We start from the raw sequence: 72,089 nt of genomic DNA, 5'->3' as shown, positions 1-72,089 counted from the left end.
TAAATCAACTATACTTCAATGAAATACATTTTAAAACAGAAAATAGTTCTTTAAAAGGTGAACTATCTTAAATTCACTTAGACGAGACTGAGATAATCCATATTTCTTATCTGTTATTGAGCAAATCCCAAATGTTTTCTTTTCAGAAATCATTTATTAAAATTTACACATGCATAGAGTTGTAATTCTTGCCAGACAAGAGTTCAATCTATGAATCCATCCATCAGTCAGTAAACTAACAAATAACGACGGTAGAAAGTCTGTTTTTTACCTCTCCTTCTGTGTATTTTTTTGTACCAATTTTTTTTATTGGAGTATAGTTATTTACAATGCTGTCTTAGTTTCAGGTGTACAGCAAAGTGAATCAGTCATACATATGCTTATATCCACTTTTTTTTTTAGACTCTTTTCCCATATAGGCCATTACAGAGTAATGAGCAGAGTTCCCTGTGCTATACAGCAGGTTCTTATTAGTTATCTATTTTATAAATAGTAGTGTGTATATGTCAATCCCAATATCCCAATTTATCCCTACCCCCCTTTATCCCCTGGTAACTATAAGTTTGTTTTCTACATCTGCTACTCTGCTTCTGTTTTGTCAATAAGTTCATTTGTACCTTTTTTTTTTTTTTTAGATTCCACATATAAGTGATATCATATGATATTTGTCTTTCTGTGTCTGACTTACAACCAGGAAATCCATCAGTGGGTGCTGGAACCTGCCCTGCTGTCCCGGGGGCACGTGGATAAGTCCTCCCGCTAGGAAGTCCTTCTGTGTATTTTTGAAAATATCCAGCAAGTCTCTAGATAATGTTCCAACTCTCCACAAATGAAGAGAGCTCTTGTTTAGGGGGAGAGCTTGTCAGATTGCGCCACTGCAGTTGGCATCGGGTGCTGGCCTCAGGAATGATGACCCGACCCCTCTGATGATATGGGGGACTCTTGGGTCATACGTATTCTGATAGTGTTTTTCGGTCCTGCCAAACAGATAGGAGTGAGTTGGATGTGAACACCTTGGAGACAAAGATCAGTTAGGTTGGTCTTTTGCGGGGATTCTCAACGGTTGTTTCGTGACAGTGCGGTGGGAAGTGTGTGCAATGGTAGAGGCTTTTTGACTCTTTAGGGAAGAAATATTTTCTTTCAATTTCATATCAAGTATGAATTGTGAGGCAAAGGAAGCCAAAAATGGTTACTCTCGAGGAATGATTTAACTAATGGTGAAATATGTAATTGGTCATTTTCATTCTGACTCCTTAATTAGGGTGATACCAAGAGAAAAATCTATCAATATATCTATGGTTTAAAAATGTTTTTTATCTGTATCATATTTTATAATGGACTTAATTATGCTCGTAGCAAAAACTTGTAAATTGTAGAAAAGTATAAGAAAGAAAATAAAAATCTCTAAGTCTAACTCTCAGGAAACTCTTTCGAGGATATTTCATGAGCGTCTGCACGCTGTAGGACCCAACACACTTTAACTTTAGAAATATAACTTTAGGATAAATATTTCAAAGCAAACTATTGCTAGAAATGGTATAGCTTGTTTCTTTAAAAAAGTTAATTAGATTTATTGTTTTCACCCGTTAGTGATTTGACTGCCCGATTTTGAATTTCCATCATATGGAAAGTTTTATGCTAGTTACATAAAAGCGCCACAGCTTTTCCATTCTCAACATTGTCCCACGGTAACTATATGACACTCCTGAATAATAAAATTTTAAGTTAGAAGCATTTAGTCACCCCACAGAATCCCGCTGGCGATATCTGCAAAATGATAAACAAATGTTTTGGTAGGAAAGAATCACATGTATGAGATAGATAGTAGAATCTTAGAGTACAAAGCATTTTCCAGTGACCTCATATCTTGTGAAAATAGCTCTGGGAAGTATGGTGTATGTTGCCCTATATTGGCCCATAAATTGTCTCACTGTGATATGGATGAAGAAATTGATGGGGGAAGATCAAGGCGTTATAATTTTCCCCAGGGCCAGTAGCTGACTGATGTGGATGGCCCTATATGTGTGTGAGGGTGTTGGCCCTAGTCTTCAGGGCACCCAAGGAGGTTTTGTGGGAAATCCTTGAGGCAAAGCTTGGGCTTATTCCTGGATTACTTACTAGCTTGATGATTTAGTTTAACCCAAAGTGTCTCAATCTAAACTGCAAAGTGGAATCAACTGGAGAGCTTTTAAAAAATACTGTTACCTAGGTTCCACTCCCAGAGCCTTTGATATAATTCTGAGTTGAGACTCAGATATCGGTATTTTAAAAGCTCCCCAGTGATTCCAACGTGCGGCCAAGGCAGGGATTCCCTGGAAACTCTGAACTTATTCCCTCATCAGCTACCACTACATCGAACAACTTCTCAATAACTTTTAGATATTGTTACCATTAAAAAATAATGGGCTTCCCTGGTGGCGCAGTGGTTGAGAACCTGCCTGCCAATGCAGGGGACACGGGTTCGAGCCCTGGTCTGGGAAGATCCCACATGCCGTGGAGCAACTGGGCCCGTGAGCCACAACTACTGAGCCTGCGCATCTGGAGCCTGTGCTCCGCAACAAGAGGCCGTGACAGTGAGAGGCCTGCGCACCGCAATGAAGAGTGGCCCCCGCTTGCCACAACTAGAGAAAGCCCTCGCACAGAAATGAAGACCAACACAGCCAAAAAAAAAAAATAATAATAATGATGGCTTAGAATCTAGCCCAAAGCATATACTAAGGTAGGAGGAGGTATCCCCAAAGTGTTTTAAGACCCTGTACCCTACCTACACCTATACAAGAATGAGATGCTATTACTTTTGAAAGAGAAGAAGCATCCAGTGGGATTTCTGACTATACACACTTACTCCTGCTACCTGTATCTGCTTTCTGTAGTTCTACTCTATGCATCATTTTCCTGATCATCTTAAAACGCAGTTGCATTTCCAGGTCTCAAAAGTCTATTCCTTATTTATTGCGTTACTAACGGAAGACAAGGAGAATATATATTTAGTTTTCAAAATATTTTATATTTGGTGAGAACATACTAAGCTCATTTTGGCAGAAGCCATTTATCTAATTCCAGTTCCAGCTGATGATGGTTTAAATAAAGGCTCAAATTCCTTAAATTCTTTGTAAGTAACCTGCCACTAATCGACCATGAGATATTTGATTAAGAGATGAAAACTCACCAACTTCACTAAGTATCAGGGATGCAGCTGCTGAAACATTTAATGCAAGCCTGAGGTCTGCAGCTATCCCTTTATTATGTATGGCCTCTCAATATTTCAACCCTCCTGCCGTTGTGCTTATTTAAAAAAAAACATTCTGAAATCATTCAAGTGCAATGACTTTCTACACATATATATTATAATGATAAAAGACATATTGCAGGATCTTTTTCCATATGGTGCTAACAATTTGGATTTTAGTAGCAGTTTTTATAACTTGCAGCTTACCACTATAATGTCAGAACCCGTGAGAATAAAATAACTTCTATTTTAAGTTTTAGATTCATTTGCTCTGATCTCTCAACCAGAAAAAAGGACTCTAAAGGCCTCTTTATTCTGAATGAATTTAACTTTCAGTTCACTACTACCCTCTCAGCCTATTAAGGCTAAGAATGTTCTAGTATCTCTTCTCTTTGTTCACTTCCTGACATTTATTGAACCTGTGCCATGAGGGGCAGGCTGTCACCACAGTTAACAAACTGACCTTTATGGCAACGGACACCAGTGTAAGGGAAACCATATTTTTGAAAAACATCACAGTACTAGAAGTCTGTGTGCTGAAGCCAAGCAAAGACTCTCCTAACTTTTAAACCAAGTCAAGAAATATGAGAAAAAGCAGAGTAGATTAACTTGTTCTGAGAAAATTTTAAAAAATGACTTGGAGCTGGCTCTTAAATTAGAGACACATTTCATAATCATTGGGTGGTTTTGAAACGCCTGAAAACTCACTAGGGAAGCTTAACTTTTAAACATTTCACACGGCAATGCTTATTTCATAGATGGCAGCGTTTTTCTCGGACATCCCTTTTGATATAATATTGGTATATATGCCTCATTTTAACAGACAGCTAATTGTTCCAGGAAAGATGGTTCAGAAGGATACTTTGATGACTGCTGGTCTGAGTAAAGAGATTGGTTGTCTAAATATTAACTTTTTTTTAAATGATTTTTTTCCCAACTAAATTGAGATGTACTTGATGTACATCACTATATAAGTTTAAAGTATGCAGCAGAATGGTATGACTTATATATATTGTGAAATGATTACTGTGATAATTTTAATTGTCATCCATCATCTAATATAGATAGAACTAAAAGAAAATGCAAAAAAATTTTTTTTTCCTGTGATGAAAACTCTTCAGATCTAGTCTCTTAACATCTTTCATACATATCATATGGCAGTGTTAGCTACAGTCATCATGTTGTACATTAAAATTATTAAATTTCTACAGCAATTTGTTATTTCAATTCAGTAGAAGGAGGGGAAATGTGGCTCTAAAATGTTCATTAAAGCATCACATTGACTTCAGATAGTGACATTTAGAAGAATTCAGGGACCAAATAGTAAGGTTCTTGGAAATCTTTCTTCTCTGATTTGTTTGTGTGCGTGGACTCCAGATATGGTGGATTGGAATCTAGATGTAATTTGGTGAGAAGACATTCGATCAGGGCTTGCCTGAATCTGGGAGATCCAGTTCAGCTCTCATGTCCTGACAAATCTCTCATCCTGGAGATCTGGATAGGCTGGTGGCCTGTGAGAATCAGTGGATCTTGAAGCATTGCCCTCTTTGTACTGCAGGCACATAAATCCTTCTGTCTTTAATTGTGGGTAATTTGCTCAAAGTGGAATCCTCTATGGTAATTTAGATTTTTATGGTATGAATTTCTAAACCCAGGATTTGATCAGAGCTGTGCTAGGAAATAAGACACACTGTGAGGTGCTAGGATGTGCCACATTTTATTCAAAAGACAGCTACCTATGGATTGAGGGTTAAAGATTTTTTCCAGGTAATAAGATGTTTTATTCTGTCAGTTTTATTCATGGCATGTATGTGACAAATTCCCAACAATCTGCAATCGATTTTCCAGAGTTCAGAAAAACATCAGTTGCCATGAATTAGTCACAGTCTCAACATAACTATGAACTTTGTGGGTATGGTTGATTTTTCACGTCATGTAATTGAACAGGGACAGGCACACTGGTGTCTCCATTCCTTTCTGATAAAGGCATGAAGTTCTCTGTCTTTCTTTCTTCCTGGTAATTACTGACCAATTCTTTAAGAGAATTAGAATACTCGCAACATTCACCCTGTCTCAAATTGTAGCGTCAGGTTTTCCTTTAACTTTGGAATTAATTCTTCAGAGATGTTTCTGTGCACATCTCTTTAGAGGGCTTTTCTTACTCATGCTACCTGGCACAAGGTAGAAGAGAGAAAAAGTCACGTTCCGTGTTTTCCTTTCAGTGCGAATGTTTTTTTCCAATAAGAAGTAAGTAGTTTCTGCCTCTCTACATCTGACTGCCATTTAATTTTTTTTTTTTTTTTAGGAAATCTCATTCCTGCCTACATAAAATTGTCTTATCAATAAATTCTAACTCTGTTATTCAAAACAGAGTGTATGAAATGTGGCTAGTCTGAACTGACATGCTCTGTGAGTGTAAAATATGCTTTTGAAGACTTAGTGTGAACAAAACGATGTAAAACATCTCAATAACTTTTAATACTAATAACATGTTGAAATAATATTTTGGATATATTTGGTTAAAGTATATTATGAATGTTAAATTTATGTTACAATTTTTAAAATGTGGATACTAGAAAATTTTAAGTTGCATTTCTGTCTTGCATTATATTTCTGTTGGACAGTGCTGTTCTAGCATAGAAATTGTTTTTTCCTTCAAGATCCAGAAAACTATAGATACTCAAAAGATATTTGTTAGTTAAACCAAACTTGCCTAGAATTTCAAATTTTTCTTAATTATAATAATAGACAATAAAAACAAATTTGACAAAATGGAAATTTTAAAGGCAGGATGCAGGTTGTTAATAACATAATTAGAGATTAAAATATCTTACTTGTTTATTCATACAGCTAATATTTATTGAGTACCTCCTATGTGCCAGACATTGGGCATACTGAGTATATACAGTAGTGAAGAAGACCTTGGTCTTTGTCTTCAAGGAGTTTTCTGTTGACCATGGTGTTATAAATGCTTCTAAAAGGGTAATTACAAGGTGGTGGAGGAGATAATAGTAAGAATATTAAGCCCAGAGTGGTGGTAGGAATGGTTTGGAGTAGGCAGTCCTCAGAGGCTCCATGGTGGAAGTCACACCATTTTAGGAGGCAAGTTTCTCACTCCTGTTTTAAATTAACCCAATATTTTACATAAAAACAGAAAGGACTAGAATATCCTCACTCAGAAACTCCTGAAAGATTACAAATGATAAAGTAAGTAGAATTTATTTACCATCTGACAAGTCCTGTAGTTTAAAGCACGGCAGATTGGTTCACAAGAATAAAAGCAGCTGAATAAATATTCCCTCTGAAATTCTCTTTTTTTTTTTTCTGGTTTAATTAATAATTAAAACACTGCCAAATACAGAACTTATGTGGCACTCCTTCTTGACAGGGTGATTGAAAATGATTCATTAATCATTGCCTGTTATTGTGAAGATGGTGTGTTGGATGAAATATGGGCTTTGCAATCACATAGACAGGAGGAGTTTGAGTTCTTGGGACTTTGGGCAAGTTAGTGAACGCTGAATCTTAGCTTCCTCCTTTGTAAATATAGTACCCAAATGCATGTATGAGGATAAGTGATTAATATATGTAAAATGCTTAACGTTATGCTGGTATACAGTAAGTAGCAAATTAATCATTAACATTATAACTTGGGAAAACAATAGAATTATTTGAAAGAAAATGTTAAGTGTATGGAAAGTATAAATTTGGTCATGAAAGGGGGGAAAAAGTTAAAAAAAAAAAAAGAATGTATAGATGATTCTTGAGTTGGCAGTCTAGAAGTGAAGATACTTTGATTAGGTTTTCCTAAAAGTAGCGTTTCTTTTCCTTTTTTAAAAAAAGATTTAATTTTATTTATTTTTGGCTGCTTTGGGTCTTTGTTGCTAGGCGCGGGCTTTCTCTAGTTGTGGCGAGCGGGGGCTACTCTTCGTTGCAGTGCACGGGCTTCTCATTGCGGTGGCTTCTCTTGTTGCAGAGCACGGGCTCTAGGTGTGCGGGCCTCAGCAGTTGTGGCACACGGGCTCAGCAGTTGTGGCATGCGGGCTTTATTTAATTTTCTCTTGTTTTTCTAGCTTCATGAGCAGGAAATTTTGATTATTGATCATAAACCTTTACTTTTATTTAATATAAACATTTATATATTGAATATTTCCCACTATACACTGTTTTGGCTGTATCCCACAAATTTTAATGTTGTATTTTCATTATTATTCAATTTAAAATATTTTATTTCCATTGTGATTTCCTAAGTGACATATAAGTTATTTAGATGTGTTGCTTTATTTCCAATATTGAGAATTTAAAAAAACAAATTATTTTTGTTATTGATTTCTAGCTTAATTCCATTGTGGTCATAAATATTCTCTATAATTCCAGTTTTTAAAAATTTATTGAGTTTATATATAAAAACTAATTTATATTAGTTTTATGACTAATATGTGGTATATTTTAGTGAAATGTTCCCATGTCTACTTTGAAAATACGGGTTTTCTTTAGTTGTTGGGTGATGTGTAGTACAAATGTTGATTAGTTTAATTGGTTAATAGTGTTATCCAATATTCTATGTTCTTACTGATTAATTTGTCTATTTTTCCATCAATTACTGAGACAGGTATGTTAAAATCTCCATGATTGTAATACTTCTGCTGCTTCATTTAGTTCATCAATTTTTGCCTTATACAATTTGAAGTTATTTTATGAGGTGCACACCAATTTATGATTGTTTTTTCTTTCTGATAAATTGAATACTTTGTTATTCTAAATATCCGAATTTATCTCTGATAGTATGTCTTTCTTACAATTGACTTTGTCTCATGTTAATAAAGTGTATAATAAAATAAACATTGGCTTTCTTATGTTAGTTTTGGTAGATTATATTCTTTTCCATCCTTTTAGTTTCAGTCTTTCTCAGTCCTTTTATTTATTTATTTATTTTGCATTGTTTTATTTTAAACAAATTAATTGTTCATGATAGATATTACTTCACTGTTACAGTCAAATTCTGATTTCAAAGATGGAGGAAGTATATAATTCAATATCCTCAGTGAAGATAATTTTTTCTTGAATATATTCCATGTTACAGAGACAACTACTGCACATTCCGTTTACTTATAGTATAAGCCACTCAACTTTCTTTCAGAGCCTAAAGGTTCTAGTTTTAAGTCTGCTTTCAGCAAGCTCCATTTTTGTGAATTCTACATCCCACCACAAGTATAAAACCACACCCTCCGCAGACAAAGATAGGTGAACACTTTGATAATTCGCATTTTCACAAACACATAAAAATACAGTACTTTCCTGTTTAAAGTGCAATCTAACTCTAGAACAATAAGGTATTGTTAAAATAAATAGTAAGACATTTATGAACTTAAGAAATAAAGTATAAATCAATTTGCATATCATAATGCCAAACAATACATATCTGGTTTTTTTTTTCTTAACTTTTAAAAAATTTGAATATTTTATTTTCCCCCAGCTTTATCGTGATATAATTGACATAGAACATTGTGTATGTTTAAGGTGTACAACATGATTTGATACATTTTTTTTTGTCATAAGTTGTGGATTTAATTGCATTAATTTAAATGTTACCTTTTGTTGTAAATTCACCACATATTCCATTAAGAATAGAGACCATATTATCTAGTTCAACAATGCTATATATAAAATAGATACCCAACAAGGACCGACTGTATAGCACAGGGAACTATACTCAGTATTTTGTGGGGTTTTTTTTTTTTTAACCTCTTCTTGATTTTGTGGACTTAACGGAGGTGTTGAATTTATCTTGACGTTGACTTTATCCAATTATTTTTTTTTTGAATTTTATTTTATTTATTTTTTTATACAGCAGGTCCTTATTGGTCATCCATTTTATACACATCAGTGTATACATGTCAATCCCAATCTCCCAATTCATCACACCCCCCCCCCCACCCTGGCCGCTTTCCTCCCTTGGTGTCCATACGTTTGTTCTCTACATCTGTGTCTCTATTTCTGCCCTGCAAACCGGTTCATCTGTACCATTTTTCTAGGTTCCACATATATGCGTTAATATACGATATTTGTTTTTTTCTTTCTGACTTACTTCACTCTGTATGACAGTCTCTAGATCCATCCACGTCTCTACAAATGACCCAATTTCGTTCCTTTCTATGGCTGAGTAATATTCCATTGTATATATGTACCACATCTTCTTTATCCATTCATCTGTCAACGGGAATTTAGGTTGCTTCCATGACCTGGCTATTGTAAATAGTGCTGCAATGGACATTGGGGTGCATGTGTCTTTTTGAATTATGGTTTTCTCTGGGTATATGCCCGGTAGTGGGATTGCTGGATCATGTGGTAATTCTATTTTTAGTTTTTTAAGGAACCTCCATACTGTTCTCCATAGTGACTGTATCAATTTACATTCCCACCAACAGTGCAAGAAAGTTCCCTTTTCTCCACACCCTCTCCAGCATTTGTTGTTTGTAGATTTTCTGATGATGTCCATTCTAACTGGTGTGAGGTGATACCTCATTGTAGTTTTGATTTGCATTTCTCTAATAATTAGTGCTGTTGAGCAGATTTTCATGTGCTTCTTGGCCATCTGTATGTCTTCTTTGGAGAAATGTCTATTTAGGTCTTCTGCCCATTTTTGGATTGGGTTGTTTGTTTTGTTAATATTGAGCTGCATGAGCTGTTTATATATTTTGGAGATTAATCCTTTGTCCGTTGATTCGTTTGCAAATATTTTCTCCCATTCTGAGGGTTGTCTTTTCGTCTTGTTTATGGTTTCCTTTGCTGTGCAAAAGCTTTGAAGTTTCATTAGGTCCCATTTGTTTATTTATTTATTTTTTATTTCCATTACTCTAGGAGGTGGATGAAAAAAGATCTTGCTGTGATTGATGTCAAAGAGTGTTCTTCCTATGTTTTCCTCTAAGAGTTTTATAGTGTCCGGTCTTACATTTAGGTCTCTAATCCAATTTGAGTTTTTTTGTGTGTATGGTGTTAGGGAGTGTTCTAATTTCATTCTTTTACATGCAGCTGTCCAGTTTTCCCAGCACCACTTATTGAAGAGACTCTCCTTTCTCCATTGTATATCCTTGCCTCCTTTGTCCTAGATTAGTTGACCATAGGTGCGTGGATTTATCTCTGGGCTTTCTATCTTGTTCCATTGATCTATGTTTCTGTTTTTGTGCCAGTACCATATTGTCTGGATTACTGTAGCTTTGTAGTATAGTCTGAAGTCAGGGAGTCTGATTCCTCCAGCTCCGTTTTTTTCCCTCAAGACTGCTTTGGTTATTCGGGGTCTTTTGTGTCTCCATACAAATTTTAAGATATTTTGTTCTAGTTCTGTAAAAAACGTCATTGGTAATTTGATAGGAATTGCATTGAATCTGTAGATTGCTTTGGGTAATATAGTCATTTTCACAATATTGATTCTTCCAATCCAAGAACATGGTATATCTCTCCATCTGTTGGTATCATCTTTAATTTCTTTCATCAGTGTCTTAAGTTTTCTGCATAGAGGTCTTTTGTCTCTCTAAGTAAGTTTATTCCTAGGTATTTTATTCTTCTTGTTGCAATGGTAAATGGAAGTGTTTCCTTAATTTCTCTTTCAGATTTTTCATCATTAGTGTATAGGCATGCAAGAGATTTCTGTGCATTAATTTTGTGTCCTGCAACTTTACCAAATTCATTGATTAGCTCTAGTAGTTTTCTGGTGGCATCTTTAGGATTCTCAATGTATAGTATCATGTCATCTGCAAACAGTGACAGTTTTACTTCTTTTCCAATTTGTATTGCTTTTATTTCTTTTTCTTCTCTGATTGCCGTGGCTAGGACTTCCAAAACTATGTTGCATAATAGTGGTGAGAGTGGACATCCTTGTCTTGTTCCTGATCTTAGAGGAAATGCTTTCAGTTTTTCACCATTGAGAATGATGTTTCCTGTGGGTTTGTCGTATATGGCCTTTATTATGTTGAGGTAGGTTCCCTCTATGCCCACTTTCTGGAGAGTTTTTATCATAAATGGGTGTTGAATTTTGTCAAAAGCTTTTTCTGCATCTATTGAGATGATCATATGGTTTTTATTCTTCAATTTGTTAATATGGTGTATCACATTGATTGATTTGCGTATATTGAAGAATCCTTGCATCCCTGGGATACATCCCACTTGATCATGGTGTATAATCCTTTTAATGTGTTGTTGGATTCTGTTTGCTAGTATTTTGTTGAGGATTTTTGCATCTATATTCATCAGTGATATTGGTCTGTAATGTTCTTTTTTTGTAGTATCTTTGTCTGGTTTTGGTATCAGGGTGATGGTGGCCTCATAGAATGAGTTTGGGAGTGTTCCTTCCTCTGCAATTTTTTGGAAGAGTTTGAGAAGGATGGGTGTTAGCTCTTCTCTAAATGTTTGATAGAATTCACCTGTGAAGCCATCTGGTCCTGGACTTTCGTTTCTTGGAAGATTTTTAATCACAGTTTTGAGTTCATTACTTGTGATTGGTCTGTTCATATTTTCTATTTCTTCCTGGTTCAGTCTTGGAAGGTTACACCTTTCTAAGAATTTGTCCATTTCTTCCACCTTGTCCATTTTATTGGCGTAGAGTTGCTTGTAGTAGTCTCTTAGGATGCTTTGTATTTCTGCAGTGTCTGTTGTAACTTCTCCTTTTTCATTTCTAATTTTATTGATTTGAGTCCTCTCCCTCTTTTTCTTGATGAGTCTGGCTAATGGTTTATAAATTTTGTTTATCTTCTCAAAGAACCAGCTTTTAGTTTTATTGATCTTTGCTATTGTTTTCTTTGTTTCTATTTCATTTATTTCTGCTCTGATCATGATGATTTCTTTCCTTCTGCTAACTTTGGGTTTTGTTTGTTCTTCTTTCTCTAGTTCCTTTAGGTGTAATGTTAGATTGTTTATTTGAGATTTTTCTTGTTTCTTGAGGTAGGCTTGTATAGCTATAAACCTCCCTCTTAGAACTGCTTTTGCTGCATCCCATAGGTTTTGGATCATCGTGTTTTCATTGTCATTTGTCTCTAGGTATTTTTTGAGTTCCTCTTTGATTTCTTCAGTGATCTCTTGGTTATTTAGTAACGTACTGTTTAGCCTCCACGTGTTTGTGTTTTTTACGTTTTTTTCGCTGTAATTCATTTCTAATCTCATAGCGTTGTGGTTAGAAAAGATGCTTGATATAATTTCAATTTTCTTAAATTTACTGAGGCTTGATTTGTGACCCAAGATGTGATCTATCCTGGAGAGTGTTCCATGCGCACTTGAGAAGAAAGTGTAATCTAGTGTTTTTGGATGGAATGTCCTATAAATATCAATTAAATCTATCTAGTCTATTGTGTCATTTAAAGCTTCTGTTTCCTTATTTATATTCATTTTGGATGATCTGTCCATTGGTGTAAGTGAGGTGTTAAAGTCCCCCACTATTCCTGTGTTACTGTCGATTTCCTCTTTTATAGCTGTTAGCTATAAAATGTATTGAGGCATATAAATGTATTAGCCTTATGTATTGAGGTGCTCCTATGTTGGTTGCATATATATTTATAATTGTTATATCTTCTTCTTGGATTGATCCCTTGATCATTATGTAGTGTCCTTCCTTGTCTCTTGTAACATTCTTTATTTTAAAGTCTATTTTGTCTGATATGAGATTTGCTACTCCAGCTTTCTTTTGATTTCCATTTGCATGGAATATCATTTTCCATCCCCTCACTTTCAGTCTGTATGTGTCCCTAGGTCTGAAGTGGGTCTCTTGTAGACAGCATATAGATGGGTCTTGTTTTTGTATCCATTCAGTGAGCTTGTGTCTTTTGGTTGGAGCATTTAGTCCATTCACGTTAAGGTAATTATTGATATATATGTGCCTATTACCATTTTATTAATTGTTTTGGGTTTGTTTTTGTAGGTCCTTTTCTTCTCTTGTGTTTCCCACTTAGAGAAGTTCCTTTAACATTTGTTGTAGAGCTGGTTTGGTGGTGCTGAATTCTCTTAGCTTTTGCTTGTCCGTAAAGCTTTTGATTTCTCCATTGAATCTGAATGAGATCCTTGACAGGTAGAGTAATCTTGGTTGTAGGTTCTTCCCTTTCATCACTTTAAGTATATCATGCCACTCCCTTCTGGCTTGTAGAGTTTCTGCTGAGAAATCAGCTGTTAACCTTATGGGAGTTCCCTTGTATATTATTTGTCATTTTTCCCTTGCTGCTTTCAATAATTTTTCTTTGTCTTTAATTTTTGCCAGTTTGATAACTATGTGTCTTGCTGTGTTTCTCCTTGGATTTATCCTGTATGGGACTCTCTGCGCTTCCTGGACTTGGGTGGCTATTTCCTTTCCCATGTTAGGGAATTTTTTGACTATAATCGCTTCACATATTTTCTCGGGTCCTTTCTCACTCTCTTCTCCTTCTGGGACCCCTATAATGCAAATGTAGTTGTGTTTAATGTTGTCCCAGAGGTCTCTTAGGCTGTCTTCATTTCTTTTCATTCTTTTTTCTTTATTCTGTTCCGTGGCAGTGAATTCCACCATTCTGTCTTCCAGGTCACTTATCCGTTCTTCTGCCTCAGTTATTCTGCTATTGATTCCTTCTAGTGTAGTTTTCATTTCAGTTATTGTATTGTTCATCTCTGTTTGTTTGTTCTTTAATTCTTCTAGGTCTTTGTTAAACGTTTCTTGCATCTTCTGGATCTTTGCCTCCATTCTTTTTCCGAGGTCCTGGATCATCGTCACTATTATTATTCTGAATTCTTTTTCTGGACGGTTGCCTATCTCCACTTCATTTAGTTGTTTTTCTGGGGTTTTGTCTTGTTCCTTCATCTGGTACCTAGCCCTCTGCCTTTTCATCTTGTCTATCTTCTGTGAATGTGGTTTTTGTTCCACAGGCTGCAGGATTGTAGTTCTTCTTGCTTCTGCTGTCTGCCCTCTGGTGGATGAGGCTATCTAAGAGGCTTGTGCAAGTTTCCTGATGGGAGGGACTGGTGGTGGGTAGAGCTGACTGTTGCTCTGGTGGTCAGAGGTCAGTAAAACTTTAATCTGCTTGACTGCTGATGGGTGGGACTGGGTTTCCTCCCTGTTGGTTGTTTGGCCTGAGGCAACCCAACACTGGAGCCTACCTGGGCTCTTTGGTGGGGTTAATGACAGACTCTGGGAGGGCTCATGCCAAGGATTACTTCACAGAACTTCTGCTGCCAGTGTCCTTGCCCCCACGGTGAAAGAGAACCACCCCCCGCCTCTGCAGGAGACCTTCCAACACTAGCAGGTAGGTCTGGTTCAGTCTCCCCCAGGGTCACTGCTCCTTCCCCTGGGTCCCGATGCGCACACTACTTTGTGTGTGCCCTCCAAGAGTGGAGTCTCTGTTTCCCCCAGTCCTGTTGAAGTCCTGCAGTCAATTCCCACTAGGCTTCAAAGTCTGATTCTCTAGGAATTCCTCCTCCCATTGCGGGACCCACAGGTTGGGAACCTGACGTGGGGCTCAGAACCTTCAATCCAGTGGGTGGACTTCTGTGGTATAAGTGTTCGCCAGTCTGTGAGTCACCCACCCAGCAGTTACGGGATTTGATTTTACTGTGATTGCTCCCCTCCTACCATCTCACTGTGGCTTCTCCTTTGTCTTTGGACGTGGGGTATCTTTTTTGGTGAGTTCCAGTGTCTTCCTGTCGATGATTGTCCAGCAGCTAGTTGTGATTCTGGTGTTCTTGCAAGAGGGAGTGAGAGCACGTCCTTCTACTCTGCCATCTTGGAGTCCTTATATTTAAAATGTATCTCTAATAATATCATATAATTGGGTCTTGTTTTTTATCTAATCTTTCAAAAAGAGATTAATTGATCCACTTATTTATAATGCAGTTATTGTTATGGTTAGGCTTAAATATATCATCTTGCTATTTGTTTTCTTTGGGTGACAAATTCTTTAGCTTTTATTTGTCTAAGGTGTTTCAATTTTACTTTCATTTGTGAAGGATGTTTTTATTGGTTATAGAATTCTAGGTTGACAGACTTTTTTTCTTTCAGCATGTTAAAGATGTTTTTTGGCTTTCATTATGTTTCATAAGAATCTAGCCATCATTATTAATGTTGTTTCCTTGAATATAATGTGTACTTTTCCTCTTCCTGCTTTTTAAGGCTTTCCCTTCATCTTTGATTCTTAGCAGTTTGAATATGAGATGACTACATTTGGTTTTCTTTGTATTCAACGTGTTTGGGGTTTACTGAGATTCTTGAATCTGTGGGCTGATATTCTTTCTCAGTTATGGAAAATCTTAGACTTTATCTCTTCAAATATTACCACATCCATTTTCACTTTTCTTTTGAGACTCCACTTATGGATATCTGTAGACAGATAATGTTCTACAAATGTCTGATACACTTCTGGTTTTTAAAACTCTTCTTCTTCTTTTTATTCTTTGTGGCTCAGTTTGGATAATTTTTATTGACTTCTCTTTAATTTCACTGATCATTTTCTCTACAGTATCCAGTCTGATACTGTGATTATCCATTGAATTTTTTATTTCATATATTGTACTTCTAAATTCTAAATGTCCTTTTTTTAGAGTTTCAATTTCTTTCTGCAGAGATTCTCCATTAAAAATCATTTTGTCTATTTTTTTCTAAACTATTTTCATTTTCATAACAGTGAAAGTCCTCGTGTGCTAATTTTAACTTTTGAGTGATTACCAATATGCTTTTATTGGCTACTTTTCACTGACAAGTGAGATCACATTTTCTCACTTCTTCACATTTTTGACTGTGTACCAGATATTGTGTATAAAATATGGTAGAAACCAAGACACTAATTTCACCCCAGAAAAGAATTTCCCTTTCTTCTGTGAGGAACCTAGTGTGATGGATGGTTTCCTTCAATATAATGAGGAACTGAGCTGTTGTAGACCTGGGTTGCTACTTTAGTTTGTTTCAGTTCACCTCTAATTTTAAGTGTTTGCAGGATGAAATTAGTTCCTCTCTGCAGCAGGGTTTTGAATCTAAGAACTGCGAGACTGTGTCATCTCTGTTTTTTTAGCTCCACCCTCACTTTCCATGATGCCACTTATTCAGAAAAAGTCCTATGGGGAAGAATTTATAGATGGCAGGGAATATTAAGTGTTTGTTTTTTATACTTCGATCCACCTTGTCAACAAAGGTAAGGCCATTGAGAGTTTTTGAATAAATTTTCCTTGTCACAGCAAAGTTCCCAGCCTTTACCAGGCTCATGACTTTCCTTGTCTGTCTCCTAGAATAGGCTAGTGCCCCTAGAAATAAAAGTGAGCTGTGGTTTCTGCTTACTTAGGAAGGGCTAATCCCTCGTTGGAATTTAGTTTACTTTGACTCATTTGCATCCAAACATTTCAATAGCTATAAAGAAAAATAAAATATTATTTTTTAGTTTATTCCGTGATTTTTTCATTGTTAAGGTGGGAATGATGACCTTTTGCAAACTTCTACATCCTAAACAGAGAAGGAATAGGAGAAATGTTTAGGTAGGTCAGAAGGACTGACCAGATTTTTCATTTCCAGAGGTCTTAGGTCTTTTTATCATAACAAACATGTACGATTTTAATTAAAGGTATAACATTTAGCTTGGGAAAATTAAAAATATTTGTCATTCTTGTAACTATGATGTTATTTCCTAATGCTAGTGACTTTTCTAAAAAAAAAAGGTTTCTTATTTTATAAAATAGTAGTAAAATTGGATTTGTTTCACTGAAAAATTTTTTAGCACTAAGATTCCAGGAATTTTCTTGTTTTACAAACCCAGAGACATTCTATATGGCCAACACACTATACAGTGGATGATTCCATGGGTGTCCACACATGGTCCATGGTGTAATGGCGGCCTTTGAGCTGTGCAATGTAGTGATTCTATATAACCCATAGGACAGTTATGAAAATCCAAAGACATATTGTATGTGAAGTGCCTGCCGTAAGTAGGGACTAAATAAATGCTTGTTACTTTCAATTCATACAATTTTTTGATGATAGTCATCTCATGTTTCAATAAAATATCATTTTAAGATTTATTTCAAACCACTGAATTGCTTCCCTAGTCAAAACCGAATTTATTGCATATTTTAAAATATTGCTTTGACTAATTCAATATCGAATTTCATAAATTAGTGGAGGTCCTTGTGATTGTGGGATAGGGTGTGTGCAGGGGTTATTCGATGTATATCCTCCAAAGAATACAGACAATAGATAAAGTCTGGCCTATCGTTGCTTCCTCGAAGTTACCACGTATTTGACTTGTTCAGAACAAATATGTTCAGAACACAAGTGATTTTGGAATTTGAGGTCTTTAAAAACATCACTAGAGAATCTTTAAAAAATAAACCTCAAGGGAATTTGCTTGCCTGTCCCAAATGTCTCGTCTCACTAAGGACAACAGTACTATAAAAACAGACAAGAAAATTAACATTTATTGAGCATCTGCTATCAACCAGCCATAGTGTACACAACGTCTCATCCGACCCTCACTAAACCTGATGAGACTGAGTCTCACTAACACGCCTTTTCCATGTTGTAGATTAAAAGAAGCAGTGGGGTTTTAGAAGGAGCAATACTTGTCCTGAGACCACAGAGCAAGTTATTAGCAAAACTAGAATTGAAACCCAATATTAAAGCCCAATGCCTCCATCTTAGTTTATATAAATAGAAAAAAATCCAAAATATTGGATTTGAAGTGTAATCATTTTCTATATGATAAAGCTCATAACTTCAAATAGGTAAGTTAGAGAACGGTAACATTTTCCCAATGAATTAATTTCTTATCAGACTAGAACTGATATGTGTTTTGTGGCATGTAGGTACCTAGTAAATTCTAGTTTGAGCAAATGAATGTATTATTATTATTTACACATTTAGGAATTTACATGTCAAACAATTTTTGTATTTTCAGATATTAGATTATGTTATTAAGGGTTTTCAAAACCCAATCTTTTCCAAAAGATTTCTTTGTTTTGGAGTAAAGAATTTGTAAATTCAAGTATAACCTGCGAAAGAAAGCTTCTCGAGGGCAATAGTACACAGCTGAGTACCTTGTCACAGCAGATACTTACTAATTATTGTTGATTGACCCAGTTTGACCAATGCACTGCCCAGTTGGTCAACAACTTGACTCTATGAAATGTGTTTCTACCACTCTATCTTTTGAACCCAAAACTATGCTGAAGGTTTTCAGTAGGAGTCCATTTAAAATTATATTTGTCAATAAGTATTCACTGGCTCCTTAAATTTAAAGGAACGGAGCTCATGATGTTGTCAAATCAAGGGATGAGTCTTAAAATATGAAGAATATGAATAGTTAATATTTGTTAGATACATATTTTGTGACGAACTTTGGGCTCTATTCTCTCCTATTTTATGAAAACAGCTCCCCTATATAGGTCCGCCCTTTGGTGGATATGGAAAGTAAGTCTTGCTCAGAATCACCTCAGTAGTAACTGGTGCATCTGGAACTTGAGCACATGCCAATCTGCTTACAAAGCCCATTCTTTTAACTTATAATGCTTATAAGGCTTAATTGTCTGGTTCTCAATCCTTCTTTGTCTCTCACTGACTGTTTGTCTTGGAGCAAATCGTTTAAGCTCTGTGAATATCAGTTATATCCATCATGATTGTAATGAGGGTCAAAATTTAAAAGTCCATCTGTAGCAGCATACCTTAGCTGGGTCATTAGGGTGGGTTTGTGGAGGTGGGGGACACTCTGCCTTAGAGATCCCCCATATTCTGTGCAGGTTATTTCCCTGTTATATTGTGTTTAGGGTATTTGATCTGTTCAGGGAAGTCCAGTGCATTTTAAAAAGGCTGTCATGCATTTTTCCAAAGATTAAATTCAGGTGGCCAACAGGCACATGAAAAGATGCTCAACTTTGCTAATCATCAGGGAAATGCAAATCAAAACCACAGAAGCTATCACCTCACACCTGTCAGAATGGCTATCATCAAAAAGAACACAAATAACAAATGTTGGTGAGGTTGTGAAGAAAAGGGAACCCTCCTACACTGTTGGTGGGAATGTAAATTGGTGCAGCCACTGTGGAAAACAGTATGGAGGTTTCTCAAAAAAACTAAAAATAGAACTACCGTATGACCCAGCTATTCCACTCCTGGGTATATATCCAAAAAAACCAAAAACACTAGTTTGAAAAGATACATGCATCCCAATGTTCATAGCAGCATTATTTTACAATTGCTAAGATATGGAAGCAACCTAATTGTCCCTCAACAGACGAATGGATAAAGAAGATGTGGTAGATATACAATGGAATACTACTCATCCATAAAAGAGAACAAAATTTTGCCATTTGCAGCAATATGAATGGACTTGGAGGGCATTGTGCTAAGTAAAATAAGTCAGACCGAGAAAGACAAATACTGTATGATATCACTTATATGTGGAATCTAAAAAATACAACAAACTAGTGAATACAACAGAAATGAAGTAGACTCACAGATATAGAGAACATACTAGTGGTTACCAGTGTGGGGTGTAGGGCGGAGCGACAGTATAGGGATGGGGGAGTGGGAGGTACAAACCATTGGGTGTAAGACAGGCTCAAGGATGTATTGTGCAACAAGGGGAATGTATCCCAATATTCTGTAATAACTGTAACTGGAAAGTAACCTTTAAAAATTGTATGAAAAATTTAAAAAATAAAAAATAAAAAGAACTCCCCCCTAAAATAAAATAAAATAGCTGTCATGGGGCCCAGAAACTCTGTGACAGAGACTTTGAGCTTTGTCCCTAACTAAGATTCACATATGTGCAGATCTATAGGATAGACTGGAAAGGTGCCCTGGAAGAAGACTGCTAAGAGAAACTCACCAAGAAGGAAGAAGTGTCGTAATTGAGTGGGTCAGACTGTGCATGTGAGGAGGGAGGTATAAGAAGATGTCTGTGTTCAGTCATGTCACCAGTATCCCTCTCTTCCACCCTACCCTGTCCCTGGAATGCACATGTGGTTTGGGAGAAAAATGTCTGTGCTACAGAAAAAAGACAATGTCACTGGTGGTCTAAATAGTCCTCTTGAGGAAACTCTATGAAACAGCTATTTCCAAGGTAGAAATCTTTTCTTGGGTGAGTGAGGACATAAGCAGCAGAGCTTGGAGTTCAGAGCCTCCTGCAGTGGAAATGGTGTGGACCCACCTCTGGTGCAGGGCAATGTGGTCTGTGGTCTATGAGTGGAAGGATCTGGAAACTGCAGGCAGGGACTCTGTTCACATGTGAGACAATGTACCTTTTCTCCCCATCGACCAAGGAACTCTGCCTGTGGAAGAGTCCTTCCCTAGAACCAATAACCTGTTATGGCCCAGGGATGTTCACACCCCTGGAAGATTCTCAGACTGACTGAAAAAAAATATCTCAAGAAAACGTAACTTGTGAGTGAGCCATTTTAAAATAAATTAAATTTTAAAAATTATTTTTTCATGTTGAGTTGTAGGAGCTGTTTATATATTTTGGATATTAACCCCTTATCAGTCATTTTATTTGCAAATATTTTCTCCCATTTAGTAGGTTGTCTTTTTGTTTTGTCCATGGTTTCCTTTGCTGTGCAAAAGCTTTTAAATTTAATTGGGTCCCAGTTGTTTATTTTTGCTTTTATTTCCTTTGTACAACACAGAGAATATAGGCACTATTTTATAATAACTATAAATGGTGTATAACGTTTACAAATTGTTAATCACTATATTGTACACCTATAACTTTTATAATATTGTACATCAACAATACTTTGATAAAAGTGCTAAAATTTAGGGGTATTATTATAACTATGATCTGTTTTCACTTAGTAGTAGAAAGAGCTTGGACCGTATTAATTTTATATATGGGAGCATTTTACAAACAATAATGTACTATAAAAAGGGCAAACTCATAACATTATTCAACAGGTAATTCTTTGTCTATTTGTCAGGCACCACGCTAGACACAGAGGCATAATCTGGTACGGGTGGAATATGTACACAGACGTTTGCAAGTATGGAGACAGGTGCTGAAATAGCAGTACAGACCAGGTACAGTGGGGCAGAAGAGGTGGAGAGAAGCCGGGGAAATCCCTAGAATAACAGAAGCTTCTCGGAGGAGATGGACTTCAGATGAGCAGGATTAAGGTAGGCGACCTAAACTGAGGAGGACATTTCAAAGAGAAGGAAGACCACGTGCCAAGATAAAGGACCGTCAAAGAGCATGACATCATCAGGGGTGTGCAAGGAGCTTCCTGCGCCCGGTGCCTCACACCATACCTGACACGTAGGACAAAGGTGGGGATAAAGGTAGAAGACGGCAGCCAGAATGTGGAAGGTTTCGTCGTGTGCCTTATTTCTGACATAATCCTGTAGATGATGAGACATCACTGGAGGATTCCAAGCAGGGGAGTTCCAAGGTCACACTGCATTTCTGAGATTGCACGGAAGGGTTGGAGCGCTCTGTGCCTAACAACACAGCAGCAGCCGTCTGTCCTCCACGCCCAGAGGAAGAGAAACTCTGGGGGAACCACTGTGCCCAGGGAAGGGCTCAGGCACTGTGAGGTGATGAGACTCCTCTTAGGGATGGATTCTTAGGAGCCTGCAGGAACTAGCAAATTCATTCATAAGCCAGCACAACTGTAAAATACCTGGGAGAAAAAAAGATGCACGCGAAAAGTATTAAACTGAGGAATCAAAAGAAAGCCTAAATGGAGAAAGATATTCTGTTCCTGGATGGGAAGACAAAATACCTAAATATTTCCAAATTCGCTAGAATAATCTATAAATTCAGTGTAGTCCAGATGAAAATTCTACAGGATTTCTTAAAGGAATGTGATAAGGAAATTTCAAAATTTATCTGAAAAAAAAAAATGAACAAAATTATCTAACAAAATTTTGAGAAATAAGATTACAAAAATTGCAATAAAGATATAGTAATTAAAATTTTATGGAAGTTGTATAAAAATAAAACAAAATCAGAGGAATAGCATAGAGTCTTGCAATAGACTCTTGTAAAATTGAACTTAGAATACGATCCACTCGCTGTGGAATGGATGGATTTTTCAATAAGTAGTATTGTGACAATTTGGTAAAAATAACAAAGTCAGATATCTGCCCCATACTATTAATTAAGTAAATTTTAACTTGGGTAAAGACCTAGCCAGTATGTGTAGCCCATGTATGTGTGCGTGTGCATATAGAGAATTAGAAGAAAATATATAGGTTTATGCTTCTTACCTTAAACTGGAAAAAGTTTTCTTTCAATAGTAAATAGAGCCCTATAGGGAAAGATTGCTATAATTGCCTACATCAAAATTTAAAATTTTAAACTTCATATAACCATCAGTGTAATAAACAAAGTTAAACATCTGTCACTGGACAGAGTGGAAGAAAATGGACAAACTGGAAGAAAGATTTTATAATATTTGAAACACTCAAAAGATATGTACCCATTATACATTTACAAAGAATCAGTAAGAAAAATACATTCCAAAAGAAAAATGGGCAAAGGATAGAAACTGGCTTTTCACGGGAGAGGAAATATAAATGTTCAATTAACAGCTGAAGTCAGAACACTAGTCATCAGAAAAATGCAAATTAAAATACTGAAATACCATTTTTCATCTATCAGGCTAGCAAAAGTACAAATTATCAAGTATTGTTGAACGTGTGGGAAAAATTACTCTCATTTATTTGATTATAGGGGTGAAATTGTCTAGCACCCTAGAAGGCAGGTGGGCAATTGCAAATACATTTTTAAAAACGGGACATAACCTATGCCAAGCATTTTCACTTCTAGATATTTTCCAGAGAGAAACAATTTCAAATGGGCGTAGAGAGGTATATAAAAGAATATTCATTACAGCATCGTCTGCAATAGTAAGAAATTAGAAACAACCTACATGTTCGTGGATGGAATGATGGCTAAATTAGCTGTGATATATTTATACATTGAAATAGAAGGCAGAAGCTACAAAACACTGAAAAAGCGAAATCTTCATACTATATTGGTGAGTAAAAAGAAGGAAAATATCAGAGCAACAGCTATAGAATACTGCTTTTGTCTGAATGTTTGTGTCCCCCCAAATTCATATGTTGAAACCTAACCCCTAAGATGGTATTAGGAGGCGAGGCCATTGGGAGGTGATTAGGTGATGAGGGCTCCAGGGAGAGTCCTCACCCCCTTCTGCCAAGTGAGGTTACAGAGAGAAATCTACAACCCGGAAGAGGGCCCTCACTCTAACCTGACCATGCTGCACCCTGACCTTGGATCTCCAGATCCAGAATTGTGAGGAATTTCTGTTGTTTATAAGCCACCAGTCTGTGGTACAATATTTTGTTATAGCAGCCCAAATGGACTAAGACAAATACTAATTATGTAAATATTAACACATAAAATATATTTTGAATATATATATATATATATATATATATATATATATATATATATATATATATATATGAAAACGCACAAAAAGTGGTCTCAAGACACAAGCCAGAAAAGAGTGGTTTTCTCTGAGGCAGAGCATATGAATTGTGGGGTTCTTTAAGAAAAACTTTTCTTTTTTTGTCTTGTTGAATGCATATAAAATGCTGATTTATGACAAGGAGATGGAGGGCATTCCCACCTGATAGTTGCAATACTTTTCTATGAAACAACAAGAAATATAACCTGTTGACTGCAAATAAATACCATTTTTATGGTGATAAAAGCTTAGAATGGCTTCTGTGGGACCCAAGGCCCCATCTGAGGTTAAAAACCTTAAGTTTGTAGGCACCAAACCACAAGGGTTTATAGTGGTACCCAGCAGCCATCGGCAAGAAGTGGTGAACTGGAAAAATGATAGATGGTTTAATAGGAGATGTGGTGATTGGTAGAGTAGATGGAGGTGAGGGTTTTGAGGATGCAAATAAGAGAATGGGAAGGATTTAAATTACAGGGTGAGGATGAGGGTCTAGAAGAAAAAGAGTCAAATAACCGGAGATCTTCTGAGGTCCTCTTTTCTAAATTGCCTGCTCTCATCATTCGCCCATTTTCTCCTGGTAGTCTGACTTTTTCTTATTGATTTGTGGGATATTAATCCTTTGTTATATGTCTTGTGACTATGCCTGCACTGCAAATTCAGGAGTGAAAAGGTGGAAAGGATGAGAGTTATGGTCAGAGAACCTGAAACTCTGGCTGAAATCCCAGCTCAAGGGAATGGGTTGCTGAAGTGAAATGAACATGAAATTCATTGACTTCTAGAACGAGAAGTTTTGTGACCAGGGAGTTGAGTGAGTTGTATATAAGAATTCAGAGGTTATTCTTGATGAAACTTGGAACTCTGGAGCATAAGATAAATGTCAAAGTCATAGTTGGGTTCATTAAGGGTGGAGGTGGGGGGAGATGGGAGAGGGAGTTTGGTGGGTTCTTTATACCCAGACGAAATGCCTCTGAAAGGAGGAGGGGCTTGCGTCAGGGTGGAAGCATCATGGCCTGGAAAGGAAAAGGGAGACCTATGAGGAAATATAAGCAGCTGGCTTTAGAGCCCTATGGGGTGAGATATGATGGAGAAAGAAACGGCTTCCATTTGAAAGTTCTGCTGTGGAAGTACGGTCTGTAAGGCAGGGACAGGTTTCAGCGACTCTTTTCTAGAGTCTCTGCATACTCATAATCCTACGGGTAAGATGACGGGCTGAGGATAAGATAGAACACATTTCAAATTTCACTGGTAAACGATGAATTGTGTGAGAACCTGTTGAAATTCCATCTCAGGTTTTTAATCTCTTATCTCTTGTCAATATAGAATTTTTCTTTATTGAACCAGAATCATTGGTTTTATGTTTGTGCAAATGCTGCTTCCTCTTTCTGGTTGTAGGTTGGACGAGGTTTCAATCAGGAAAAGGAGAAAAGTTAGAACTTGGCACACCGCATAGTGATAAACTTTAAATCAGGAGACAGATTGCAAGGATGTTATTTGAATTTTTACCTTACAAAATTTTAGGTCCACCCAACTAAGTGTTTCATTAAATGTGTTTCCTGTTGAGACCACTCCACAGCTCCATATTTGAACCCTGGCCCTTTCTTCAGCTTCTAAAAGCCTGTTGGTAGCACAGAGGTGTCAGGAACTAACATTTGGGCAGCCAGGGAGAGCCGTATGTTATCCTGCTTTACAAGATGATTAAATAGACATTGACTGGTTCTATCATATTCATTTCATTTTGCTCAGTCTGGTTGACACTGACAAGCTTTCCTTGAAAGTTAAATTAGGTCAAAGATGAAAACATCAGATTTCTTTCCAATAATATTTTAACTTACTCATAATATCACTGATGATTCAGAAAATTAAACTTTCCCTATACTGATATAATTTTGGCTTGCAGTACTAATAAATATGATTTTTGTTAAGATTGGGGGCCAAAACATTTTCTAAGAGTAAGCAATACCAATATTGCAAAAAAAAAATCAACAGGAAAAAAAGGATTTTTAAGAAAGATTCACATATTTATGGGCAATATTTCAGTCCATCTCTGATTTAGTCTTGGGCACTAACCTTTGGATTTTCCTCAAGTAAACTGCTTTTTCATTGTTCCTTTTAATGGTATCATCATCCTCTCATTGTCTAGGGTTAAATTACTACAGCTATATTTTACTTCCTCTGCTTGCTACTCCCATTTAAACTGGCAAACCCTGCATATTCTACAGGTATTATATCTTTCATATTGTTCTTTTCCTCATCATTTCTATTTGCATAACTTGAATTCATGTTCTCATTTTCTCTCCTTAAAAGCCACAGCAAATAATAACAATAGCCCTCTTAATGATATCATTTTCCATTTTCCCTCCTTTATTTTATACATCTTTTTCTACAGATTTAAGTTCAAATTCTTTAATATTTACTCATTCAACAAATATTCATGGAGTTTACATTCTAATAGGGAAAGCAGGACTAGATCTTTAAAAAAGTAGACAAATAAATGGCAAGTTAATTTTGGAAAGCAATAAGTGCTATGAAGAAAAGGAAACTGTAGAATGAAGAAGATTGGCAAGGCGGAACTAGAGGCAGGTTGACTGTGAAACTAATAAAGCTAAAGCCAAAGGGTCCCTCAATTGCAAAGACCCTTTCACAAGTCGTGGGGAGCCCTACAAATGTGTTCACATGGTCATATTTATCAAAGTAAGATGTTTTACCCAGTTAGTTAACATGCTGTCTCATTCCACTGTCTCTAAAGAGGGCCTCTCATACTCTTTATATTTTGGAGTCAAGCCTAGGTAGGGGACCAATTAGATGTGTCAATCAGGAAGAGCCTTACCAAGAGAGAACACAATGACATGATAGAGTAGCCATTTGAAGACATGGAGCCAGAATTTTCCAGGCAGAGGAAATAGCAAGGCAAAAGTCCTGAGCAGAACTGAGGTTGAACCAGTGTGTCTGAAGCTGAATAAGCGAGGTGCAGAGTGGGGAGAAATGAGATAAGGAGACAGCCAATGGCCCGGACACACAGGGCTTTGCAGACATTATAAGGAAGTCGGATTTTATTTCAACTGCAATGTAAAGATGATGAAAGATTTTAATCGGTGTTCCACAATATAATTTAACTTCAAAAAGCTTATTCTGATTTCTGTGTGGAAGGAGATTGCAGAGGGGAAGAATGGGAGCTGGGAGACCAGTTAGCAGCCAAGGCAGTACTTCAGGCAAGAGATTAGGTCTGCTTGGACTAGGCTGGTAGCACTGGAGAGAGATATTCAGAATTTATTTTCAGAGAAAAGTGGGCAGGAATTTTCAGTGTAATTGAAACAAAGATGAGGGAAAGAAAGGAATCAAAGGGAACTCCAGGGTTTTTTGACCTCACGTGTAGATAGACAATTATACCATTTACTAAGAAGGAAAAGATTGAGAGCAAAGGTTTCGGGAGTAGATGGAATCAAAATCTCTTTTTTACCATATTGAGGTTGTGATTACTATTAGCCATTGAAGTCAGCTTCAAGGAGGCAGTTAGATATCAAATTTCGAGGTTAGTGAAGAGGACCAATAAAGATAGAATTCGCAATAGTTGGCATGAATGTATTATTTAGTGTCATGATATTTAGAGTGGAATCATTCAAATGCCTGTGCAATCTGCATTATTTCCCACTATTTATACCATGATCCTTAAAATGAAACTTTTTCTTTTTCTCAGTATTCTTACATTTAAACAAAAACATCCTTCCATTTGATTTCTTTCTTTCTCTAAACATCCAGATTCTGTACATCCTTCAAAAACTAGCTCCGACATCCACTTCTACATTTACTTAGCATGAGCTCCCTTCCCAAAGCAAGTATCACTTCCGGTGAATCTATGTAGAATTTTATCTGTACCCTCATTTTCTACTTGGGCTTACAGTGACTTGTTGTACTGTCTTTTGTCTCCTTAATACATTTCACTTCTGGAGTACATAGTTTATATCTTTTTCATGGTCCAAATGATCTGGTGTGCCTTGCACATGACAGACAATCAGGGGCAAAAAATTGTATCTATACACTATTAGTGAATGAAATTAAGTGAAAGCCCTTATTTAGCCTGAGTTTTCTAGGCCTTTGCTATTGTATAGTTAGAGTCAATACAGAATTTTATCTAGGCTCCTAAAATTCCTTTATGGTGATTATTTATTCAGTACTTGCTCTAGATCAGGAGCAAGATTTCCAGTCTTAAAAATGTTATTTGTAGCCAGATATACTATATTTACGACACATAAACTATTTCCCTTTTTATTAGCTTAAATATTTAGAAATAAACATACCATTTTTGAGTTCCTAAAGTTTTTCAAAATCACATTTATTGAGGTATAATTTATGGGTACAGTTTGATGAGCTTTGATCTGCTTTCTGTTACTATAGATAAGATTTGTCTTCTTTGAATAATGTCATATAAATGGAATGATGCAGCATGCAATTAGTTTCTTGCTGCTTTTGCTCAGCATAATATTTTTGAGATTTGTCCTTGTTGTTATGTACATTAGTATTGTTTTCTTTTATATAGTATAGATATATCACATGTCCATGTACTTGTTAGATATTTAGGTTGCTGGCGGGTTTTGGCTTTTGTTTTCTGTTGCTGTGTGGCACATTACTGCAAACTCAGCAGCTTCAAACAATGCACATATTCATTACCTTACAGACTCCTGGATCAGGAGTCTAGGCACAGCTCAGCAGGGCTCTCTGCAAGGCTGTAAATAATGTATCTGCCAGGACTGGGTTCTCATCTGAAGTCTGGACTGGGGAAGGACTGTCTTCCAAACTCAGTCAGGTTTTGGGCAGAATTCATTTCCTAGCAGCTGTAGAAGACATGATGGCTTGCTCCTTGGAAGCCAGAAATGGAAAGTGACACTTTCTGTATAGAGAGTCTGCTGTCAAGGTGAAATCTTATATAATGTAATGTAATCACAGGAGTGATATGGCAATATTTTGCCATGTTTCATGGGTTAGAAGCAAGTTCCAGGTCCCACCTACACTCAAGAGGAAAGGATTACTCCAGGGCATGAACGCCGGCCACCTTTAAGTCCACCCTCCACATGGCTATTGTGAATCAATTTGCTATGAATGCTTATATACAAGATTTTGGGTGGACATACGTTTCTGTTTCCTTTGGATAAACACCAAGAGTGGAAATGCTGGGATAAGTGGTAGGAGCATATTTAATTTTTTAATAACCTGCCAAGCTATTTTTGAGAGTGGTTTTGCCATTTTAAATTCCTACCAAAATGTATAGGGCTTCCAGTTATTCCACATTCTTACCAACAGTTGGTAATGTCAGTTGCTTTATTGTTAGCCCTTCAGTGGGTGTGTAGTGGTATCTCATTTTTGCTTTTACTTTCCCTTTCTTTAACAGTTAATGATTTTGACCATTTTCTAATGTGTCTATTGGCCATCCGGATATTCCTTTTTTGAGTGTCTATTCAAATCTTTGGGGCTTCTTTTTGTTGGGTTCTTTGCATTAACATTTTTGATACAAGCCATATGTCAGAAAAATATACTGTGAACATTTTCTTTGTTGTTTTCAAAGAGCAGAAGGTTTTAATTCTGAAATCTATTTTATTGTTTTTTTTCTTTTATATTCTGTGCTTTTTGCACTCTAAGTAATCTTTACCTACCCCAAGCTCTCAAAAATTTCTCCTAAGTTTTCTTCTACAGGATTTATAAATTTGTCTTTTTTGTTTGGTATATAATCAATTTCAAATTAATTTATATATAAGGTGTAAGGTAAGAGTAAATTTTATTTTTTTTCATATAAATATCTAGTTGTTTCAACATATTTTTTTGATAAGACTATTATTTTATCTTGGCTCCCTTGGCAAAAATTGACCATATATGCCTGGATCTCTTTATACTGTTTCATTAATCTACATATCCTTATGACAATACACCAACGTCTTGGTTACTGTAACTCTGTAGTAAATCTTCAAATCAAGTGTTTTAAGTTCTCCAACTTTCTGCTTCTCTTTCATGATACATTGGCTATTTTTGAAAATCCTTTTTATTTAAATAAAAATTTTAAAATAATTTTGTCAATTTTATTTTAAAAAACTGGCTTGGATTTTGATTAGGATTTTGTTAATCTATAGATCAATTTGGGAAAAATATTCAGTGTTCAGATCCATGAATATGGTATAACTGTCCATTCATATAGGTCTTCTTTAATTTTTGTCAGCAATGTTTTATATGTATGTTTAAGTGTATAGGCTCCTGTACACCTTTTTTGGTTAAATATATCCTTAAATTTTTGTGGTTTTGGACATTGTTGTAAATGGTATTTTTGTTGAAATATTCCATTATTCATTGCCTGTATATAGAAATACAATTGACTTTTATAAATTGATTTTGTGTCCTATGAACTTAATAATTCATCATAATTCTTGTAACATTTTAATCTTTCCCTTAAAACTTGTTATAATTCACCAGTAAAGCCATCTAGGTGTTGAATTTTATTTGGGGGAAAGGTTTTTAATACAAATTAATTTTCTTTAATAGATAGAGAATTTTTCAGATTTTAAATTAAGTTTTAGTTATTTGTATCTTTCAAGATATTTGTCTATTTCATATAGTTTGTCATATATTGACATAAAGTGGTTCATAATACTCTATTACTATCCTTTAATATCTCTACAGTCTGTAGTCATATCTCCTCTTTATTTCTCATATTGATAATTTCTGGTCATTCTTATTTCAAAGAATCAGCTTTTGGTTTTATTAATTTTCTATATTGTCTGTCTGTTTTCTGTTTCTTTGTTTCACTTTTTTTTATTATTGTCTTCATTCTACTTAAATTTATAGATTTCTAAAGTTGAAATATAGATCACTGCTATTGAACCTTTTCTTTTCTAATATAAACATCTTATATTCATGGCCCAGCAGATGTTCAATCATGGTGAATGTTCTACCTAGATTCTCTATAATTCAGCTTCGGGGTAGATTGTTCTGTTAAATGTCATTTAGGTCAAATTGGGTGATGGTGTTGGTTAAGTCGTCTAGAGCCATTTTGATTTTCTGTCTGTTTTCTTTCTTTCAGTTATTGAGAAAAGAATGTTGAAATATCTAACTGTATTTGTGTCAGTTCTTTTAGTTTTTACTGTAACAATTTTGAAGTTCCATTATTAGGTGCATACACATTCAAGATTGTTTTTGTCTTCTTGATGAATTACCCTTTATCTTTATGAAATGTTCATCTTTACCCTTGGTAACTTTTCTTGTTTTGAAGTTTTCTTTTTTAGATGTTAATATTGCCATTCTAGCTTTCTAATAATTAGCATTTGCTACATAGCACATATTTTTCCATTTTTCAATTTTTAGCCTAATTGTGTCTTTACATATAAAATGAGTTTCTCATGATAGTTTGTGTTGGAATTTGCTCTTTTGTCTTATCTGACTAATTTTTTCCTTTTAATTGTGCTTTAAATCATTACAGGTAAAATTATTATTGCAATAATTATTGCAATGATTTTTTAAATAACATTATACTACTTCACATATACCATAAGAATCTTTTAGAAATATTTATTTATTTAATCAATTTATTTATTTTTTGGCTGCATTGGGTCTTTGTTGTGGCACGTAAGCTTTTTCTCTCTAGTTGTGGTGTGCGGGCTCCAGGGCGCGTGGGATCTGTAGTTGTGGCACACAGGCTCTGTAGTTGTGGCACGTGGGCTTAGTTGCCCTGTGGCATGTGGGATCTTAGTTCCCCTACCAGGGATTGAACCTGTGTCCCCTGCATTAGAAGGCGGATTCTTTACCACTGGACCACTAGGGAAGTCCCAAGAATCTTACAATAATATACTTCCATTTCACCCCTACCATCTTTTGTGCTATGGTTATCATATATATTACTCCTACACAGATCATAAAACCTACCATATATTGATTTTATTTTTAAGCAGTTATCTTTTCAATAAGTTAAAAATTAGGAAAAATTTAAAATATTTATCATTTCTATCACTCCACATTCCTTTGTGTTGATCCAAGTATCCTCCTGGTATCATTTTCTTTCTGTCTAAAAAACTTCTTTTCATTCTTCTTGTAATATGGGTCTGCTAGTGATAAAGTTTTTTTTTTCTTTCTCTGAAAAAGAAACTTCATTTTGGCTTCATATTTGAAAGATTTCTAGATTAACATTTTTTTTTTCTTTCAACACCTTAAAGGTGTCTCATTATATTCTGGATTTTATGTTTCTAAATAGGATATCTGCTGTATTGCTTATATCTGTACATCCTATGCCTCTTCCCCACTATGGTTGCCTTTAAGAGTTTCTCTTTATGAATGGTTTTAAATAATTAGATTATGATATACTTTGATGTGTTTTTGTTTGTTTATTTGTTGTTTGCTTTAACCAGTTTAGAATTTGTTGAGCTTATTTCAACTGTAGGATTGTAACTTTAATCAAATTATGAACATTTCACCCATGATTTCCTCTTTTTTTTTTTTTTTTGTCTCCCCACTCTCCTTATCTATTAGGACTCCAATTGCACAAATGTTAGATTGTTTATATTGTCCCAACGTTGGTAAGATTCTGTTTGTTTGGGTCTTTTTTTTGTTATTGTTGTTAAGTCATTTTTTTCTCACTGTGCTTTATTTTGGGTAGTTTTATTGCTGTATTTACAAGGTTAGTGATCTGTTCTTTTGAAGTGCCTAATTTGCTATAAATTTCATCCAATGAAATTTTTATTGCAGATATTCTATTTTTCATTTTTAAAAGTTCCATTTGTTCCACTAGGTTCTGTCCTCATTAAGCTCATCTTTTTATTTTAATCCTTGAGCATATTTATAATAGCATTTATAACATCTGTGTCTCCTAATTCCATAATCTCTAAGATTTCTACATCTATTTCTACATCTATTTCTATTTTCTTAATTTTCTCCTTTTTTATGAGTCACAGTTTTTGCTATTTCAGATACCTACTAATTTTTGATTGGATGCTGAACATTATAATTGTACATTTGTGAGTACTAGATTTCCTTGAATAGCTTTAATTTTTTTTTTTAATGTGTTTGGCAGGCAGTTAAGTTACTCATAGATCATCTTGATCATTTTGAGGTTAGGTCAGGTCTAGGGTTGATGTTACTCTAGGTCTTGTACTGTCCCACTACTGTGGATTGATTTGGTTGGGAGTTTCTACAGAAGGTTCTACATATTCTATGTCGTATCTCCAATCTGGATGGTGAAAACTTGAATGGTTTCTGTGCTTGTGTGAGCTCTGGGATTTGTTTGGTTTACAGATTTTTGGTAATATTCTTTCACCAGATGTTGTTTTCAGTCCAGCATGATAGACTTTTGCTCTAAACATGCACAGACTGGCAATCAGCCAAGGAGTCAAGTGAATACCATGGAGAATTCTGAGGCTCTTTCTTGGAATAGCTCCCTCCTCTCAAGTAATATGACCCATAAATTCCAGCCACTTTGACACAACTGCAAACTCTGTCTTCTCCACTCAGCATTCTTTGCTTAGCTTCCCTACTTGTGCTAAAATCTTGGAAAATCTCTCTAGGTAAAAAGCTGGGGCAATTGTAGGATTCATTTCATTTGTTTCCCCTCCCTCAAAGATCACAGTCCTGTGCTGCCTACTGTCCAATATCTGAAAATAGTGTTTACTATATTTTGTCCAGTCTTAAAATTGGTTATGGTAGAAAGATGTGTCCAGATCTGTTTCTCCCTCATGAGTGGGAACAGAAGGTTTTCAATGTCTTCGTTTCTGAACAAAGGTTTTTAATGCCAGAATGTCTTTAAACTGGGGGATCTTTTTTTTTAAATTATATATATATTTTTAACATCTTTATTGGAGTATAATTGCTTTACAATGTTGTGTTAGTTTCTGCTGTAAAACAAAGTGAATCAGCTATATATATACATATATCCCCATACCCCCTCCCTCTTCCCTCTTGCGTCTCCCTCCCACCCTCCCTATGCCACCCCTCTAGGTGGTCACAAAGCACCGAGCTGATCTCCCTGTGGTCTGCAGCTGCTTCCCACTAGCTATCTATTTTACATTTGGTAGTGCATATATGTCAATGTCACCCTCTCACTTCATCCCAGCTTACCCTTCCCCCTCCCTGTGTCCTCAAGTCCATTCTCTACATCTGTGTCTTTATTCTTGTCCTGCCCCTAGGTTCTTCAGAACCACTTTTTTTTTTAGATTCCATATATATGTGTTAGCATATGATATTTATTTTTCTCTTTCTGACTTACTTCACTCTGTATGACAGATTCTAGGTCTATCCACCTCACTACAAACAACTCAATTTCATTTCTTTTTATGGCTGAGGAATATCCCATTGTATATATGTGCCACATCTTCTTTGTCCATTCATCTGTTGATGGACACTTAGGTAGCTTCCATGTCCTGGCTATTGTAAATAGTGCTGCAATGAGCATTGTGGTACATGACTCTTTTTGAATTATGGTTTTCTCAGGGTATATGCCCAGTAGTGGGATTGCTGGGCCATATGGTAGTTCTATTTTTAGTTTTTTAAGGAACCTCCATACTGTTCTCCATAATGGTTGTATCAATTTACATTCCCACCAACAGTGCAAGAGGGTTCCCTTTTCTCCACACCCTCTCCAACATTTATTGTTTGTAGAGTTTTTGATGATGGCCATTCTGACTGGTGTGAGATGATATCTCATTGTATTTTTGATTTGCATTTTTCTTATGATCAATGATGTTGAGCATTCTTTTGTGTGTTTGCTGGCAATCTGTATATCTTCTTTGGAGAAATGTCTATTTAGGTCTTCTGCCCAGTTTTGGATTGGGTTTTTTGTTTTGTTGATATTGAGCTGCATGACCTGCTTGTATATTTTGGAGATTAATCCATTGTCAGTTGCTTCGTTTGCAAATATTTTCTCCCATTCTGAGGGTTGTCTTTTCATCTTGTTTATGGTTTCCTTTGCTGTGCAAAAGCTTTTAAGTTTCATTATGTCCCATTTGTTTATTTTTGTTTTTATTTCCATTTCTCTAGGAGGTGGGTCAAAAAGGATCTTGCTGTGGTTTATGTCATAGAGTGTTTTGCCTATGTTTTCCTCTAAGAGTTTTATAGTGTGTGGCCTTACATTTAGGTCTTTAATCCATTTTGAGTTTATTTTTGTGTAAGGTGTTAGGGAGTGTTCTAATTTCATTCTTTTACATGTAGCTGTCCAGTTTTCCCAGCATCAATTATTGAAGAGGCTGTCTTTTCTGCGTTGTATACTCTTGCCTCCTTTATCAAAGACAAGGTGACCATATGTGCGTGGGTTTATCTCTGGGCTTTCTATCCTGTTCTATTGATCTATATTTCTGTTTTTGTGCCAGTACCCTACTGTCTTGATTACTGTAGCTTTGTAGTATAGTCTGAAGTCAGGGCGCCTGATTCCTCCAGCTCCTTTTTCTTTCTCAAGATTGCTTTGGCTATTCAGGGTCTTTTGTGTTTCCATACAAATTGTGAAATTTTTTGTTTTAGTTCTGTGAAAAATGCCATTGGTAGTTTCATAGGGATTGCATTGAATCTGTAGATTGCTTTGGGTAGTATAGTCATTTTCACAATGTTGATTCTTCCAATCCAAGAACATGGTATATCTCTCCATCTGTTGGTATCATCTTTAATTTCTTTCATCAATGTCTTATAGTTTTCTGCATACAGGTCTTTTGTCTCCTTAGGTAGGTTTATTCCTAGGAATTTTATTCTTTTTTTTGCAGTGGTAAATGGGAGTGTTTCCTTAATTTCTCTTTCAGATTTTTCATCATTAGTGTATAGGAATGCAAGAGATTTCTGTGCATTAATTTTGTATCTTGCTACTTTACCAGATTCATTGATTAGCTCTAGTAGTTTTCTGGTAGCATCTTTAGGATTCATTAAGTATAGTATCATGTCATCTGCAAACAGTGACAGCTTTACTTCTTCTTTTCTGACTTGGATTCCTTTTATTTCTTTTTTTTGTCTGATTGCTGTGGCTAGAACTTCCAAAACTATGTTGCATAATAGTGGTGAGAGGGGGCAACCTTGTCTTGTTCCTGATCTTAGAGGAAATGATTTCAGTTTTTCACCATTGAGAATGATGTTGGCTGCGGGTTTGTCATATATGGCCTTTATGATGTTGAGGTAAGTTCCATCTATGCCTACTTTCTGGAGAGTTTTTATCATAAATGGTGTTGAATTTTGTCAAAAGCTTTTTCTGCATCTATTGAGATATCATATGGTTTTTATTCTTCAATTTGTTAATATGGTGTATCACATTGATTGATTTGCGTATATTGAAGAATCCTTGCATTCCTGGGATAAACCCCACTTGATCATGGTGTATGAGCCTTATAATGTGTGTTTGCTAGTATTTTGTTGAGGATTTTTGCATCTATGTTCATCAGTGATATTGGCCTGTTGTTTTCTTTCTTTGTGACATCTTTGTCTGGTTTTGGTATCAGGGTGATGGTGGCCTTGTATAATGAGTTTGGGAGTGTTCCTCCCTCTGCTATATTTTGGAAGAGTTTGAGAAGGATAGGTGTTAGCTCTTCTCTAAATGTTTGCTAGAATTCGCCTGTGAAGCCATCTGGTCCTGGGCTTTTGTTTGTTGGAAGAGTTTTATTCATAGTTACAATTTAAGTGCTTATGATTGGTCTGTTTATATTTTCTATTTCTTTCTGGCTCAGTCTCGGAAGGTTGTACTTTTCTAAGAATTTGTCCATTTCTTCCAGGTTGTCCATTTTATTGGCATATAGTTGCTTGTAGTAATCTCTCATGATCCTTTGTATTTCTGCAGGGTCAGTTTTTACTTCTCCTTTTTCATTTCTAATTCTGTTGATTTGAGTCTTTTCCTTTTATTTCTTGATGAGTCTGGCTAGTGGTTTATCAATTTTGTTTATCTTCTCAAAGAACCAGCTTTTCGTTTTATTGATTTTTGCTATTGTTTCCTTCATGTCTTTTTCATTTATTTCTGATCTGATCTTTGTGATTTCTTTCCTTCTGGTAACTTTGGGGTTTTTTGTTCTTCTTTCTCTAATTGCTTTAGATGTAAGGTTAGGTTGTTTATTTGAGATTTTTCTTGGTTCTTGAGGTAGGATTGTATTACTATAAACTTCCCTCTTAGAACTGCTTTTGCTGCATCCCATAGGGTTTGGGTCATCATGTTTTCATTGTCATTTGTTTCTAGGTATTTTTTGATTTCCTCTTTGATTTCTTCAGTTATCTCTTGGTTATTTAGTAGTGTATTGTTTAGCCTCCATGTGTTTGTATTTGTTACAGTTTTTTTCCTGTAATTTAAATCTAGTCTCATAGCGTTGTGGTTGGAAAAGATACTTGATATGATTTCAATTTTTTAAAATTTACTAATGCTTGATTTGTGACCCAAGGTATGATTTATCCTGGAGAATGTTCCACGAGCACTTGAGAAGAAAGTGTATTCTGTTGTTTTTGGATGGAATGTCCTATAAATACCAATGAAGTCCATCTTGTTTAATGTATCATTTAAAGCTTGTGTTTCATTATTTATTTTCATTTTGGATGATCTGTCCATTGGTGAAAGTGGGGTGTTAAAGTCCCCTACTCTGATTGTGTTACTGTCGATTTCCCCTTTTATGGCTGTTAGCTTTTGCCTTATTTATTGAGGTGCTCCTATGTTGGGTGCATAAATATTTACAGTTCTTATATCTTCTTGGATTGATCCCTGGATCATCATGACATGTCCTTCTTTGTCTCTTGTAATAGTCTTTATTTTAAAGTCTATTTTGTCTGATATGAGAATTGCTACTCCAGCTTTCTTTTGATTTCCATTTGCATGGAATATCATTTTCTATCCCCTCACTTTCAGTCTGTGTGTGTCCCTATGTCTGAAGTGGGTCTCTTGTGGAAAGCATATATACCGGTCTTGTTTTTGTATCCATTCAGCTAGTCTATGTATTTTGGTTGGAGCATTTAATCCATTTACACTTAAGGTAATTATCGATATGTATGTTCCTATTACTATTTTCTTAATTGTTTTGCATTTGTTATTGTAGGTCTTTTCCTTCTCTTGTGTTTCCTGCCTAGAGAAGTTCCTTTAACATTTGTTGTAAAGCTGGTTTGGTGGTGCTGAATTCTTTTAGCTTTTGCTTGTCTGTAAAGGTTTTAATTTCTCCATCAAGTCTGAATGAGATCTTTGCTGGGTAGAGTAATCTTGGTTGTAGGTTTTTCCCTTTCATCACTTTAAATATGTCCCACCACTCCCTTCTGGCTTGCAGAGTTTCTGCTGAAAGATCAGATGTCAACCTTATGGGGAGTCCCTTGTATGTTATTTTTTGCTTTTCCCTTGCTGCTTTTAATATTTTTTCTTTGTATTTAATTTTTGATAGTTTGATTAATATGTGTCTTGGCATGTTTCTCCTTGGATTTACCCTGTATGGGACTCTTGCTTCCTGGACTTGATTGACTATTTCCTTTCCCATATTAGGGAAGTTTTCAACTATAATCTCTTCAAATATTTTCTCAGACCCTTTCTTTTTCTCTTCTTCTTCTGGGACCCCTATAATTCGAATGTTGATGCATTTTATGCTGTCCCAGAAGTCTCTGAGACTGTCCTCAATTCTTTTCATACTTTTTTCTTTATTCTGCTCTGTGGTAGTTATTTCCGCTATTTTATCTTCCAGGTCACTCATCTGTTCTTCTGCCTCAGTTATTCTGCTATTGATTCCTTCTAGAGAATTTTTTATTTTGTTTACTGTGTTGTTCATCATTGTTTGTTTGCTCTTTAGTTCTTCTAGGTCCTTGTTAAACGTTTCTTGTATTTTCTCCATTCTATTTCCAAGATTTTGGATCATCTTTATTATCATTACTCTGAATTCTTTTTCAGGTAGACTGCCTATTTCCTCTTCATTTGTTTGGTCTGGTGGGTTTTAAACCAGGGGATCTTAATAGAGCATATTTAGAGTATGTGTCAGGCACTCCTTTGGTTGTCTCAAGAATATTTTCTTGTATGTGCTATTCTGGTTCCCATTTACAGACTGAAAAAACAGGAGAAGTCAAGTAATTTGCCCAAGATCCCACATCTAGGAAAGGGCACAGGTGTCTCTCACACCTAGCACAGCCTGACACTAGTCTGTACTCTTCATTGGCACTGTCATGGTATAGCGGGTTTGTTTTACTGCCTTGGGCATGTCTTATAAGTGAAAGAAATAAACTTTATTAATGATTTACAATAAAAACAGCAGGTTGTTTTCAAAGTTATCTCTTTTTTACTTTCATATGATTCGTACATGGTATTTTTTTTGAGGGGCATACAAGGAGTGATGTTATATTTAGGAGTCTATTATGGTTACATGGAAATTTTTCCTGCAAAAATATCTCATCTTTCATGAGTGACCTCTGGGAAATGGTTGTGAACAACTATTGTAAACTGTAAGTGTTATGGATAATTAATCAGAAGTTTATAGCTGAAAGAATAACAGATAAAAAAAGTGAGAATCCAAGAGCAACATAACCAAACAACAAAAGATACAATACTAGGTGTTGAAGGTTGAAATAAATCTGGGCAAGTTCTTATTTATTCAGGGAGCAACAAACTCACATGAGCTATTTTTTTTTCTGGCAATGGAGTTTGAAATTCTCCTTTGTCTTTCTGAAAATTTCCTTTCTTACTCTTGAACATCAAATCCTCATAGACATGAGATAGTCATTTTCTAAGCTTCTCCTTTGAGGTCAAAATAAAACTTTTCTGTCTGTGGTTTTTAACAAGGAGAGAAGTGGCAATAAACAGAAGTAAGAGTCTAACTACAATTATTCTCTTTATGTAACTGTATTTTTCTTCTTTAATTGTATTAAATTTAAAACCTTGTGACTGTAGTCTTGTGACTCTATGATAAATTTGCCAAGACTCCATGCAATTTTCTAGAAGGGAAAGTGAAGGTGTAGTCTCCTGTCGTCTTCATCCAGGTAACCCATTAAGCAGACTGAGGGTCTGGTGAGAACTTTCAAAGACAGGATCACAGTTTAGAGCCATAAATGGAACTGAAGTGTTTGCCCAGCTGGAAACTGTCTGTGTGCAGTTTATGTCACGTGGCCTGATACAAGTTTTAACTGAACGGTTCTGTCTTCCCAAGGTTTATCTGTGGTCATGATATCCCACAAGTAAAATATAAATGTTATTAAGGTGCTTTGAAACATATCCCACCTGGCTGTAGTCCTAGGAGCCAAAAGAAAAAAAAAATGCCTAAAAGAGTAGAGATTCAGCATTTTTATTATATTCAGCAGATTTTCTTTAAGACACTTGCCCTAATGGTGTTAATGGGCTCTAATGTACCCTTATCTTTACCAAATCCTTTCACTTAAAAAAAAAGTAGAACCGTTAAGAAAATTAAACATGAGTAGATGAGGGGGAGCTGGTGCAAAGGATCTGACAGCTTTGAATGTCTGTCGTTTTGCATTGCCCTGTAAGGTTTTCCTAAGTATTTTGTTCAAAAAAAGAACTCTAATGCAAGTTTCAAAATTTAGTTTAGATAGAACAAATTCTTGATTTTCAATTTCTCATGTGAGAATTGGTTTGTACATGTTTTATTATGCTTTCTTACATTCTATCCTTATTTAACACGTCCTTACTTATGTATATTCAATATATATTTTATGTAATCCATTATATATTATATAAATAATAATATATATTAATATTATCAATATATTAATGGCATATAGTTCCACATATAAATATATGTATATATATTTCTGTCTCCTATTGCATTATATATTTGTATTTTTTTCTATAGTGAATATTACGTATCTACTATATTTATATAATATAGATGTATATATATGTGTGTGTGCGTGTGTATACATTCTCCCCACCCCTATTTTCTGTAGCATGTATTCTTATAAGCCACCATGAACAATTTGGGGGTAGAGGCAGTTATGGGTTAATTCATTAAGTAAACAGAAGAGCTATATTAAATTACAGCCTAAGTATGTAACACCTTCTTCTTTAATAGATTCATTAACCATAAATGTGAGGCTCTGGGAGGGAAAGCAAGGAAGGAGAAAGGCCATGTATATCCAAACCAGAGCACAACTGATGGAAAGGGTAAAGGTCAAATAAATTTTGATTTTAATGTTACTTAACCCTTTCAGTGCCTTAGAGAAGACGGTAGACAGAGTTCAACAAAAGGATACTGTTGGAAACCCTGCAGAGCTGACAGTACAATAGCTCTGAGGGAAGCAGAATGACTTGCAAAGAGATCCCAGGCTACAAAGGCCATTGGCCTGGGAGGGGTTAAGCAACTTTATCTGATCTTCAGCTCTTTTACTAAACAATTAATGACCTATAGTCTGGAGAAGTTAAAAGCTAGAAGTGAAGCCAGGGCTCCTCAAGACTCCAGCTGGCATTAAATGACAAGGAAGAATTCAGAAGCCAGACAAAGCTGTTATTATGAACCACGGGCAAGGAACAAAATAAAAATTTTTTAAAGTTGTGGGGGAAGAATGGAAAACAGAACTTAGGAGCAACTTTATGCTTGGTTTTTAAGTAAACTAAACCTCAGTTGTCAAATCTTTTGCCTTTGTTGTTAAACTTGTTTGATAAAATTTCAGTTGCAGAATATTTTAAATGCTGCTAATGAAAGCACTGATAAATAACAGTGTTTGTGAAAAGTTTATAATCCTTGCAAATTGAAATATGATGATCAATAATTTTTCGTTTAACTTCTCATCTAAACCAAAGGGCAGGAGACATTCGTGGATTAAATTCTTTGAAAATGGTGCTGGTTGTCATTTCAGCAGAAAAAAGAATCTTGATTTATTTCCTTGCTATCTTGTTAGAAAAACACTCTAATCTCATAGGCTTAGTTAATGGACTCTGAGAATTACCAAGCTGCAAAAGATAAAAACTAGTGACTTTAAACATTAATGTTATGTCAATGTTATTGAAAGAAAGAAAAGATCTCTAAAAACCTTAGGATCATAAAATACTTATTAGAATTTTATATACCAATATTTTGGGGACTGGAATATGTGTTAAATTAATCTGAAAATGAACAGAAAAAAGTACTGATTATGGTACTATGGAGACATCCAGTATGGACTAGATACAAATGAGTTGATATAGACAAAGAGCCAACATTGCTTTAGGTCTTGGGCATGGAGGGATCGCCAAAATAGGCAATTGGATGGCTTTGGGACCACCGTGTTCATCTTCCATCACAATCCACTTATTAAATTCCTAATTGCTATGTCAGTAAACTAGGTATAGCACATGGAGTCTGCTTTCTGAGGGGGTCTTGGATGTAAAAGGATATAAGAGGATATAGACAATAGAATTCTAAAAGGATGAACCAAGACTTCAGTGAATAATATGGTGTGAACATCAGATATACATGAAGAAAATGTGCATTTTAAGATTAGGAGAAGGCTGTGTGATCACAATTGCAAGTGGTGCTTTAGGACTGACATGCTAGGTTAAAGTCAAAGGCCCATCCAATGGCGTGAAATAACAAGATTTGGCAAGATGTGTGGCACAGAACTCATAAACACAAACCTGAAGCAAAATAATCTCATAATATTCAAAAGACTTTATCATTTTAACCTACCATTGTTTGTCCTATTGTTTAAACCTAATTTCTACTTCTCAAACCTGTTGCTTGATAAGGCTTGTTTCAAGGATTTCCTCCCAACCACCACCCCCACCAGCCTCTTGTGTGCTCCCTAGGTAAATCCTGGGTAAATGTCCCACTGACCCCATTAAGGCCTGGCACTCTACTCCAGTTTAGTACTTACTAGAAGAGAATCAACAGGTATGATTACTTCCATAATTTAAACTTTAAAGTCTAAGTTAGTGAGTATGGTGTACCTAGTGTCCTTGCTGAGCCCAAGGAAATTGGGTGGCCTCTCTCTACATCTTTCTGCATCTATTTGCATCAACTAAATTATGTTTAGGTTCTCTCCAGGAAGAAGAAAAAGAATATTTGGTGCCTGGGAGAAAATCCAACCTGAAGGAAGAAGGATTGGCATGAAAAGCTAGATTTAGCCACAGGGCCAGTGGTAGTTTCAGGGACAGTGTTAGGACCGTAGTAGTAGCATCATTGGTGACAGTGGCCCCTATAGAAGAATGTGGCCCGAGACAGGATGGCAGTGTGGGTCGTGGCAGCCTGGAATCAAATATCAGCTATGCAGGTGGAATAATAGGAAAAAAGCTATGCAGTCCTGGGACTATGCAATCGCTATAGCTCCACCCAGGGGATTGTGACATGGTTGAAAAAAAGAATTTTTTCTGTTTTTCTCAACCCTATTTTCCCAGCAACCAGCATTGGGTCATACAAATAGTGGGTGCTCAAATGATATTTCTTAAATGAATGAATAAATGAATGACACAGAGTCAATTGGCCTTGGAGCCATAAAAGGGGACAACCACCTGGGGGTTATCTCAAAACACGTATGCCCAGGCTCCCTCCCACACATGTGCTAGAGATCTTCCTTTTGCCCATTCAGATCCACTGTCCATCTTCTCCACGATGCTCTATGCCCAGGGAAGCTGATCTTTATGGGCTACAACAACAGACTTCCTGACCCCCTAGCGTTTGGCTAGATTTTCTCAATGGATGGCTGGAAAAGACCAGGAAGAGAGTGAGATTAGGTCATTATTTTTCAGCCTCTCTCCCTGAGCTGTTACTCTGCATTGGCTAAAGCCCTCTGCTGAGGGCTACTGGGCAGCCCCTCTGTAAAGCTAACCAATCTGGGTTCTGGTAACAACTCCTCTCTTTCCCTTTTAGGGTCCTTACTCCTCTCATGTTTGTAGTTCTAAAATGCTGGAGTACTGTATTATTCCTTCTTTGTTGGTTTAACCCTGCCCATACCATGGTAAAGAGTACCTACATTAATTTCTCTTTAAATTACCCATTTTTATTTTGCCAACTCTTTTCTGTTGGGCTGCTGATTGATGTACCTACTAAAGTAGTATTCCTAGTGTTGGGACCTGGACATGAATATTTTGAAAACATTTCATAGATACATCTAATGAGCATTCATGACTATGAACTACTGATCCAGGCATACCAGACTTACTACAGTCCTGAAACGCCCTCATGAGCTGTCATGCTTCTGTATATTTTGTTCATGCTGTTCACATTGTTTAACCTCATAATTTCCATCTCACTTCCTTCTCTGGAGTATTCCCACTCATCCTTAAGAACTCTAGTTTATGTGGTTTTTCTGAAATCCTTTGGGAATCTTGTCTTCTTTACTCATTCTCTATACTGTCCGATACATAGTAGGTCATCAATAAATATTACTTGAAAAATGGATAAATGAGTAAACTGGGGTAAGTGCTTTAGTAGATTACAAAATGAATAAGATATAATCCCTGCCCTGTCAATAATAGGAAGGTATTGTACATTGTAAGGCAGAGTATAAGACATACCATAAAATCTTATTTCCTTGTTCAATGGAGAAAGGATCTTAATTAATTTCCAGTTCACTAAAGACAGGTATAAAAGATAGAGATGAGTGTGCATAGGGGAAGAGGTGGTAGCATTGTGGTAAGGGAAGTGCACATGTGATTGGCACAGAAGAACAGCATGAACAAAGGTACAGATGAAGGAAGCCAGGTAGGATGTTTCCATAAACAAGGAAAAGAAGTAAGTCAGGAAGAGCACCTAGAAACAGGAGGCATGACACACCATGTAGGAGGAGGACCACAGGGAGAAGCACCAGGGTTGATCAGGAGGCAGGAGGAGCAGGAGAAAAATGTGGACCAGAGCCTTTACTGTGATTTCCGAGGAAAGAATGGGCGAGGTAGGTAAGTAGGCTTTAAGATTGGCTAGTTTGAATAATTCAATGGGCTTTGGGGCATATAGTGTTCTTAGTTGGCTGACACCTGATCCTGGGGTGATTAGGGGAGGGAAATAGTGGCCTGGAGTGTGAGACCTCAATAAAGGAGGTGGTTGGATGTGTAGGTTTTGGACTGGTTAATCTGCATTTGAAAATCACACTTGAAGTTGAGTTGTTTACTCTTTCTAGGAATCCAGGGAGGGGCAGTCTCTCCAGTGTCAGCAAGCCTCAGATGTCAAAGCAACACGATACAGAAAATAAAAGTTTAGATTGAGCAGTTTATATTTAATCAAGTAAATAATGGGGTAGAAATGGGACAGACCTGAATACACTATTCAAATTTATCAATATGTACAACACTGCTTTATATATAAAGTAATAATTTTTCTTTTTTATGTCTTATTTGGTGACAAGGAACAATATTTTGGAGGGTGAGGGAGCTTTAGCTATGTATGTGCTAGCTTAGTACAGACCATAGTCTTAGCCAACCTCTGTAGAATCCAGGTTTTACTATATTTACTGGCTGTGTTACCTTGTGTAGTACAAACATGTCAGGTATCTTGCTTCAGTTTCTTCATTTGCTAAAATGGAAGTGATTATAGAACATATCTTACAGCATTGTGAAGATTCAATGAGATAATGCAAGGAAAACACTTTTTAAGTCCTTGGCAAATAGTAAGCACTCAGTACGTGTAAACTACGATTTGTGTGTGTGTGTGTGTGTGTGTGTGTGTAGGTATTCATCTCCATTTAAGTTCTTTTGCTGCTTCCTTCCAGCCTTGAGGTGAAGTCCTCTACTTCTACTTGAAGAAGAAATCATCTCCTTGCTTCCCATCCTTCTTATGCAGACCATATCCCAGAGAAGATCTTAGGGTACAGTTGTGGCCGTAGAGTCCTACTCCTTATACTCATGACACATTAGATAAGAAGGAGGTCAAAGAATAAAGCTCAAGATAGAAAAATACACGTCTACCTCTGAACCCAATCCTATACCCATACATTTAGAGATAATCTCCAAAAGTGTCTATTTCACAATAGAAAGTAGAAAGAATTCACCATTTGCAGAAATCTGGGGAATCTTTTGCAAAATCTTCCGAAGAGTAGCAAACCAGTTTGAGATATAATATTTAGCTGTTTTTCCGATCATGGGCACCATCTCTCCTGAAAAATCTCAATAAGAAGCTGATTACAAATGTATTTAAAGATAAACTGTAATACTGGAAATTATAACATGAGGTAATATAATGGCAGAAGGTTTTTTATTTATTTATTATTTTATTTTATTTTTAACATCTTTATTGGAATATAATTGCTTTACAATGGTGTGTTAGTTTCTGCTTTATAACAAAGTGAACCAGCTATACGTATACATATATCCCCATATGTCCTCCCTCTTGCATCTCCCTCTTGCATCTCCCTCCCACCCCCCCATCCCACCCCTCTAGGTGGTCACAAAGCACCGGGCTCATCTCCCTTGGCAGAAGGTTTTGATGTCTGATAAAGAATATTGGAAAGAGGAGCTGATTAGTAAACAATTTGTCCGTGTTGGTTAACCACAACTACTTAAGCATTAAATGGACTCACTGGTTGGTATAAGTCTACAAGTACAGCTGGAAAATTCTTTCAGCTTTCCTATACCCAGATAAACAAACCCCCAAACAGAATGCTGTCTTTACTTTTTCATGGTGCCAAGCATCTTTGTGATTTCTAGTAGCATTCTCTGATACCCTGCTATTAGGAAGTGGCCTGGGAATTAAGTACAATGGCATAAACCAGTCTATGGGGAGTTTCTTTTAGCATAGTTTGGTTTCCTAGAGACCAATCTGGACTTACAAAGCCCAAGATCCAAATACAAGACAGTAGTGTCTCTTTGAGGTGTGGGAAACCCCCAGGACTTATCATCAGCTTTACCCACTAATTACAGCAGCCTCAAATTATCTTTTGCAACATTCTCCCTGTGGGCTGATGTTTTCATGTAGGGCCTATAAAAGGCAGAAATAGATGAAATGAAAGGTGCTAGAAGTTTCCAATGGCTTGGAATCTTCAATGTAACTACAATCCCTGTTTAGCAGATCTCTACCACAGTATGTGTTCGTAGTCTTGCCCCAGGGCTATGTTAACTTTCCCATTTGTCACTATAGAGTCCAAAGGGACCTGCGCTGTCTGGACATTCAGCAGAACATCACAATGGTCCACTACAATGATGACATCATGTTAATAGCAATAGCTGAGCAAGAATAGCAAGTACATTGAAGCCCTTGGTGAGGTACACACTCCAGAAGACTGGAGACAAACTCTGTGAATATCCAGGGGTCAACTACAGCAGTAACGTTTTTAGGAGTTCAATCGTTTGGCCAAGAAATTTCCTTCAAAATAAAGGCCAAATTATTGCATCTCACACTTCCCACAAATAAGGGAGTACAATGCCTTGTAGGGCCTTTGGGGGTTCTGGAAGCAGCATATTCCACACTTGAGAACACTACTTTAATACATTCACCAAATGACAAGAAAGGCCACCCACCTTGGGTGGGGACCATAGCAGAAAAAGGCTTTGTCCAAGGTCTAGGCAGTGATACAAGTGATACAAGCTCTGCCACTTGGGCTAAATGACCAGTAGACTCTAAGCTATTAGAGGTATCTGTGGTGGGAAAAGATGCCAGGTGGACTTTATGGCAAGCTTTAATAGGATCATTAAGATTTAGTCCTCTAGGTTCTGGAGAGGTCCATGCCTTCTGCAAAGTGAGAATGTGTGTTACCTATTTTTTTGTGTTACATGTTAACATTCACAGAAGATTATCTACCAAGGAAAAGCACTAAGTAACCAGGTAGACAGAATAACCAGCCAGTTGACATATGTAACTTTTGTCCTTAGCCACTTTAGGGCTGGTACAATGAGTTAATCTGTAACATAGCTCAGGTGGCAAGGATGAACACTATACATGCATGGGCCCACCCACGAAGACTGATCTAGCTCCTGAGGCAGCTGATATCCTGCATGGCAACGCAGAAAAAACACTGAGCCCCTAATGCAGCGCCATCCCTTGAAAAACAGCCACCAGCCACAGGCTGGCAAGTTGATTACACTGGACCTCTTCCACTGTGGGAGGGGCTGTAATTTATCCTAATTAATTATAATTGATAAATAGTCTGGGTATGTGTTTCCCTTTCTTTCTCATAGGATCTTAGCCAGCTCTGCTATCTGAAGGCTTATAGTGAGAGAGTGGCCACGTGAACATGAGATCCCTTGGTTCTGTCATATGCTACACTCCCAGACACTGCCAGTCTGATGGAGTATTGGGACGGCCTGCTGAAAGCACAGTGAAGAACTAGTTTGGTGATGAAATTTGGTGAGGGTTGGGAGCCATCTTCCAGGACACAGTGTATACCTTAAATCAGCGGTCCCCAACCTCTTTGTCACCAGGGACCGGTTTCGTGGAAGACAATTTTTCCATGGACGGGGATGGGGGCGGGGGATGGTTCAGGCGGTAATGTGAGCGATGGGGAGCGACAGATGAAGCTTCGCTCACTGGCCCGCCGCTCACCTCCTGCTGTGCCTCGGACAGGGACCGGTCTGTGGCCCGGGGTTTGGGGACCCCTGCCTTAAAGCAGGAACCATTTTATGATGCACTCTTTACAATAGGGAGAACACACAAGTTGGGACGCCAAATGTTTAAAGTAGGAGTGGCCTCTTGTCTACGTTTTCTATCACTGCTATAACAAATGATGAAAAACAAAGTAACTTAAACCAAGATCCATTGATTATCTCCCAGTTCTGTAGGCTTGGTCTCTGCTTAGAGTGTCCCAAAGCCAAACTCAAGGTACTGGCAGGCCTGTACATCTTCCTAGAGGCGCCAGGGGAGAATCCACTTTCAAGCTCATGTAGCGTCAGCTGAATTCAGTTCCTTGAGAATTCAGTTCTTCAGACCTAGGACTGAAGCCCCTGTTTCTTTGCAAGCCGGTACCTGGGGGCAGGTCTTTCCTCCTAGAGGCGGCCTCCGTTCCTTCTCAGCTGTCCAAGTGGCTCTCTTCCAGCAACGGTCGGTCGAGTCCCTTTCACATTTTGAATTTCTCTGATTTCTCCCGCCGCTCCATCCCTCTACTCAAGTCAGAACAGGTTTTCTGTCTTTAAGCGTTCATGTAATCACAGAATAAGCCCATCCAAATAATCCACGGCGATCTCCCTATTTTAACTAGAACTTTGATTACCTCTGTTAAGTGTCTTTTGTTGTGTAACATCATATTCAAAGGTTTCAGGGATTAAGACATGGACATCTCTGGGGACCATTTCGCTGACCACACACTGGCACTTACTTTCACTTCTGGTGACCATGGAGAACTGTGCTTCCTGTTCTTGTATCTCTGTGAGTCTAGAAGACCTGGTTCCCAGAGGACACAACAAGATTCCCCACGTATCTTATTGGAATTAGCAATCAGTAACAGAGAGCACTCTTAAGGAACAGCATTCAAATCATATAAAATGCAAAGATTAGAGCAACACACACACAAAAGTGTAAAATGTGTGGGACGTGCCCTCTTGCCTTTGTAGGCAGAATTTTCTGTTCTTCCAAAGGCATGGCAGTGTCGGGGCGGGGCGGGCAGGGACCTACTTCTGCATTTTCAGTTATTTGGGGAAGGTTGAGAAGCAAGTGTGATCTGATAAGCTCCGTAAATGACAGAAGGGAGGGACCCCATCAAGACAGGAGGGAGAAAGCGTTCCAGACATAGCTCAGGTCCTGGGAATGCACACATGAAAGGGCTGCTTCCCTATCTGGCTGGAGGGGACTGGGGGCTTGGGGGAGTCAGGGATAGTGTGGGAGGGTCCTGAGAAACCTGCACGGAACTGCGAACTCCACAAGGAAGCATTTGGTCACAATGTATAAAGGAGAATTAAAAGCTACTTCAGGGTTTTTCATGATGAGGGTAAAATGATCAAAGTGGTAAATAGAAAAGATAATTTGGGCTGAGATATTTATGACTGACCTTAAGGAGAAGTAAATATGGCCATGTCTTTACTGGGTTATTTCCTATCAGTTTAAACCACTGGAAGATTCTGCATTAGAAAAGACAAAATTGGGTCATTGAGGGAAACTAAATGTCAAAACCTGGAGAAGCTTTACAAGAAAGCTGAACCGTTGAAGTGGTTAAAATTTCATTTCCCCCCCCAAGTCTTATCTAAACTGTTTTCTCCTCAGGACAGTTTCTTTGGCTTCACTGCAACAAGATGTTCTTTGTTGCTAAAGAGGATACATTAGAAGAGTGAGATTACTAAATAATATTTGCAGGAACAGGTTCCAAAGCTCCAGATTGCATCCACAATGGCACTGAAAAGTCTCTTCTACAAAATTCACTGTAACTTCGTTTCAGGCTACTTTACATTCTTTTTTGAAAATTGGTGGTGTATACAAAACCCCAAGCCTTCAGTGCCGAAGAAAAGAAGCTGAAAAGAATAATAATAACTAACCTTCAATAGAGCACTTACTATATTTCAACTGCTTCTTTGAGCAACAGAGGCACATGGTTCATTCAATACCCGCAACAAACCTAAAGAGTGGGTACTTCATTAATAGAGTTTAAGTGACCCGCACGTGGTTGCAGAGCAGATTGTTGGTGAAGCCAGAGCTCAAACCCAGGCTGTCTGACTTACTATTCCCTCTCTATCTAAACACCTATACCGGGGGTCAGCAAGCTATGGGCCATAGGCAAAAACAGACCTGCTACCTATTTTTACAAATAAAGTTTTACTGGAATACTGTCATGCCTCTTTATGTATATATTGTCAATGGCTGCTTTCGCATCACATCACAAATGCCTAGTGCAGTAGTATTGACAAAGGCCATATGGCCTGCAAAGCCTAACCTATTTGCTAACTGACCTTAACAGAAAAAACTTTGCTGGCCTCACTGTATGGTCTTCATCTCCATTAAAGCAATTTACATATTTCACCAGGCTTAGCATCTGAAGAAAAAATAACTTGCTGAAAATTCCACATATCGGTGAATTTAGGGAATGATATTGAGCTTTCTTTTCTCTTTTTTAGTCATTACATCATTTGGGGGGAGAAAAGTTCTACCTTGCTTGATTCTAGTTAGAAACAAATTTAACTTTTGCAGAGGAAGTGTATTAGTCAGTGTTCTCCAGAGAAACAGAATCAATAGGTTTCATATATCTATGTCTATGTCCATATCTATGTCTATATCTATATCTATATCTATATATCTATATACCCTATTGGTTCTCTGTGTGTGTGTGTGTGTATATATATATATATATATATATATATATATATATAAAGAGTTTCATTATAAGGAATTAGCTCTAGTGATTATGGAGGCTGAGAAGTCTTAGGATCTGCTATCTGCAAGCTGCGAGCTGGGGCAGGAGAGCTGGTGACGTAGTTCCACTCTGAGTCTTAAGACCTGAGAACCAGGAAAGCGGATGCTATAAGTTCTAGTCCAAGTGCAGGAGAAGACCAATGTCCCGGTTTGAAAGCAGTCAGGCAGAAGGGGTGAATTCTCCTTTATCTGCCTCTTGTTCTAATCAGGCCTCCAACAGATTAGATGAGGCCCACCCACACTGGGGAGGGCCAGCAGCTTTACTGGGTCCACTGATTCAAATGCTAATCTCTTCCAGAAACATTCTCACAGAAAAATCCAGAATAATGTTTAACCAAATATTTGGGCACCCTATGTCCCAGTCAAATTGACACCTAAGATAGCCCATCACAGGAGGAATTCTCCAGTCTCTTTAACCTGAATTCAATTCTCTTACATCATTACTACACTATTTCACCACAGGCAGCAAAGCTCATGAGTACTGGCAGGACCCAGCACCATGCCTTGTGCACTGTTGACAAACCTTTTTTTCAATAAATGTGTACTGAGAAATCACAGTGTTCCACTCACTGATATAGGATGGAGAACAAGATTCAGATCCTGACCTGGGAACTTATAGGCCAATAGGTGAGGAAGAAAATTTTACAGGTAATTAGAAAAATATTTCTATATGTATATGTAAAACTGAATCACTTTGCTGTACACTTGAAACTAACACAACATTGTAAGTCAACTATGCTCAAATATAAAATAAAAAAATTTTAAAATATTTCAAATGAACACGTGATAGGGATAATTAGGTGTTGTAGTTTTAGCATATTGAAGAGACTTTTAAATCAAGTCTTAGGGTAGGGGAAGTGGGCCACGAGTAAGAGGAGTTTCTTATGGAGATTCTTTTTTTAGCTGATTCCTGATGGGAGGATAGGAGTTAGCTTGGCAAAGTTGGGAAAAGATGTTTCAGGGAGAAAGAATAGCATTTATGAATCTGGACATGAGTTCCCCAAGATTGCATATAGCCTAGATTGGGAAAGGAGACTAAAGCAATGGATAAGAGATAGGATGGAAAGGTAGGCAAGAACCTGATCATGAAAGGCTATGGCAAGGCACCTGAACTTTATTAAGTAATGAAAAACCATGGCAGCAGAGTACTATGATCAGGTTTGTGATATGGTAATAATTAACTGAATGAACTTGATTTGTTCTTTAATAGTAGAGAGCAGATATAAGGTGGCCAAGACCATGGACAAGGCATAGAGGACAGTTGGAAGGCTACTGACATAATATGGGGAGAGTTGATGGGGGCCAAAATTTAGGATAGAAAGAAGTTGATGTTTCCACAGACTGATGTTTCCACAGGGGGAGGGGGTTGGGGGAGGGTGGAGTGGGAGGTTGGGGTTAGCAGATGTAAACGTTTATGTATAGGATGGATAAACAACAAGGTCCTACTGTATAGCACAGGGAAATATATACAGTATCCTATGATAAACTATAATGACAAAGAATATTAAAAAAAGAATGTATATAGATGTATAACTGAATCACTTTGCTGTACAGCAGAAATTAACACAATGTCGTAAATCAATTATACTTCAGATGCTCAACATCACTAATCGTTAGAGAAATGCAAATCAAAACCACAATGAGGTATCACCTCACACCCGTCAGAATGGCCATCATCAAAAAATTTAGAAACAGTAAATGCTGGAGAGGGTGTGGAGAAAGGGGAACCCTCTTGCACTGTTAATGGGAATGTAAATTGATACAGCCACTATGGAGAGCAGTATGGAGGTTCCTTAAAAAACTAAAAATAGAACTACCATACGACCCAGCAATCCCACTACTGGGCATATACCCTGAGAAAACCATAATTCAAAAAGAGTCATGTACCACAATGTTCACTGAAGCACTATTTACAATAGCCAGGACATGGAAGCAACCTAAATGTCCATGGACAGATGAATGGATAAAGAAGATGTGAAATATATATATATATGTGTATATATATACATATATACACACACACACATATATATATATATACACACACACACACACACACACATACAATGGAATATTACTCAGCCATAAAAAGAAACGAAATTGAGTTATTTGTAGTGAGGTGGATGGACCTAGAGGCTGTCATACAGAGTGAAGTAAGTCAGAAAGAGAAAAACAAATACCGTATGCTAACGTATATATATGGAATCTAAAAAAACGGTACTGATGAACCTAGTGGCAGTGCAGGAATAAAGATGCAGACGTAGAGAACGGACTTGAGGACACAGGAGGGGAAGGGGAAGTGAGAGAGTAGCATTGACATGTACACACTACCAAATGTAAAATGGATAGCTAGTGGGAAGCTGCTGCATAGCACAGGGAGATCAGCTTGATGCTTTGTGATGAACTAGAGGGGTGGGATAGGGAGGGTGAGAGGGAGACTCAAGAGGGAGGGGATATGGGGATATATGTATAATTATAGCTGATTCACTTTGTTGTACAGCAGAAACTAACACAACATTGTAAAGCAATTATTCTCCAATAAAGATGTTAAAAAATAACTATACTTCAATTAAAAAAATATTAATTAAAAAAATTGATGTTTCCAGAGTTTTAATGAGAAAATGGTCTTTCTTATTAATCTATCTTTGAGGTTGCAATTGTGGATGATGAAACAGAATTCTTTTTCTTTATTCCAACCAATTTTAAATTTCATGTTTGTAATCAAAAACTGACTTTAGATTCTTAAAATTCTCCATCTTTAGAGTCTATAGAAATGCATATGTATATCTAATATTACCTTTTAAGTTTCTTTAACATCTATCTATGCATCCATGTATATGATTGCTTATTCTTTCTTGACATGAACAGTAAAGAAGAGGTCTCCTGAGGTAATCATAACAGGCTCATTGCATTAATTTTCCAAAACCAAGCTAATTTTTAGGAATACACCTAGTGCTCTAGAAACCACCTATTGAGGTAGTGTTAATTACCTAATCAATCTCAAACTCCTGGGATTCCACAAGTGGAGGCAGGAGGTAAATGAGTTTCCTCCAGAGTGTACTGAAATGCCCCCAAGTCACGTAAGTCATTTTGACACTGGCATGCCCAACTGTTACATGCCAAAGGGAAGACATTTACTTATTTCCAATTCTACATCTGTATCCAACAAGTAACAGCATCTCTCAGACACCATAAATTAGGGGAAAGATGTTTAACTAAAAGGAAAAAATAAAGCATCTTAAGAAAGCTCAAAACATCTTTTGCAGGTAGTGACTTTGATTAAATTCGTGTAATGTTAAAACAATGGATAATTCCACCTAACATGCACGGAGTGTTTGAAATCCTTTGGCCCAATAGTTTATAGATAGGACTCTTCTGTATCTGAAAAGCAATTCTGCCCTTCGACTGATCTACTTTTCTGGATGGTATATTCCCATCCACATCAATTAGGAATAAAGTGAAAGGGCTTCATAGATATAAAAAATATAAAATAATAGGAGAGTTAACTTTTAAAAATTTGAATTTTTTAGCAGTCAGTTAAAAGTAGTCTAAAACCTTTTGACATACTTCATTAGTATATATAAGGGAATAATTTCAGGTTTGTGTTATTCACTGATAAATTTTACTCAAGCAAAGGAGAGGAATATTATTTAACAACAAAACGTGCACTTTCTCTAGATCTATTTGATTGTTAGATTTTCATGAACTAAAGGGCAATTCAGAAATATTAAGATTGAAGTAAATTTTATCATAAAAAACAAAGAAGAACTAGGAGATGTGACCCAGTAGGTTGAAAAAGTTATGATACTTTTTTCTGAATTATTCTTTGTTCATATTACATTAGTATAAACTAAATGGTTTAAGAGACAGCACTAATGAAAGAATAACAATAGATGATATTTATTGAACTCTCATTTTGTACCAAACAGTATTTTTAAACTCTTTATATGTATTATCTCACTTAATTCTAGAAACCACTAAAATGTAAGGTCTATGAGCACAGAGATAATTTCACCTGTTCTATTCACTGATGTATCCCTAGCATTTCAAATAGTCTCTGGCCTATAGTAGGCATTTGCTAATACTGTTAAATATAATAATCCTATAATAATATTGATTTTTAAAAAGCAGTTTTAAAACACAATAATACTTTTGGGGAGAAGGAACCCATTGTGCATTAACTTTCTCAGTTCTGTAGCTTTATAACATTGTCACTTTCCAAGTCCTGGTTTCTTCACATTTAGCTACTTTGCATCAAATTAGTTGGTACTGCAGAGCCCCAAGTGCCCATCACCATCACCAACATACAGTAGTAAAATGAGGTGAACCTCATCCAATATATTTTCTTTCATTTCCCATTATTATTCTCTGGAGTCCCACCAGCCTTCTTTATATATATTTTCTCTAACTCATTTTCTTGAGAAAATTTTAACCTATTATTTATGTTAAAGAAACTGTGAGAATATAAAGATAACTAAAGCATATATGTTCATATAAATAAGATAACTATATCGAATACAGGTACAGCAAGGAAAAATTGTCTGGGGTAAATATTCATGATCTTTCCTGCTCTCTTACTTTATTTCTTGTGTCTTAGGAGCTTATTGAGGATGCTGGGCAGAGACCAAAGATGGAAGATGCTGAGGGAAGCTAAATTTGTATAGGATAGGACTTAGAGCTTATTCTCCCCCAAAAAGAGTATTCTGAAGCATGAGACAGATGAGACAAAGGACTATGGGTGGCCCATTATAGGCTGCAGTTTAAAAAAATCAGGGAAGAAAAATTTGGGACAGTAAAGAGAATCGGGAAAGAAGAGCCTTTAAAAAGTTTTGCCTCTTCTCCATTTCACTCCCCATCAAGGGCATCCTTTCTCACAAGAGATTGACATTACTATTCAGAGCTTTTGGAGTCATGTTTGTGGTTTAGTGTGTCTGTGTCATGAACAAATGTGACAGAAAGAATGCTTGGTTTTCTTGGGATGCCCAGGTTTACCATGGGTTTCTACACTTCTGCTACAGCAGGAGGAAATATTTTAGAATAACTGGCCCACTATCCTTTCTCGTACACATTGTTCAGGAGATCACTGAGCACTTTTGCTGCCTTTCCTGATCTAATTCTCTCCTACACTGCTGTTACTTCAGCATGGAATAGCTGCTAAGGAATCCTCTTAGCTCCCAGTTTCCTCCTAATGCGTTCTTCTCCTCACTGCATTGGAGCTGGACTGACTGCATTTTAGGATCTTAAATGTGACTTACCTTTAAGTCCCATTCTCTCCTTAACATGGACAAAATTCTTCAAACATATGCAAGAGGGTCCCTGATCCTCTTCATGATGATGCTGGGCAAACAGATTGCACTAACTAAAAGTTTCACTCAGGAAAGTTCTTAGGACCATCCTGTTGAATGTTTGGCTTCAGTGGAAAATTGAAGAACACTGGGGAAGTTGCAATGTGCCTGTTGTGTATCATAGTATTTCAAATTATGTCTATAAATAAACCCAGCAGGAATATTTTAATGTTACCATAGGGAAGAAAAGAGACACAAGGACTTTAAAAGCCATTGGTGTATGTTTTTTTTTTAACAGTGGTAAAAACCACTGCCCATTTGAGTTGAAGAGAAGGAACATCTGTTGACCATTTGTGATGGTGATAATATGGCGGCCCTGAAGTATTTCACACTAACAGACAACACAGTGCTTTTATCTCTCTAAGTAACCAGTGTGTCTGTTGAGCAGTTACTTTGAAAGTAGTCTCTGTTCTCCTGATAGCTTTGCGTTTTCCTCTATTTCAGTGTAATTAATACGCTCAGTATAAACAGCTAAATCTTCAAAAAGATTTGCCTGCCTTGCGAGTGCTACATTTCCAGTTACACACTAGATTAGGCACACGATTGAACACCAACACTAACATTTTCCAACAGGTGGTGAATAAGCACTTTCCATTCATCAGCTCAGCAACAGCATTCTCGCCAAATCACCGCTCTGTTTCAGAGTTCTTCTGACATACCAAGAGTTTTTAACCAATTTAAACAATTATTCCTTTAGTGGAAAGATTTAGCCGAACGAAGTGTCTAATTCGAATCCAAGATTACAGAGCAGAGCAGGGGTTAGTATTTCCACATGTGAAGCTAGGAGGTAATACAATTTTGTGTGTGTGGCAAAGATGTATCAAACTAAGTCCATCTAAGTAAATTTAGTATTGGGCTTCTGATGTTTGGAATTAATAATTAATGCTTAACAGATTTTGAAAAGGTACTATAATGCTTTATTTCTCTTTCAAATATCATATTCTTGAGGATCCCTTGGGGACATAAGGAAATACAAAAACTACCTCTGCTCTTAAAATTAATTTTATTTACATTTGCAGCTTTCATTGCTTATCACACTGTCCTATGAAGAAGGCAAAGTGAAACCACTAAATTCAAGAAGATGCCAGGATGAAGTTCATATAGGCAGATTATAATAACTGAGACACATTTTATCGGGATGTTCTGGAATTAGTTTACTTGCTTATGTAAACGGCCTGCATCACAAGATCATATCTGGCCAAGCTGAAAAACTTAAATGTATCAGGTACAAATATCTTTCTAATAATCATCAAATAATTTTGGAGGAGCATCTTAAGGCAAAAAGCGCTTTCACTGGCTGAGCATCAAAGCGCCATCTAATCCAGCTGGCATCATATGTTATTCAGGGGTAGTACAGAGCAAGGGGAGAGCAGTGTCTCTGGCATATGTCGTTACGTTTTACTAGGTACAGTCCAGGAAAATGTTATGAGCCAAGGTTGAATGACTGAAGTGTGTGTATTTAAATAGTCCCAGAGTCTAACAAGTACCACCTACTTATCCTGTTTGTGCTAACTTGATAAGGTGAGAGGAGAGGAAGAGAGCCAAATATGCGTGGTTGAATAATGATGGTGCAGATTTGGTGGCAGGAAATAAGAGCTCCAAATCTGCGAGCGATTTCTCAGCAAGCACTGAGCACTGATTATTGAGTTTGTCTGTTTAACTGCCTGCGTTCTTCTGGGCTGTTGGAAAAGGTAGATTGCAGGTACAATTGTCTCCCCTATAGCTTTTGGACATATAATGTTATAATGAAATGACTTTTCTCCATGAGAAAACTATGGGATAGCTCCAAAGTATGCCCTCTGAGCTCTATTTTTCCTTCTTAAATTTCTTGCTTCCAGTGGACAATTGTCCAGTCACCGAATAATCAAAATTAATCTAACTTCACTTATAGATGAATATAATAAAATAAATGACTTGTAATTATGTATTTACTCAAGAAGTCATGAGCATAATTTTTGTTAGAGCCAAAAAAAAGATAGACATTTAGAAGGAGACTTGACCCCAAAACCTTAAAGCTCTGATTTATTGATAATTAAATCTGCATCCATATAAGGCTCATTACAAGATGAATCAATTGTGGATGTACTAACACAGGAAGTTCAGTGGGTAAAACAAAACAACTACAACAACAAGAAAACTAAAAACAAATTTCTAAAACTTGAAAAAGTAAGGATTATTTACAATTCAAAGGGGGCAACCAGAGTGCATGAGAGTTTCCCTAGGAAGCAAGAGACTTCTGTTTCAGCCCAAGCTCCAATATTTATCATATTCAGAACATTGGGAAAATGGTTCAGCCTGGGAGGTGTCACAGGTGCAACATCTGACAAGATAAAGGACTGTACATGAGGAGGTTTAGATGATGGTTTCAGTTCTAAACTCTATATTGCCTTTTCAGATGAGGGCCCTACAAGCTGTGCAATATCTTCTGGAGAATGGTGCATCACACACTTTTGCCATTCTACCATCTAACCCCTTCATCACCAAAACTACAGGTTACCGAAAATTAAGGAATATAGAACCTCAGAGGCTAGTGGCTTATAAGAAGCAGAACAAAATTTGAGAAAAGAAGAAACTATCAATATTGGAATATGCTTCTAGCCTTTAGAATTCTCCATCAAAGGGGAAACAGAAAGCATCTACTTTAGTAAAGGAGTTGGGAGAAAAGGAAATTTATAAATCCCAAACATATTTCGTACCTATCTTTTTATATATAATATTTTCTCTTCAGTTCATTTTTTTGACAAGTCAGCAACTTGCATTTTATCAGTTGCATTCTGTTTATCAAATTCATGTGCTCTGATTGTTAAGAATTTCTCTTTTACTCTTTCATAGATGAACATATTTACTGACTTGGTCTAAACATTTTCAGATCTAGAACCATGCCGTCAGAAGATGGGGCTTAAAATAATTGAGGAAAGCAATGGATTTGAATAGTTACTATATAGCAGTCATATATTTGTCTTGGCAAGTTAGAAATGTAAAGACTGGTTAGAAACCATTGAGAGGTGGTAGGTTTTTATTCAATTAAGAGAGTATATCTGTGCATATATATGTTTATTTACATATATGTGTGTGAGTTTTATAAAGCACCATTTAAGCATTTGGTGTTATTTGTCTTTCTGATTTCTTCCCTTCATTTCTTAGCTCCAGAGAAAAGAGGGAAATTGGTGAGGTAGCTTTGGCACTTCCTCATGCTGACATTCTGGAAAGTTCTCACCCATTCTCACTTGCTATGGGCTATTTTTCACTAAGGTGTTTGTTGATAAATGCTAAAGGTATTATTGATCCTGGGGGGATTTGCATCTTATTGGAACCTCTTAAGGACTTCAATGCCTTCAAAGCTCTAAGAAATAAGACTCTAATGCAGAAATTGAAAACATATCTAAAAACTGCATGTCCTACATTTTCTAGCTCGGCCCAAATATTAGGAGGGTTTGCAATAAAAAGGACTCATTAAAAGTTCTTCCAAATGTAATTTAATTTTATTACTTTTGCAAGTCTTGTCATATGTGTATGTGTATGTATGTCATATGTGTATGTGTATGTGTATGTATGTCATATGTGTATGTGCTTATGTGTATAAGCAAATCAAAAAATTCTTTGTCAGATGGTTCTCATGTATCAGCTTAGAAATAAGATCCAGGTAATTGGAACAGACTGCCACTTTTACAGACATTTTTAGAAGGAAGTTTCCTGTACCTTCTCAAATCACACACATGGGGGGCCAGGATAGGTTTAGCTCTGTGAGCATTTGGCAGTGTCATCTTTAATTATATTTTGGTTGTCAGAGATTCCACTTAAAGTGGGAGATACATTACTTTTTAAAAGATTTTTTTTTTTTTAATGATGAGATACCTACAGTCAAAGTTTCTGATGAAAAAAAATTTCAGTTGTAGGATTCTCATAATTAAAGATTGGGTGAAAGAAGAATCAATGCTAAGTTTAACTAAAGTCCACCTTCTAAATTACCCACTGGAGAAATTACCCTAAGCATGTAAGTTGGAGCCACTACAGTCATCTTCATGAGGGTGAATTGATTGTAACCAATATAACCCTGGCTTGTTGAACTGGCTAATTTGTACCCAGTGCTCCAAACTTTGATTTCAGAGTCATTACAGAATTCCTAATTAACGTCAATGACTGAAAATTCTGACAGTTGTAGTTTATGGACAATGGGTAATTAAAATATAGTTAATGAGCTAATTAAGATGCCAGCAGTGGAAATGTTTTGTTAATTCAATGATAGTTAATGCAGCCATAGTCCTAACACATTTAAATTCTTAATGGAGAAACACTGATCTCTAATGGCTAATATCTCTGCTTTACGACAAGTGCAGCATCATTCTTAGAGGAAGATGGACGGACGCTCTGATGCTGAGCACGAGTTACCCAACACAGGCAGGAGAGCAGAAGAAGGGTCTCATTAACAGACATAGAGATCAAGCAGCACTTCTAAATTTGAACACTTGATATATTCCTGTTTTGCATTTTTAACATGGTTCACTCTTCGTTTGCTAACTTTATAATTTTCAAAGTGTTATCATGTTACTTATGGAGTGTCCATGGGCCTTTGGCAAACTGAATAAACTGTTAGGGCAATTATACTCCATTGCCTTAATGATAGAATGTTCTTCACAAAATTTTGTGAACATTAAATGAGACTATTTGTGCATTTAGAATAGTTCCTAACATCGAATAAGCAGTGGATGATAACTTTCAAATATTCCAGATTTTCTACTTATTCAAGAAGAGTCCATTTTTGTTGGAATGTGGCATGGAATGTATTATTCATGTAACTCAAAGTTACTTTATTCAGAAAGAGAAAAACAAATACCGTATGCTAACACATATATATGGAATCTAAAAAAAAAAAGGTTCTGATGAACCTAGGGGTAGGACAGGAATAAAGACGCAGAGGTAGAGAATGGACTTGGGGACCCCGGGAGGGGGAAGGGTAAGCTGGGACAAAGTGAAAGAGTAGCATTGACATATATACACTACCAAATGTAAAATAGATAGCTAGTGGGAAGCAGCTGCATAGCACAGGGAGATCAGCTCGCTGCTTTGTGACCACCTAGAGGGGTGGGATAGGGAGGGTGGGAGGGAGCCTCAGGAGGGAGGGGATATGGGGATATATGTATACATATAACTGATTCACTTTGTTATACAGCAGAAACTAACAAAACATTGTAAAGCAATTATACTCCAATAAAGATGTTTAAAAAAAAAGTTACTTTATTGTATTTACTTTTTTCTTATCAAGAATCATTGGACTTCTCTGGTGGCGCAGTGGTTAAGAGCCCTGGTCCGGGAAGATCCCACATGTCCCAGAGCAACTAAGCCCCTGCGCCACAACTACTGAGCCTGTGCTCTAGAGCCCGCGAGCCACGACTACTGAGCCTGCATGCCACAACTACTGAAGCCCACATGCCTAGAGCCCGTGCTCCACAACAAGAGAAGCCACCACAGTGAGAAGCCCGTGCGCTGCAACGAAGAGTAGCCCCCGCTCACTGCAACTAGAGAAAGCCTGCGTACAGCAACGAAGACCCAACACAGCCAAAGATAAATAAATAAATTAATTAATTAATTAATTTTAAAAAAGAAATATTAAAAAAAAAAGAATCATGTCCAGTTTCATTCACAAATTCCCTGATCTATGAAACTAGATTTGGTAACCAAATCATCTAGAAGGATCACTGATGCATGAATACAAGACAATTAATATTATTTTAAAATATTTAATTATAAAATGATTTGAAAAGAAAAGAAGAAGTACTCTATTGCCTAGGATATTTTGTGAATGCAACTAAGTTTCCAGTTTTTAGAGATACCAATTCTCTGAGAATAGATTACCAAGAAGCTCAGGAAAACTCAAAAAAGCGATGATGGCCGAAATGAGGGTTGTAGAGAGAAGGATCCTGTTGCCATTTCTTCTGTGTTTCTACAGAAGTGGGGCTGCATTCCCTTTCCCCCCTACGCACATCTACTTTCTAATCTTAAGGGGTTTGCCTCCTACTGTGAGCAGTTCGTGGGTAATTTATTCAACAAACTGGTCCCACCCATCAAGTGAGTGACACTGTTGGGAATAACCAAATTTGGTGAAACATTTTAGCTTCAAAGAGAGAGTTCCCCACTAAGTTGTAGAAACTAGGCTAAAGTTGAAGTAATCGGAGAAAAAGTATATTTTATGATGGCTTGTATGTGTATATGGTTGATTACCTATGACAAACTTCCAGGTATGATAGTCATAATTTAATGTAAAAAGGGTTTGAAGATTCCTTCATGGCAGCTTTATATTTAGTATATATAATGGTTGAAAAATGGCTAACGACTGTAATAAATTCAACAGTACCTCAAATAAATTGTTTTAAATTGTCATACCATCCATAAATATGTATAATAATATCATCCATCTGTGTATAAAATATCAATATGCATATTTTTAGGCCATATACAATCTATTTAGTCTTCAGGGAACTTTTGTTATTTTTGCAGATTCTTGGACGCTGCAAAAATTTGGAATTCCCCATCCCATTCCTCCTCAAAAATCACTGTGACTAAGACCAATAGTTTAAAAACATTGGCTTAGATAATCAGCCCTTTAGGATTTTACAGCATATTTGGGCAATAAGATATAGATAAAAGAAATCTACTGATACACATAAATAGCATAGTATAGTGACTTAGGCAGCAAATAAGTGGTATAAACAATAAGGGTGGTAGGGTTTACAAGGAGGCCGTCATGGGCTGGCCTGGATGAGAAGATTTTATAGACGAGATTGGGACAGGAACTGAGGCTTGAAACATGAATAAAGATTAGCTTGGTAAAAAAACTCACCCGTAATCCCACACACTAAAATCAATAAATTATTTTTCTACCTTTAAAAAAAAAAAGATTAGCTTGGTAGAAAGGAGACATGAAGGCATTCCTAGAAAGAAGCAAAAATGAAGGTGGTAATGAGCATTGTAATAGTTGGGGCTATGAGGAGATTAGCAGAGCTAGAAAGAAGGTATGTTATTAGGGACTGCATTTGGATTATTGGTAGGCATGCTCTAAAAAACTAATTTGAAGTATTGTTAGTGAATGACCAAAAGTGACTTTCCTGTGCAAAATAGCCAGGAGGAAAAGGGTGGCATTAAAACTGAAGACTCTTATCTGGAATTTCCCTGAGATGTGACCCTCTAAAGTATGGGAGCTCTTAAAGGCTCCTTGTTCGTGACCACTGTTACACCATAGTGGAAAAGCTACAGTGTCTGCCTCCGGGGGGATTGAGACATGAGGAGAAACATCAAGAACTCTCTAAAATGATGCTAGATATTCTTATACCTGATTCTAATTTTATTACTCATTATTTTTCCATGAAGGCACTAAGTTCAACTTTGAAAAAAAATAGTTTTGATTCAACTTTGTGGGACGACAAGTTTAAAGAGCTCTGAAGAGATCACAATTTACGTCTCGGTAATACCTGATGGATGATGGGATGGGACACAGGAACATGAATAAGTAGTAGAAGCTCTGATCTATGGTGGAAACCAGGCTGAATTTGGGAGGGAGACTGGAGCTGGTATAGGTCAGAGAAATGAGCCTCTTAATTGGCAGGAGATTCCCTGCATTCTATAACAATTGTGTCTGCAAATGAAAGTTGAAGTAAGGTTTGGAGAGTAATGAAAGCTTTTGAGCAGGCAAGTATCACGATGAAAGCAGGAATTTAAGATGACAGTTCAGGTGGAGGAGTGAGGCATAAAAGACGATCAGGAGCAGGTAGAACAATTAAGCAGCTGTTGCAAGAGGCTAGATGTCTGGAGATGAGCATGGACTTGGCAATGATAGAAATGAAGGAAAAGAAGGAGTGGACTCCATAATTCAATGGAAGATTGGCAGGATTCGGTAGCTTTTTCCCCATGACACAAAAGTGATGTAGGAGTAAAGGATTAGTCAGAAATTTGGAGCTTGGATTCCTGAGGCCATGACTACATCACTTATATCTGAAGAGAAGGTAAGATGAATAGATCGAGATATGAGGGAGAAAGATTAGTTTGGCTTGGATGTTTTGCATTTGAGGAAAACAGCAGAAATACAATAGGAAATTCCTGAAGGATAGTAGGAGATTAAACAGTGGGCCAGGAAGGGAGGAGTAGGTGAAATTTTAAGACTTTCCTTCTCATCCAGGAAATATTTTTTTCTAGGATAGAATAGGTTATAAAGGAGAAGTTAAACAGGAGATGAGAACATTGAAGTGCTTCATTCAAAGTTATGAAACATGCTTTTCTATTTGGTTCTATTCTCTTTCATTTATTCATTCAACAGATGACAAAGTTTAATGGCAATCATTTTTTAAACATTTATCTGTCAAAACTGAAGCCAGGTCAAAAGACTCCCTGAAGAATTACTGCTGGAGAAGAAATCAATGGCATTAATAGAAAGATCAAAGATACAGAAAATACAAAAGGCAAGGGGAAAAAAGCAAGGGAGACATGAAGTTATAAAAACAAGAAAAAACAAGGCATGGGAAACTAAAAGAATAGGCACTGAGTTTCTCTAATGGTTCCAACAAGGGGAAAAAAAGCTTCATTTGCTTCTTGCTCTTAAATAAATAGAACATTTTCCCAATAATGCCAAGATGACTCACAACACACATTTTATGTATCTTGTAATTTTCCTACACACTGCAAAGACAACACAGTTGAGCTAACACTAGCCAAGTCTTACATGTATTTTAAAGGCTGCCGATCGCGTTTCTAGTACAATATATTAATGAAAGCCAGTTATTTAATTATAGCATAATATAATAAAAAGTTTTTATAGTCACTTGTTAAAACAGACCCCAAAAAAATTTTTCCCAAATATAGCTGAGAAGCAATAGGGTCATATCTTGATGTAAGTGGATGCCTTTGCCAGGGAAGAGAAACAGCTTTTCCTGTCACTAAAAGGACAAACTGTAATCCATCTGCCATGTATAATTTGACAAGCTGCAATGCTTAAACAGTAGGAGGGAAAGACACGTCTTCCAAAATTTCCCCTGAGGGAGGAGGCTTCCAGCAGTTCCCAATTACTTTCCAGGCTGCATCACTTGAGACACCTGCTCAGCAGTTAGCCAGGAAAACCTGGTACACAGGAGAGCAGAGGTGTGCTTCACAATTACTGTTGACCTTGGAGTGGCCAATCGTCAGAACAGGAGCCAACCATGAAGCTTCAGGTATGCAGTCTGGCAACCCTTGCTGGTATGCCAGTATGCGTCCCCAGACCTAAATTTTTTTTAATTTATTTTTTTATTGAAGTATAGTTGATTTACAGTGTTGTGTTAATTTCTCCTGTACAGCAAAGTGACTCAGTTAGACACATATATACATTTTTTTCATATTCTTTTCCATTCTGGTTTATCCCAGGATATTCAATATAGTTCCCTGTGCTATACAGTAGGATCCTGTCTGTTTATCCATTGTAAATGTAATAGCTTGCATCTACTAACCCCAAACTCCCAGTCCATCCCTCCCCTACCCCTCTCCTCCTTGGCAACCACAAGTCTGTTCTCTATGTCTGTGAATCTGTTTCCATTTCATAGATAGGTTCATTTGTGCCATATTTTAGATTCCACATATAAGTGATATCATACGGTACTTGTCTTTCTCTTTCTGACTTACTTCACTTAGTATGATAATCTTTAGTTGCATCCATGTTGCTGCAAATGGCATTATTTCATTCTTTTTCATGGTTGAGTGGTATTCCACTGTATATGTATACCACTTCTTTATCCATTTATCTGTTGATGGACCTTTAGGTTGTTTCCATGTCTTGGCTATTGTGAATAGTGCTGCTATGAACATAGGGGTGCATGTATGTTTTTGAATTATAGTTTGTCTAGACGTATGCCCAGGAGTGGGATTGCTGGATCATATGGTAGCTCTATTTTTACTTTTCTGAGGAACCTCCATACTGTTTTCCATAGTGGCTACGCCAACTTACATTCCCACCAACAGTGTACCCCAGACATAACTTTTGTGCACATCAACTTCTGAGATGATAATCCTGCTAAAGTTCAAGGTGAAAAAAACCACTGTGAAGTGAGTCCATGTTGGGTAATGAGCCAAAGGTCTTAACACGTTTCTACCGATGATGGAAGAATGAAAAGTGTATCGTGCCTTAGGTCCATGTTTCCTGCAGATGAGGATTGCTTTCTCAGGACCCACTTCCATTCATTTCACTTACTAAACCTACTGAAAGTCTTTCCTGGCACTGGTTCACAATACACATAGCAGTTCTCGACAAAGACCTACTTCAGTTACCACGTGGACGGTTTCCTAGGCAGGGATGATTTTAAGGAGAAAAGAAAAAAAATGAAAAATTCCATTTTGCAGATTCAGGTTCACTTTCTAAAATATTGAAAAAGAGGGATGAGATTCAAGACTGACCCTTTGTGAGAAGACAAAGAACTAAAAGGTAAAAATAATAGTATTGCTAAGAGGAAAAAGGACCAGATGAGGGCTTTCTTCATGGAATTGAAACAATGGAATTGTTTCAGAACTAGCATAATCTACATCTCCCTTGCAAACAGCCAAAAGACCTAATTAGGAAGAGGACCAGGGGTAAATGACAACCAAATGTAATGTGGAATCCTAGATTGGATCCTGGAACAGAAAATGGACAGTAGTGGAAAAACTGGTGAAAGCTGAATAAATTCTGTAGTTTAGTTAGTAGTTTTTGTACCAGTGTTAATTTCTTGAGTTTGATAATTCTACTGTGATCCTGCGTGACATTAACATTAGTGGAAGCTGGATGAGGGGTAGGAGCTTCCTTTATTATCTCTGTAAGTCTTTTGTAAGCCTAAAATTATTTCAAAAATGACCCAGTTAGTTAAGTAGAAAAATTTGTCACTGTGCTAAGAACTCTCTTTGTCAGTGGAAAACCAAATCAATGTGCTAACTGTTCTTATTTTGAACTATTGTGGAATTATAGAGTTATTTTAAAATTATAGAATTTCGACCATTATGGAAGAGATTTTAACGTCAATATAGTCTTTTTAAAATTTTTTTATAAATGAGCAAACCAAAGCAAGAGCTGTGAATTCACTTCCCCAAGAGCCGTCATTTAATTATATGCAGAGCTGGGGAAAGAGCTTAAGTTCTGTGCCTTTTTGGCTTATGTCACGGTACACCCCAAGTAGCATGTTGCTTCTCTGTAATCAGCAACCAATCCCTCGATAGGAAACAAGCATCTAATGTGTTCAAAGCACTGAGCTAGACTCTCTTTTGCTCTCCCTGTCTCACTCTCCCTCTCTCTCTCTCTCCATGCCCATGTTTATGTTTGTAGCTAGAGCCCCTCAAAATTATCACAAGATAGTTGAGGAGATCTATGAATGCTAATTAAACTTTTAAAACCATTAGCAGTAAATGTTTCATGTTAAATGAGCAATATTGTTAGTGATCGTAGAAGGATGTAGTTTATATAGAAATTGTTATATTACTAAATTCTCTTCCTAAAACATTAGCCCTGTGACGTTCCTACATGTATCAGCTCTAGAAGAATATAGAACTCTGACATGTCAGGAGAGCAGGAAAAAAATTGAACCAGTTTGTTACTATCAGGTTCTCCTTCTTGGTGCACTTTATGTAAAAGATTATGGTGGTAACGAGAAGGGGCTGACAATTTTTTTTGGACAAGATCCATAAACCCCCTTCCATCTTTTTTTCTAAGAGAGTGTTATGGTAAGGGGAATTGAAGATTGCTCATGTCGGAGACAATGTTATAAAAGCACAATGCAACGGAAAGGTCTGGAAATGGAGGGAAGACGTTAAAAAGGAAAGAGGAACAGCCCACACCAACAGTGAAATGGGCAAATTTCACGTGTTTCTAATTGTGGAAAATGTGGAAAGAATGAATTGAAGCTGCCTCATCAGTGGCTTTGACTTTAGCAATTTGTGTTTTTAAAAGCAGGCCTTCCTGAACGAGCAAGACCTGACAGCAGAATTGCAGAGTATGTGTTGCCAAGCGCACAAACGAGTTTATTTTCCAACTTTTGTCAATGTCAAATGTTCATAATTTCCCCGTTTTTTCTTTTCATCAAATCGGATGTTATTATGAGACCTTAGTAAACAAATCCCAGCTCACCATCAAGTCTTCAGTTTCTTCAAGTTCATCTTACATTCATCCCAGGGCAGTCATTTAATATGCATTATGAGTTGCTTGAAAATCTGGATTTTTCATTTGCACAGGTTTCCTCGAGAATTCTAGAACGATAGCCAGCCTGGTATTAGCTTCTGTAGTGATACATTGATTTTTCCTGAAAAGCAAATGTCAGCCTTATTATACTCTGTGGAAAATCCTATGCTCTTTGAGGGCAGTGGCGGGATCTCCAACTGTTTTGTAACCCACCCAGCCCTTGACAAAGTGTTTCCTCAACAGTGGGTGTTTAATAAATCTTCACTGAGTCGCTGACTAAGTGATTAAATGAATAAATGAGAGACTTGTGGAATTAGTTAAATAAATAATTTCCTATAAATCATTGTGAACAATATCTGGCATGGCTTTCCCAAGACACAGACATCATGACTCAAAATCGCCCTACTCAATGAAAACGACACTTATTCATTCAAAGTCAGAAGGAGAAATGAAACAAGTTTCTGGCCAATTCAAGCCACACATTAAATTTGGCAAAATCTATTTTCAGCTTGAAATATACAAGTAACTCCCTCCATGTTCCCGACATTTAGTCTGAATAAATAAACTAGACCCAATAACTACCTGTCTCGGGTCTCAGGCCAGCCTTCCTGTCCCACTTCCTGCTCTTCTTTGCCTCCTTCCTAATGGCCTTTGCTCCTACTGTCCCTGCTTCCTGGAATGTCCTTTCTCAACATGGTCAACCACAAATGCCAGCCCACGTTCCAATGCCTAGAGCGCCTCCAGTCTCTGCTCTCCTAATTTTTCTTGGCCATAGTGGGCATATTGTCCTGCTCTGCCTTAGCCCTGTAAGAGTCTCTCTAGAAAAGAGGTGAGGGTGCAGTGGTCCAGGACGTGTGGAATATTGACATCCTTTTGGTAGGTTAGTGATGCCTCTCCTGACCTTTGTTCTAGCCCCAGGACCTCCTTGCCATCCCTGAAACCTGCCACGCGTGCTGCTGCCTTGGCCTCTTGCTGTTTCTTCTGCCCCGAAGACCCTTCCCCCACATAAGCACCCGGCTTGCTCTCTCACTTTGCTCAGGCCTCTGCCCACATGTTACTGGTGAGGACTTACCTGCCGACCCCGCATAAAAGCTCCATATGAAAGACAGTCTTCTTTCTCTTAACTACTGATTTCCCAATGCCTGACACATGCTGGGTGCCCAATAAACATTTTTTGAATAGATGGATTGATACCATATTCCATTTTCTTAGATTCATAAGACATATTAGCATAGTAAACCATCAAAGTAAAGACATTTTCTGAACTTACTTGACCATGCTAGAACATGCTTTGAGAAATATAGCTTCAAGTTACATGGACTGTTCTTTCTCCTAAAGTTACATATGGTTTACTGTACTGTTCTTTAATTAATTTAATGGGTATTACTTCCCCCTCCTCCAGTTAGTTTTGAACTTCCTTGGGTTCAGAGACCATGTTGAATATTCTATGGCATCACTCTGGTGCTTACACACACACACACACACACACACACACACACACACACACAGAGCAAGATCCACAGCCGGCATTCAGGTGACTGCTGATGGGTAGATCTTTCTCAGATAAGATAAAGCCAGGGTTGAGCAGAAAGATGCAAAGTATATCCTCTTATTATAAATAAGTGTGGAACTTTAAAAATAAAATTAATACTGAATTACCATTAATAAGAAATTTCAGAAAGGAAATATTTACCTTTGTTTGCAACCATATATGTGCTGTCTCACGTCTAATTCAACTAAATATATCCTCTCCTTGAAGTTTAACTTTATGAGTTTAACAGTAAGAAGATGAATGTACCATTAAAAGAAAAAAGAAAGACAAATTCATTCGGTGATTCTTACAAACGCATTGACGGAAAATTGACCTTATTGATGGTTTTGGACATGAAGATTGTAGAAAATATGTAGAACTAGGACTTGGAAAACATAGACAAATCCAAAAAGTTATTAAAAAAAAACCCCTTATATTTCAAAATGGATATTATATCACCATGGTTTTAGAGATACGTTTTTTTCAGCTTTGAAGATGTCATAATGACTGAGTTTTGAGAAAGTAGAAATGAATGAGATGAGTATAAGAGTTTCTCTTTTTCTTAAGAAAAGTACACAGGAGAATGGCCCAGCCATAAACATTTAGTGAGCCAACCCTGGACTTTTAAGATAATTCTGATCTTCTCTTTTCTTAGGCAATGACTCAACTAATTGCCCAAGGGACACACAAAGTACAATATTTTTATGACAGAATTTTTTATTCTTTCACAGTGGTGACCAAAGAGAAAATTGTTTCCTGGAAACGCAGACTCATAGAGCTGTGTTTAAAAGACATAAACTGCTACTGATTTTTGTTTTTATTCTCATTTTAAAATTTTAAATCAACTAAATTTATTTTCCTCAAGTTAATGTAAAAATGTCTTTCCACATTTGAAAACAATCCATACACTTTTAAGATATTTTTAAATTTAGAGTTATTGTAAATCTTGTACTTGGCAATAGAGTCACTGTCATACATACTGTCATAAATGCATACTGAAACCAAAGTTAAAAAATATATCTTCAAGAAGATGAAGGCATGAACAAACATGTATTCAGAATATTAAAATTGTCTGTTATTATTCATAAATGTGTTTGTGAAAGAACTTAGGTAAGAGACATCTTAGCTAGTAATAATTCAGGGAAAGTAAATTATAAGGCAAATGTATTTGTATGGATTTTATCTTTCATGTCTCATTTTCCTTTTCTCTCACATGCTACCAAAAATAGTAATTATTAAACTGCTTCTGTAAGACTTTAAATAACAACTCTGGCTGTATCTAAGTACTCTATCAAAACAAGGAGATGCAATGTAGAGAAAAAGCTTCATATTTTAAAGTAACAGACAAATGGGAATTTTAATCTGTTTCAAGTGCTAGAGTGTTATTTAAGCCAGTGTTGCCCAGATGGCACTCTGGTTTGTTGGAGGGGATGTGAGTGATGGCACTGCCCAGGGTGACGTGCCATGAGTAGGATGTGGAGAATCCTTACTCAAGAAGACAGATGAGGGGAGGCATGTCTAAGTGCATGGATGTGCAGATTGAAGTTGAAGGCACAAATATAGAAATCTACAGATGATGAAAGAATGAGGGACACAGTGGAGGGGCAAGGCAAGGGCTGGGGTGCTCTCTGACTTTCATGAGCTTGTCATTGGATGGGTAATGGATGGGTGGACTTCAGTGACCAGAGGGCATGCTGAAAGATATGACTGTGGGCAGTCACTGAATTCACTGGCCCCTGTAATAAGAAATTAGAAAAGTTCTGTGGTCCTCAGGGAATGTGGCAGCAGGAGATATGGCAGCATCACCTGGAGGAAACTCTCCAGCCCTTCTCCCATCTAACTTTCCCAGGTCCCACACTCACTATAATCAGATTTCAAGCTATATCCTTCTCTTCTCTGGCACTTTGTCCTTCTCTCTCAGCTCGTCCGTTTTCCACTTCCATCTGCTTCCCCAAGACTCCCTAAAATACTGCTGAATAATTATTTATCTCATGAACACACTTAACCTCACTCAGTCTTCAAAATTCAATGAAATATTTCATTCTCTATTTTGCAGGTGAAAAAGTATTACCAAACACAGCAGTGAGGCCAAACAAACTGAAGCATTGGAGTTTAGAGCAGAGCCAGGTTTATTGCAGGGCCAAGCAAGGAGAACAGGTGGTTCGTGCTCAAAAACCTGGAACTCCTTGATGGTTTTCAGGAAGAAATTTTTATAGGCAACATTTGTGGTGAGTGCTGCAGGGTGTGTGGCTTTCTTCTGATAGGTTGGTGGTGAGGTAGCGGGGCGGTG

Source organism: Eubalaena glacialis, chromosome 17 (assembly GCF_028564815.1).
Source record: "Eubalaena glacialis isolate mEubGla1 chromosome 17, mEubGla1.1.hap2.+ XY, whole genome shotgun sequence".
Lineage (NCBI taxonomy): Eukaryota > Metazoa > Chordata > Mammalia > Artiodactyla > Balaenidae > Eubalaena > Eubalaena glacialis.
The sequence above is the reverse complement of the archived record's forward strand: the minus strand, read 5'-3'. Positions refer to the sequence as shown.